Source organism: Chionomys nivalis, chromosome 16 (assembly GCF_950005125.1).
Source record: "Chionomys nivalis chromosome 16, mChiNiv1.1, whole genome shotgun sequence".
Lineage (NCBI taxonomy): Eukaryota > Metazoa > Chordata > Mammalia > Rodentia > Cricetidae > Chionomys > Chionomys nivalis.
In genome coordinates, this window is record NC_080101.1 from 27,028,778 (window position 1) to 27,090,520 (window position 61,743).

The 61,743-nt window shown below is 50.9% G+C and overlaps 5 protein-coding genes across 8 annotated transcripts; 3 read left to right on the top strand and 2 right to left on the bottom strand.

Moving 5' to 3' along the window:
- The first annotated feature begins 815 nt into the window (after positions 1–815).
- On the top strand, positions 816–2,004 carry Msmp (microseminoprotein, prostate associated). Its single transcript, XM_057791099.1, has 3 exons — positions 816–1,174; positions 1,426–1,534; positions 1,824–2,004. Exons 1-3 carry the CDS (start codon positions 1,045–1,047, stop codon positions 2,002–2,004), a joined length of 420 nt encoding a protein of 139 aa, XP_057647082.1. The 5' UTR covers positions 816–1,044.
- Positions 2,005–2,076: 72 nt separating this feature from the next.
- Rgp1 (RGP1 homolog, RAB6A GEF complex partner 1) lies at positions 2,077–6,596 on the bottom strand. 2 transcript variants are annotated; one of them, XM_057791095.1, is made up of 9 exons: positions 6,335–6,596; positions 5,820–5,954; positions 5,385–5,521; positions 5,043–5,126; positions 4,791–4,940; positions 4,432–4,578; positions 4,104–4,231; positions 3,741–3,930; positions 2,077–2,453 (listed from the first exon to the last, which is right to left on the bottom strand). In XM_057791095.1, exons 2-9 carry the CDS (start codon positions 5,933–5,935, stop codon positions 2,230–2,232), a joined length of 1,176 nt encoding a protein of 391 aa, XP_057647078.1. In that variant the 5' UTR covers positions 5,936–5,954; positions 6,335–6,596; the 3' UTR covers positions 2,077–2,229. The 2 variants fall into 2 exon arrangements, with proteins under 2 accessions (XP_057647078.1, XP_057647079.1); XM_057791096.1 differs by having other exon boundaries at positions 6,228–6,596.
- Positions 6,504–18,351, top strand: Gba2 (glucosylceramidase beta 2). 2 transcript variants are annotated; one of them, XM_057791093.1, is made up of 17 exons: positions 6,504–7,313; positions 11,317–11,408; positions 11,589–11,704; positions 14,094–14,312; positions 14,596–14,835; positions 15,049–15,151; positions 15,298–15,451; positions 15,526–15,651; positions 15,845–16,017; positions 16,220–16,324; positions 16,499–16,606; positions 16,708–16,859; positions 16,977–17,083; positions 17,201–17,343; positions 17,420–17,535; positions 17,627–17,818; positions 18,073–18,351. In XM_057791093.1, the coding sequence occupies exons 1-17, from the start codon at positions 6,979–6,981 to the stop codon at positions 18,349–18,351; spliced, it is 2,760 nt and encodes a 919-aa protein (XP_057647076.1). In that variant the 5' UTR covers positions 6,504–6,978. The 2 variants fall into 2 exon arrangements, with proteins under 2 accessions (XP_057647076.1, XP_057647077.1); XM_057791094.1 differs by having other exon boundaries at positions 7,269–7,313; positions 14,601–14,835.
- Positions 18,352–18,732: 381 nt separating this feature from the next.
- Creb3 (cAMP responsive element binding protein 3) lies at positions 18,733–23,871 on the bottom strand. The gene is made up of 10 exons (XM_057791097.1): positions 23,737–23,871; positions 23,498–23,653; positions 23,254–23,410; positions 23,109–23,179; positions 22,903–22,992; positions 20,755–20,861; positions 20,595–20,663; positions 19,331–19,415; positions 19,162–19,246; positions 18,733–19,074 (listed from the first exon to the last, which is right to left on the bottom strand). Exons 2-10 carry the CDS (start codon positions 23,648–23,650, stop codon positions 18,749–18,751), a joined length of 1,143 nt encoding a protein of 380 aa, XP_057647080.1. The 5' UTR covers positions 23,651–23,653; positions 23,737–23,871; the 3' UTR covers positions 18,733–18,748.
- A 159-nt stretch (positions 23,872–24,030) lies between these two features.
- On the top strand, positions 24,031–54,937 carry Tln1 (talin 1). 2 transcript variants are annotated; one of them, XM_057790233.1, is made up of 57 exons: positions 24,031–24,344; positions 29,768–29,930; positions 30,353–30,450; positions 30,744–30,873; positions 30,971–31,123; positions 31,309–31,451; positions 31,550–31,677; positions 32,365–32,425; positions 33,130–33,234; positions 33,587–33,742; positions 35,037–35,138; positions 35,286–35,362; positions 36,309–36,489; positions 36,607–36,720; positions 36,830–36,938; positions 37,132–37,340; positions 37,461–37,559; positions 38,454–38,621; positions 38,804–39,098; positions 39,649–39,815; positions 40,644–40,772; positions 41,197–41,313; positions 41,518–41,631; positions 41,811–41,945; positions 42,073–42,201; positions 42,352–42,454; positions 42,566–42,774; positions 43,120–43,239; positions 43,422–43,619; positions 43,785–43,924; positions 44,097–44,190; positions 44,271–44,360; positions 44,471–44,593; positions 46,258–46,401; positions 46,832–46,993; positions 47,214–47,354; positions 47,443–47,624; positions 47,796–47,928; positions 48,223–48,324; positions 48,403–48,573; positions 48,660–48,809; positions 48,919–49,020; positions 49,096–49,215; positions 50,113–50,259; positions 50,367–50,533; positions 50,637–50,820; positions 50,903–51,028; positions 51,123–51,239; positions 51,710–51,895; positions 51,983–52,090; positions 52,536–52,641; positions 52,838–52,962; positions 53,066–53,191; positions 53,308–53,370; positions 53,482–53,664; positions 54,138–54,266; positions 54,376–54,937. In XM_057790233.1, exons 2-57 carry the CDS (start codon positions 29,801–29,803, stop codon positions 54,499–54,501), a joined length of 7,626 nt encoding a protein of 2,541 aa, XP_057646216.1. In that variant the 5' UTR covers positions 24,031–24,344; positions 29,768–29,800; the 3' UTR covers positions 54,502–54,937. The 2 variants fall into 2 exon arrangements, with proteins under 2 accessions (XP_057646216.1, XP_057646217.1); XM_057790234.1 differs by lacking the exon at positions 24,031–24,344 and adding an exon at positions 28,424–28,439.
- Positions 54,938–61,743: the final 6,806 nt, after the last annotated feature.

Genomic DNA, 61,743 nt, shown 5'->3' on the forward strand with positions numbered 1-61,743 from the left:
ACTAGGAACATCCCATGTCCTATCTCACGATGAGCCCATGAGCTGGCGATGCACAGATGAAAAGAAAGGATGACAGAGGGGAAGTAACTTGTGAGAGGTCAGATGGCTAGTAAGAGTCACGACCTTAATCTCCAGAGCCTGCAAAACTCAAAGGATGCCAAAGACAAAAGCCCACGAGGCCTTGCTCCATCGTGAGGGAGGGAGCATCTCTGTAGAAGGGGGATGATCTGTTGGGGTACTTGGAAGAGATGCTTCTCTTTGAGGGAGGGCATTACTAGGGATGGGGCAATCTTGTAGCTGCTGCCCAATGGGTATAAAAAACAACGGAAAGTTTATCTTTGGGGTGCCCATGGGTGAACCCCTCTCCCCATAATGCTGAGGGCAGCCATTTCTCAGATGCACCAGGGAAACCCTGTCCCCCCTCCCCCGCCAAGGAACTGAAGGAAACATGCCCTCCACTCCAGATGCCTGCCTGCTCTCCTGGAGCCTCTGGCAGCTGCACCCTGCTGCAGCTCCTTGGTTTGGCTGGGGCACAGGATTAGCCATCCCCAGGAAATGCCTCCCTCCGGTCCAGGCAGGGATCCCAGCACACACACCCCTGGTGGTGGTGGAGGGAGGGTTGATGGAATGCTTCCTCTCTGCAGGTCAAGGAGATCTGGGGACCACCTGGGGCCTTCAACCCTCCCCCTCCCAGCTGGGGAAGTGCCCAGTCCAGTGCCCCTTCCATGGCCACCTCCCTCCTCCTAGCTGTGTGGGGGCATGAATCAGCTCTCACAGCTTGTTAAAAGCAGGACCTCTTGTTTTCATGCCCTCACCTCAGGAAACAGAGCGACAGCCTGTCCAGTTCTGCTCAGCAGGGGGCCAGGGTCCTCACTTTATAAACATCCCCAGCCTGTAAGAGCAGAGGGCACTGGCATGGTATGAGACAGAGCCCAAGGAGAGAGACACTCAGGAGTCAAGGAGCAAGGCAAGAAAAGCAAGGGGATAAGGCCAGAGGAATCTGAACAAAAGCCAGGCAGGGTCTGAGAGAGCTGAGCTACAGGAATGGCTCTAAGGATGCTCTGGGCTGGACAGGGCAAGGGGATCCTGGGAGGCTGGAGGATCGTCTGCTTGGTGGTGTCTCTGCTCCTGCAGCACCCAGGAGTTAACAGCAAGTGTTACTTCCAAGCTCAAGGTAAGGTGGACTGCTTGATGCTTAAGGGAAAGATGAGGGGGTGACGACAGCTCAGAGATGACCCTGTTAGAATATGAATATATATGTACACATATATACATATATATATATATCTCCAGTCCTCCAACCTGTGACACAGGAGGGACGAGACGGCAGGTATGCATGGCTTCTCTCCACCCTAGACCAGAGGAGACGGCTGCTGACACGCGCAGTTTTCACCTACCAACTGACCAGTTCTCATCCTTCCCTAGCTCCCTGCCACTACGACGGGAAATACTTCACTCTGGGTGAATCCTGGCTCCGCAAGGACTGCTTCCATTGCACCTGTCTGCACCCCGTGGGTGTGGGCTGCTGTGACACGTAAGTGACCCAGAGGGAGGATGGTCGGGGAGGAACTAAGTTCTGTGAGGCAAGAATAAACAGGAGAGCATCATGCGACCACAGAGGTGAAGGCACCAAGGAGGAAGGGGAGCTGAGGTAGATCTGGAGGGAAATACTCCTGCTTAGGAAACTAAAAACTCCTTATATAGAGAGCTGAGCTGGAGAGTCTGGGGGACACTACAAGATACCGGGGGACAGCTATGAGAGGGAAGGGCACACCATAAGGGTGGCTTTTCACTGTACCGACTCCCAATCTTTGGTTTTCTAGGTCTCAGCATCCCATTGACTTCCCCGCTGGGTGTGAAGTGCGCCAGGAAGCAGGAACCTGTCGGTTTTCTCTGGTGCAAAAATCTGACCCTCGGCTGCCCTGCAAAGGGGGAGGACCCGACCTAGAATGGGGCTCAGCTAACACCCCTGTTCCTAGAGCTCCTGCTCCCCACTCCAGCTAAAGGATCACCCATCTGCCGACTGCCCATTGCTGCTGCCACTCCCAGGGAAACCACTAGCAGCTGCCTGTTTACTCTGAATAAATAAATCAATGCCACAGCTGAAAGCCTGGTTCTCATCGCTGTGCGGCAGGGCCCCGGGTGGGAAAAGCGGGCCCCACCGGGTCCAGCTGTTGGGTTTTCAATGTCTTGAAGAAACTAGTGCCATGGTGGGTATGTGGGCCACCTTCAGATAGTTATACTGCTGGTGCTGGGGCCTGGGGCAGCATATGAGACCAGGGTGGGGCTCGTAGGAAGCACTTTGATGGGGAGGTCCCAGCTGAAGGTGTCTACAGGCACCTGCTCAGGCCCCGTCCAGGTCGCAGGTTCAGGCTGCTCCAATGGGGGCAGAAGAACCAATCCTGGTTCCCGGGATGTTACAAACTCAAAATGCAGTCGCCACTTCAAGGACACTGTAAAAGGAAAAGACAGAGAGAGCTACTTTAAAACAGTGGCTCTCAACCTGTGGGTCACAACCCCTATGGGCCACAGGACCCTTCACGGGGTTGCCTAAGACCACCAGAAAAGAGAGATATTTATTTACATTACCATTCATAACAGTAGCAAAGTTACAGTTATGAAGTAGTAATAAAGATAATTTTATGGTTGGGGGGTCAGCACAGCATGAGGAACTGTATTAATGGGGCGCAGCATTAAAAAGGTTGAGAACCACTGCTCTAAAGCAGGTGTGGTGGAACACGCCTGTAATTCCGGTATTTGGTGAAGGCAGGAGACCACAAGCTCAGGGTCAGTTTGATGCCAGCTGGGAGACTACATGAGACCCTAATATCAAAAAAGAGCAAGCAAGTGGTAGGTAGTAAAGTCAGTGACAGGATGTGCCAGTAAACTAAAAAACCCGAAACTAAGACCCATCATGATGGTTCAGCAGGTTAAGGGGACTTGCCACCAAGGCTGCCGACCTAAATCGGATCCCCAGGACCAACTCCAGAAAGTTGTCCTCTGACCTCCATACACGTGCTGTGGTGCATATGCCCAGACACACACACAAAAAAGAAAATGAATGAATTTAAAATTCTCCGACTGGGTGTGATGGTGCACGCCTTTCATCCCATTGCTCAGGAAGAGACTGAAGCAGGTGGATCTCTATGAATTGAGGCCAATGTGGTTTACATGATGAACTCCAGGCCAGCCAGAGGTACAATGAGTCCCTCTCTTAAAAGAAAAAACAAACAAACAAACAAACAAAAAAAACCGAAAAAACAGGCAGGCAATGCAGTCTGGTCTACAGAGTTAGTTCCAGGTGAAACAAAGAAACCCCGCTTCAGAAAACAATTTTTAAAAAAAAGAAAAGAAAGAAAAAACAGATTGTATCCATGCAGGAGCTTCGATCAAACACTTTGTTTCTAAGGAACCTGGTGTGCCCAGAGATGCCATTAAGGATAGCAGTATCAACTACCTAGCAACCCAAGGTCAGGATAGTCAAGACTAGGTAGCTTGAAATGTGCTAAGAAGCCAGAGATCAGTGCATCTCAGGCAGGAACAGTGCTTTATAAAGCTGTTAAGAGTTTAGGGGTCGGCACATCTAAGTAACAGAGGGTCCATGGAAAGATGTAAGAAAATGCGAAGGCTGGGCTGGATGTGGGCACGCATGTCACATGGGAGTTTTAGGACCATTACACTTCCCGAAGCCCAGCATTTACTTCCCCTACTCCTTTCTCCAGTAACGGTCGGGTTCTCACCGATGGCAGTGCAGAAGCCAGGGGTAGAGCAAAGAGGGATGGGGAGGGAGAAGCTGGTTCTAGTTGTATGGAGGCAGGACTCTTGGTGCCGGGCATGTGTCACGTGGGACACCGAAGGGGCAACTCCTGTCCCGCGGCGCCGCTGGTATTCAGGCTGTACACGCTCTTCAGTCTGCAAGCTTACTGAAAACTGGGAGCAAGAAGAGAGATGTATACCAGCAGGTATTTGGAAATCTGGACTGCAGGTGAGTGGCAGCCCTGAGGAACCCCAATTTCCACTTCTATAAACCACCCCTCTCCATGCAGGCCCCTCTTCCACCCTAGCCCTTCGGGCTGAGCACAACAAAGCTGTTCCTTTCTCACCTGCAAACAGGCTACAGTTCCTTCCCCTAAGTTTAAGGTCCCCACCACATCCTCGCCGAGTCTGTACACAGATTTGAAGATACCAAATGTCCCAACTTTCCCTCGGCCATCACTGATATTGTACAGATCTGGGAAGAACAGATACCAGAAGGTTACAGTTTACACTGGGGAATATCTAGGAATGAGTCTCAGAAGCCAGAACACGAGGCTTTTCTTTCCAATGGGGGCAAGATATTAGTGGACCATGAAGGGATGGTAGGCGGGAGACTTCAGACAGGGACACACTGAGGGAAAAGTTGGATCAGGGCAATTATGAAAGGATTCTCACGGAGGCTGCGGCAGGAGGTGGCAGCCATGAGGCGCTCCCCGGCCAGCTCGGCTAGCCATGAGCCCTTCTTGCCACTTTCGTCCTCCTCTAAGAACGGACTGGTTGGAGCCACCGCCTCATCCTGGGGAAAGTGGACATCCTGAAGACCTAGACAGAATTGAACAGAGGTAATGCCGGGAGGGATCAGAGATGTAAACAGACAATGGGTTTGAGAGTCTGACCTGCGGAGGCTGAAGGTCTCAGCTTACTCCCCAGCTCATCCCCAGCACTGTCCCTAACAGCAGGAGTCCCTGCAGGTCCCCATGGACTATGCTCAGTAAGCCTCCACCCCACCCCTTCCCTCTAGGAACCTGGCTCACCAGTCAGCACAAGAACTCTCAAAGGGACCCTGAGTAAAGTGATGGGCGAGTTGACACGCTGGCAGCCAATGGTCAATTTGTAGACGTACTTGACTGACTGACCCCGAAAGGAAGGTGGTCCCTCTGTGGGCAGCACTTCGCTGTAGGAGTCTGGGGGTGGGGGAAAACAGTAGTCAGGGCAGCTGGAGGCCGTCAGAGTCCCCCCTCCAGGGAACTGAGAAGACAGTTCTGGGCTGGGGGACCACCACTCACATGATTTGGACTCGCCAGGGTCTAGCCTCAAGTCACAAAACAGAATTTTTGGTGGAGTAGAAAGAATACACTGACCCCTCTCACCTATGGAAAGTAAGAAAGAGTGCAATGAAATGACTCTGTTGTCCATTGCTGACCAGGGTCACGCAGCAAGGGGAGGCAGGGAAGAACGGCCAACTCTTTCTGTTGTGGTATGGGGACAGTCTCATAGCCCCAAATCAGTAAATTACCTTCCCCTCCACTCCCGATGCATCGGTGACTGCATCATGCAAGAACAACTTAACCCTACCCCTGGGTGACAACGACTTCCCCTCCCTCCAAGGCAAATACTCTGTCTCTAACCTCGGTGTGGCAGAAAGACAGTCTGGCTGTCAGGCTGGACATCTGGCTGACTAGAGTCCGGGGGTGGCAGGGCTACTCGACTCTCACTGGCATGGAACTGGCAGTGGATCTGGGCACTGGCCCAGGCCAGAGCCTCACTGTGGAAAAGGAAAAAGAAGGGATGAGAAGACAGACTTCACAAATGCTTTCCCTCCGATACTGCCTGACAAGATCACCAATGTGAAACCATTACACAATGCAAAGCGCAACAAGTTCAAAGAGGGAGGAGGAGGAAAGATGGGTAGGGACCATGTGATCCACCCTTCAACGAGCAAGGAGGAAGTAGGTAGTGATGGTAGCGTAGTTACAGGATAACCAAAGCTCTGATTTAGAAGGAGTGAGCGATACCAGGCTTCCTCTCAGAGGGGCCGCCACCTTCAGTACCAGCATCCCCACCTGGATGCAGAAGTGGCGGTCGGGGGCAGGGGATTAGTGACAGTCACTAAACATTCCAGAGCCTCCCCCGCCAGAAATACAGGACCTCGACTCAGTTCAGCCACCACTTCAATCATGGCAGCTCCAGAAACAAATCTAGAAGGAAACACAGAGTGCCAGAAGTCAGTACAAGGGGAAAGGAGGAAGGAGTGTCTAGGACCTAGGGTTATGTCTAGATCTGGGTCCCAGGGGCAAGAAGTAGGGGTTTTCAAGTTTCGGTGCGGGTGGGAAGAGCTGGGATTTGGGGAGCTAGCGACGGATACTGACTCCGTACTGCCTGCGTCTGGGCGTCGCTCTAGTCCCAGACCTCTTCGCGTCTAGAGTCGAGCTAGGCCCCCTGCGCCGCCACCCACAGGCTCCCAGGCCTGCCTTTGCCTTTGTCTCTGCTCCCCTCGAGGCTCCACATCCTAGCTCAGGACACCGCTGCGCGCCACGTCTCTGGATACAAACGCGGACTCCTAGATGGAGGTCCTCACCTGCCCGCCCCTCCGAGACCGGCTCGGAAATCGGTGGCGTCCGCGGTGTCAGCGGAGCGGCAGAGGCGGGACTTCCTTTGTCACACTGCAGGGTTAAGGCGCCCCTTCCGGTCCGACCTGCGGGGTGCTTCCGACCGGAAGGGGTTCGGGTGGTCCCTGGGCTCCGGGTCACCCTCCCAGCTGCGGCACCTGAGCGCGGGCGCTGGGGATACCGGCCGGAGGGACCCGGTACCCAGCCCTGGAGACCCTGGAGCCTCGGACCGGGGCGGGGCCCAGGGTCGCCGCGAACTCCCGGGCGGGGCCCAGGGGCGGTGCTTTGCGGGCAGGTACCGCGGCTCCGCCCCCGTCCGCGGAGCCGGTCGGCCTTCGGCCGGGCGAGCTATTCGCCACGGCCCAATGACAACAAGGCCCAACCCTTCCCGCCTAGGATCTAGAGTCGCGACCCAAGGGAGCCCGTGGCGACTTTATTGCTGTGGCCACTGCTGCAGCAAGAGCTCTCTGGCACTTTACCCGGACACCAACTTCCTACCGCTTTCCTCAGCGTCGGGCCCTAACTGCAACTGGTGCCCGCGTTTCAAAACGTCAGAAAGGTGTCAGAGGGACCCGAGACCCCCGGGGTCGTGAGGACCCAGGAGCCAGTGAACATGGTAACCTGCGTACCGGCCTCAGAGCAAATCAGTTGTGCCGAAGGAGATCCTCAAGTTTATTGTCCTGAAAATACTGGGGACTCTAAGGCTGTGCGGGTTACTGACTGCGGGAGCCCTGAGGACAGTGGACGCCAGAATGAGCCAGGCTACTGCAATTCAGAGGACTCTGGGCAGCTGATGGCCTCCTACGAGGGTAATGCTAGGGGCTACCAGGTGCCTTCTTTTGGCTGGCGGATCTGCTTGGCTCATGAGTTTGCAGAGAAGAGGAAACCCTTTCAAGCTAACAACGTCTCTCTAAGCAACTTGGTAAAGCATTTCGGTATGGGCTTGAGGTGAGTAGATCCCGTCGCCTAGAATGCCTTGGTTCCTTTGTTCCCATTCAAGACTCCCTGCATAAGCGGAGAAGGGTAATCAAGTAGGTGGGCTCCTGGTTCCAGTCAAGTGTGCCATATCCCCTGCATTCTTTACCCCTGCAGCTTTTGAGGGGGAGATTGAAGAGCACCTTTTTGAAACCCCCTTTTCCTAGCATCTTCTCCGCAGCAAAGGGAAAGAGTGTTTTGTCCTGCCGTCAGTCTTTCCCCATTTAGGCTCCCTCCCAAGCACTTCCTCTTTCCCAGACTTCACTTTGAGATTAGTTATACTTTGTGGCAAAGTAGAAAGCCAGCCTCTGTTGTCCTGACAGTGTTTTATTTGTGAGTTCTCCAGCCGACATTCCCCTCAGCAGCTGAAGCGTTCTGTACCTTATTTAAGCATGCACTGCTTCATCTGTTTCTGTCCTCACGCCCTGACTCCTGGAATAGCTGTCTGGCTCTTGTCAACCCTAAAGAGAGGGGGACAAGTTCACTCTATTCTGTGACAGAGGGCTTCTGATACAAAAGAAGCAAAATTGGAATTGGGCAAAGTAGTGCACGCATATAGTGTCACCTGCTTGGGAGGCTGAGGCGGGTGATTAATTTGAACCTAAGAGTTCAGAGCAAACCTGACCTGAACACCACAGTGAAAGCATCCCCACGTAAAAAATGGGGAGATCTGGGGATAAAGCACAGTAGTAGGGAGCACACATTCCACCGGAATACCCCCCAGATCCTTAAAGATGACTTCCAGCCTGGGGTGCTCGGGCATCCCCAGCATTGTGTTGTATTGTATTGTAGGTAAGTCTTCCAGAGCCAGCCTTGGCTTGTCCTCCAATCCCAGAGGTCACAGACACTCCAGAGCAGCTACTATGGAACCCTTCTGGATTCCCACGGAGTTGGAAGGCTAGTGATGAGCAGCCATACCCATTAATAGGAACAGATGGCCATAAAGACAGAGCATCATTCTGAGGTCATTCTGAGTCAGTTCGCATATAAGCGCAGTGCTGGGGAGGGAGGCATAAAGGTTGGGAAACTCAACCCCAGCAACGTCTAAACCTTCCTGCCCCAGTCAGTGCTGTGGGACTGTGGTGGGAAAATCCACTTACCTAACTAGCCCTAGCCCTGGGCAATGAGAAGACCTGGTGCTCCTGTGGGTGGCCCATCTTGGAGAATCATTCCTCTAGGCCCTTTATGAAACTGCCTGGACTAGTTACTTTTCTTATTGCTATGATCAAAACCAGACAAAAGTAATGCAAGCGTTTGTTTGGCTTGTAGTTTGAGGGTACATTCTGTCATGGCAGAGAAGTAATGGTGGCAGGAATGAGAGGCAGCTGGTCATACCATCACAGCCAGCAGCAGAGAGCAATGAATGCTAGAGCCCCGCTTTCTTTTCTCCAGGACTCCAGCCCACGGGTGGTGTCAGCCACAGTTAAGGAGTATCTTCCCACCTCGGTTAACCTAATATGGACAACCGTTCCTCATAGGCAGGCCCACAGGCTTGTCTTCTGGGTGACTCCAGAGCTGAGCAAGTTATAAGAATTAACCATCATATTGTTCCAGTCCAGCTCTGATCCCAGAGCCTTTGTCAGAATGGGATCTAGGGTACTGAGACAAGCACGGTGGATTGCATGTGATCAGGATAAGGTAGCGAGCAGGTGTACATTCATCCTAGCCTCTTAGCCACTAAATATGAGCTGAGTCACAGAGGCCTCAAGCTCTTGCTCAGCCCCTTGGACCTTGGCTTCTCATACTAGGATAGGGTGGATATCATCAACACATGGCTTTTGGAATGGGATGAGGGCCTAGGTTGAGGTTAAAAGAGAGGTGAGAATTCAGAATGGTCATTTTTGAACTGGGATTGGTATTATAGAGAAGACTGGGTATGTCAGGAATGACCAGCTGCCGAAGGAGAACAGGGAGCCTCTTGGAGTGAGCTGAACTCAGGAGCACTCTCAGCAGTACTGGCAGAACAGTTATTGAAGGCGCAGCTTCAATTTTGATTGCTGTTCCTTTAGCCAGTCAGTTCAGTCAGTAATGTTTGCCACTAGACAGTCCTTTGTTCTGCCTATCTTAGTATCTACTAATTCTTCTCCAATCCTTTCTGGTTTCTCATTCTGTCCTAGCGCCTCTAAACTGGCAGAGGACCTTCAGACTTGCCACCACCTATCCCTTGTCTCCTACCTTGCCCCCACAATTTACCACATCCATTATTTTTCATCCATTTCTCCCCTCCCAACTCCCGCTCCAGTCTGTCTTCCATTGTTCTATGTCAACTGTTTGTACATCCATTCATTTATAAACTCAACAGATACTTACAGGCTGCAGGCCCTGCGCCTTGTCCTGTGCTTAGAGCTGTGGGTGACATTCATCTCGTCTTGGTCACTGTCCCCTACCCCAAATGTCATGCTCATGTTAGGAACACGCTGAAATAACAAGGCAGTGTCTAATTAGGAGCTGAGATCGTGTGTGGCAATAATCATATCTATCACCAATAGTCGACTTTATGACTTTCTTATCTGTTAGGGTATTTGATCTTTCAGTGATAACAGGAGGAGCGAGGGCAGAAACTGTTCCCATTTTGTAGATGAGGAAACAGAAGCTTGAGGGTTCACATAGCCAATCACTTGTTTAGATGTGACTGAATGTTAGGCCTAAAGCGATTGCTTAAGGAGGAGAGTGGAAGTGGGAAGGACATCAGGGCATGGCTTGCTTAGTAACCCATCCTGAATGAGAATGTATAAAGAAGACACTAAGGCAGGGGTGCTGGCGACTTGTATGTGACAGTACTGATTGTTTTCTCATTAGGTGCAAATCAAGGAGCAAGAACAGGGAAACACTGTGACTTTTTGGTTTTTGTTTTTCAAGACAGGGTTTCTCTGTGTAGCCCTACCTGTCCTGGAACTCGAACTGTAGACCAGGATGTTGTGAACTCACAGAGATCCACCCGCCTCCTGAGTGCTGGGATTAAATGTGTGGCCACACCACCTGGCTGACACTGTGGCATTTTTAGAAAGCTTTACTGTAGGGGGTATTTTGATTTTGTTTTATTTTGTTGAGACAGGTTCTCACTGATGCCTAGGTTGTCCTGGAAATCATTATGTAGCCCAGGCTAACCTCAACCCCAAGTGCTGGTTTTACAGGTGTGAGCCATTATGCCCAGTTAATTTACTGGGTATTTTTAAAGAGCACAATCTGAAAACTTACAGTTAAATTGAAGGGGGCATGGGCTTAAGGGGACGCGGTCCAGAATACATAATCACCAGCTATCTTCCGCTGAGGCCATTTGTCTCCCTAATTTGTCACCATTCATAATCATAAATAAAGTCATTTTTAAAAGAGGAAGTCCTTTTGGCAGCTTCTTCTTGTTTGGAAATTAGGGGGATGTGTGGAGGATGTAGTCAGGGAAGGGCAACCAGCCCTGTCAACACAGACAAAAGCTCCTGGGCTTGAGCTAACATAGTGGTGGTGGAGTTAGAACAATCAATTCTCTCCAGGATGGAGAAACAAGGGCGTCCTGCACCAGTACCTGGGCAACTGGGATAATCCAGAGGAAGACAGTTTGGAAGACACAGTGATGGGTCCTAGGTTATTGTTTGAAACAGAGTCTCATCATGTAGCCCATGCTGGCCTCAAACTTGTGATCCTTCTGCCTCAGCCTTCAGAATGCTATGATTACAGGACCGTTTGTGGAGCCTGACATTCTTGGGGCATTTAGTGGGAGATCACAGCGGAGTATCAAGAGAAAGGGAGATGACTGTAGCTTATAAGAAATAGCACACTTGGGCTGGAAAGATGGCTCAGAGGTTAAGGTCCTGAGTTCAACTCCCAGCAACCAGCTGTAGTGAGATTTGGTGCCCTCTCCTGGCTTGTAGGGACACATGCAGGCAGAACACTGTATACATAACAAATAAATTTTTAAAAATAAGCGAAGAAAGAAACAGCACACTCGCCCTCCCACTCACATTGACCCTTGGCTCCTCAGGTACTTGAAGTGGTGGTACCGGAAAACCCAGGTGGAAAAGAAGACCCCTTTCATCGACATGTTCAATTCTGTACCCCTGAGACAGATCTATGGTGAGTCTCAGCTCAGCTGCCCTTTTCAGAGCAGCTCTGGCTTCTATGCTTTGCAGAGGCAGGCAAAGAGGCTTCCAGTTCATGCATACCACATGGCTCCATTCCCTAGAGCCCAGACAGGAGCTAGAGGCCTGCCTTCCTCTTCTAATTCTCCATTAACCATCCTGATTTTCTTTCCAGGTTGTCCCTTGGGTGGCATTGGAGGAGGCACTATCACCCGGGGCTGGAGAGGCCAGTTTTGTCGTTGGCAACTTAATCCTGGAATGTACCAGCACCAGACAGTCATTGCGGACCAAGTAAGGGCCAGGAAATGGGGGCAGGCAAAGTTGTGGCTCTTGACTAGTCTGGGATGTACAGTTAGACATCCACATGGTTCAGTTCAATGAGCACTTTCAGGATGCTGTATACCCAGCCCAGTGCTAGGATGGATGGTACATTAAGAAGAACACAGAACCCATGTTCCTTGAAAGAGTAAACATGCCTGATAGTTCTCATGTCCATGTGTCCTGCCTAGCTCACAGTCTTCTAGCTCAGGCAGTACCCACCAAAGAGCAGAAAGTTCTGGAACATTTAAACTGGCTTAAAAGAACATTTGGAACTGCGTGGGGTGGCACATCCCTATCCCAGTACTTGGGAAGTGGATGCAAAAGGATCAGGAGTTCAAGACCAGCCTCAGTTACATAGTGAGACTGAGACTAGCCCAGGTTACCTAAAACCCTCTCTCTCAAAATAAAAGGGTGGGGGGTGCAGTGAGATGAGTCAAGCAGGGAAGCCACCCAAGTCTGACAACCTGCATTCCATGCCTGGGACCCACTTGGCAGAAGGAAGGAGAGAACCAGCCTTACAAATTCCCTTCCAGCCTCCGTACATAGTTATGTACACTTGGGCATCTGCACCTGGGGTGAAGGTCAGAGACAACTGATAGGAAGGGCGTGGGCTTGGGAGATCAAACTCCGGTTGTTGGGCTTGGTGACAAGTGCCTTCATTGTTTGAGCCATCTTGGCCAGCCCCCCCCCCCTTTTTTTTTCTTTTTACAAAAAGGACATTTAAAAATATTGGAAGGAGTAAAATAAAACCTAAAAAGTCATGCGGAAAACAGATGCACAGCGCTAACTCTCCTTACCTAGATAAACCTTTAGCCAAAGGTCAGCTCCCCTGCTGCAGATCTCTTGAGGTCTGCCCAGGACTCCCTAAATCCCCTCTCTCTAGCTGTCTTTACTTTTCTAAAGCTTCAGGTTTTTCATTTCTATTTCTATATCTTATCTGGGCCTTATCTTACAGTATATGACCTGCCTTTCATCATAGTTCTCGATGACCTCCCCTTCTGAGTTAGCAAGTTCTGATGCCTCCGCCTTCAGCTTATCTTCAAAGGGGAGATGACTGGCAGGTCTTAAACCTGTTGATGCCAGTATCCTTCTCAACTCAGGTTTAGTGACTGTGCTTAGTACCCATGCTCCACTCCCTGTGCATGCCTCATCTCTTCTGTATTCCCAGGGGAATGCCTTTGGAAGCATGACTCTGTGGTAATTATGGCCTGTATACTGTGTCAGTACTCTGTGGTAGGCTTTGGGGATGTTTATATTAACGAGCCCACAAAGTACCATTTAGTGATTATTTTACAGTTGAGGAAACAGGATCCAGAGGGCATTGGTAACATGTTCAAGATAGCATAGTAGGGAAAGGATGGGACTCCGAGCCAGTCACCTCTGTGACAAAGAGCTGGCGGTCTCAACCATTTGTACTTTACCAGCAAAATGAAAAAATTTATCTTATGGCTAGGCCCGTATCTGTAATCCCAGTACTGAGGCAGGAGGATCACCAGTTCAAAGCCAGCCTAGGTTATAGAGCAAAACCCTATCTCAAAAGCAATAAAAGAAAGGGAAGGAAAAACTTTACATACAATAAAAATACCAAGCATAGTTTGGACCAAGGAAAGAGATATTAAACCCCCAGCATTCCTCCCTTCTGGAGCCTAAAGTTTTACTGAAGAAAGGAGACTTGGAGAAAACGGAGACTGCACCATGAGGGGGACATGCAGTACCGAGAACACAGACAGTGCTGCAGACACCTGGCTTGTTCTTGGCACACACGCCAGCTCTCTGAGGACCACTTCAGTAAGCTAGAGATGGCTCCTGCCTTCAGAGTAAGCCATAGGGACAACTGGGGACACAGGATAGCAAATAAAAACATGGTGACATAATTCACTGAATACCAGAATGAAGAGGAATAGGACATAACAGGGTAGCCGGCTCCCTGCTAGAAGAAGGAAGACAATGAAGGATGACGAGATCTAACTAGATGGAGATGAATGTGGGCAGATGCATGAAGAGAAAGTAAAGGATGCTCAAAGACTGGGGAGTATTTGCATGACCAGGAAGTCGGCTTAGAGTTCAGAATTCAGCCTGAGTGCCATAGGAGTCACTGAAACATGCTAAGCAGGGATTGGCACATCTTGATTTTTGCTGCCATAAAAGGCAGAGATAGTATAGGCCTGATTAAGGTACTGAGATCAGGCATGAAGGGAGAGGAAGTCTAGGAGGTAGCTGGAGGGGGAGGCAGGAGGACATGGTGGTGGCTCACTGAGCTGGTGGTGAGTCTGAGAAGGGAGGAAATGCTTTGGGGGAGGGGACCAGGGTGTGTTGCTCGTGGGTTACTTGTTGCAGCCTGTCTGCTCTCTCCATCAAGTTTACAGTATGCTTGCGCCGAGATGGGCGGACTGTGTATCAGCAAGTTCTGTCCCTGGAGCGTCCAAGTGTCCTGCGCAGCTGGAACTGGGGCCTGTGTGGTCACTTTGCTTTCTACCATGCCCTTTACCCCCGAGCCTGGACAGTCTATCAGCTTCCTGGGCAGAAAGTCACTCTCACCTGCCGCCAGATCACACCTATCTTGCCCCATGACTACCAGGTGAGGCTTCCTCCTGTTTCCTTCTGACCTTCCTTCCCATAGGTCCACCTCCGCAGACAAAAGGAACAGATTGAAGCTGTGAGCATCACACTGGCTTCCCAGTCCAGTTAACGCTAGCCTTCTAAATCTTCTGGTAGGCTGTTCTCCTGGGAATATGGGAGATGCAAGAGAGACAGGAGTGTAGCAGGGAATAATTGAAAAGGTTCTCTATGCCCATGGCTGATCCTGAGGAGTGGAGCCAAGAATGGACACACCGAGCCTGAGTCTGGTCTTTTATCCCCAGGACAGCTGCCTCCCTGTAGGAGTCTTTGTGTGGGATGTAGAAAACCAAGGAGACGAGACTCTGGATGTGTCTATCATGTTCTCTATGCGGAACGGACTAGGGGGTGAAGATGATGCCGCAGGAGGGCTATGGAATGAGCCCTTCTGCCTGCAGCGGGATGGGAAGACCGTGCAGGGGCTACTCCTGCATCATCCAACCGCCCCGAATCCCTACACCATGGCTGTGGCTGCACGATGCACGGTAACGGAAGAGTCTGCCCTATACCTCTCCGCTGAGCCCCAGCCCTCACAGCCTGGTCCTGAGCCTACTCTCATAGTCTCTCATCAGCTCCCAAGTCCCATCCTCATCACAGCCTCTGGAACTCAGAGGTGACAATGTGTGAGAGGAGCAGAAGAGCCACTCAGAACCCAGGGTCCTTGTACGTCCTTCTCTGAGTCTTTGACTCCTTAACAGGCAGACGCCACTGTAACCCACATCACAGCCTTTGACCCTGACAGCACTGGGCAGCAGGTGTGGCAGGACCTACTTCAGGATGGACAGCTGGACTCCCCTGCTGGTGATGGGGGGGTTTGGCAGGGAGGTGTTGGGGGAAAGGCTGTGTCCTGTCTTAGGACCAGGGTGGGAGACCTGATAATGACTAGCCCTGTCCCTGAGTTGGGAGTCCCTAGGGAGGGCCTGTGTTGATTCCCCTGTGCTTCTTAGGCCAGAGCACCCCCTCGCAGAAAGGAGAGGGTGTTGCTGGGGCTGTATGTATCTCCAGCAAGCTGCCACCACGAGGCCGGTGCTGCCTGGAGTTTTCACTGGCTTGGGATATGCCTAGGATCATGTTTGGAGCTAAGGGCCAAGTCCACTACAGGTAAATGCAGAGGTCCAGAGGCACTGGGGCTCTAACCTAGAGCACCCCTTCTTACACCTTTCTTTCCATCTCAGGCGATATACACGGTTCTTTGGTTCAGACGGTGATGTGGCACCTGCCCTTAGCCACTACGCACTGTGCCAATATGTAGACTGGGAGAAGAGAATCTCAGCGTGGCAGAGCCCAGTATTGGATGACAGGTGCCAGTAGAGACCTCTTGTACTTTTCCCCAGGCACTTACTCCCAATAGGACTTGATCTAGTTCTACCCCCACCCCACCCCATCAGTAGGGCTGTGCTGGGATTCATTGAGTGCCTCTACTCCTCTGAACTCTAGAATCCTTTCTATCCTGGGAAGCTCATAAAGATCTGTTCTCTCTTCTTGGCTTCCCAGATCCTTGCCTGCCTGGTACAAATCTGCACTGTTCAATGAATTATACTTCCTGGCTGATGGAGGCACAGTATGGCTGGAAGTTCCTGAAGACTCTCTACCAGAGGAGCTGGGAGGGAGCATGTATCAGCTCCGCCCCATTCTGCAGGACTATGGGCGATTTGGCTATCTTGAGGGTATGGGCTGCTGGGTTGGAGTGTGTCAGGCTAGCTAGTGTCCTGCATAAAGCAAGATGATAGATTTTTGCCTGTCCCAAGATAATGATGGGCTAAGGGATAAATGGTGACTATGGGCGGAGGACGGTGCCCTGCTTCCAGCTCCTGAAGGGCTATCAAAGGGAGCTGGGGTGTTGCAGCAGTGTCTGTGTCGCCCCTCCAGGCCAGGAGTACCGCATGTACAACACGTACGACGTCCACTTTTACGCCTCTTTTGCCCTCGTCATGCTGTGGCCCAAACTCGAACTCAGTCTACAGTATGATATGGGTGAGGGCAACTCCTCTTAGCGCCTTTGTGGTCTCTCGAATGACGTCCTTCCCCTTACCCTGAGCATACTACATCCTGCTTATTGGTTTTCCTCTGGGTCACACACAGCTCTGACCCACTCCAACCACCCATTTCCTGCTTTCCCTCACCTACTTGTGTATCTGCTCCCCCCAGCTCTGGCAACTTTCAAGGAGGACCTGACACGGCGACGGTACCTGATGAGTGGAGTGGTGGCACCTGTGAAGAGGAGGAACGTTATCCCTCATGACATCGGGGACCCAGGTACAGTTCCGCTATCCCCAAGTCAACTTTCCTCTCTCAGTTTTTATTCCCTCATTCCTGTCCACCGACGCAGAAAAACCAGGTCCCCTCCCCTCCCACAGATGACGAGCCATGGCTCCGGGTCAATGCCTATTTGATTCATGACACTGCTGACTGGAAGGACTTGAACCTGAAGTTTGTGCTGCAAGTTTATCGGGACTATTACCTGACAGGTGACCAAGGCTTCCTGAAGGACATGTGGCCTGTGTGTCTGGTAAGGCATCTGTATATAGTGTCCAGTATACCAGGGACATAATAGTGTCTCGGGAGAGCCCAGATAGCCAGCATCTTTCCTAGAGCCTACATCTTCAGTGTCTTGATTCCCCTCTAGGCTGTGATGGAGTCTGAAATGAAGTTTGATAAGGACCAGGATGGACTCATTGAGAACGGAGGCTATGCAGACCAGACCTATGATGGATGGGTCGCCACAGGCCCCAGGTTGGGGGATAGGGATTCCCAGGTCTGAGGTGGGGGACTGATCGTGGAAGGATGGTGGCACTCATGCCTAGGAAGGGCTGGAGCTGCCAGTCTCACCCCAGCCCTGTCCCTGATCAGTGCTTACTGTGGAGGGCTGTGGCTGGCTGCTGTGGCTGTGATGGTTCAGATGGCTGTTCTGTGTGGGGCCCAGGATGTCCAGGATAAATTTTCTTCCATTCTCTGCCGAGGCCGAGAAGCTTATGAGAGACTGCTCTGGAACGGTGAGTGAGAGCAGCCTGGGGCATCTCAAAGCCATCTACACGCACACAGCAGCTTTACTTTGCCCTTCTACTCTAGGCCGCTATTACAACTACGACAGCAGCTCCCAGCCTCAGTCCCGTAGTGTCATGTCTGACCAGTGTGCTGGGCAGTGGTTTCTGAGGGCCTGTGGCCTGGGAGAAGGAGACACTGAGGTGAGAGACTAGAAAAGCCAGAAAGATGGGTTTCCCTGGAGGTGGGAAGCAAGTATAAGAGACTATCTCTCTGCCTTTTCTCTTCCCCTAGGTATTTCCTACCCTGCACGTGGTCCGTGCTCTCCAAACCATCTTCGAGCTCAATGTCCAGGCCTTTGCAGGAGGAGCTATGGGGGCTGTGAATGGGATGCAGCCTCATGGTGTTCCCGACAGATCCAGTGTGCAGTCTGATGAAGTCTGGGTGGGTGTGGTCTACGGGCTGGCAGCCACCATGATCCAAGAGGTAATGTATTCTCTTTCCCATCCCTTCACCACTTGTACTGTGGTCCAGAAAACTTCCTCAACTACTAAATTTATTCTTAGAACATCGTAAAGTCATCTTATCCGTCCACTGAGTCCCCTTTTCCCTGGTATGTGTTCCACCTCTTGCCTTTAGTTCTAACCTGGGGGCAAAAGGCATACTATCTTATCTGCTCACCAGAGGTAACTGTACCATGGGAGCCAGTTATTATGTGTGACTTCTACCTCTCCCCACAGGGTCTGACTTGGGAAGGTTTCCGGACAGCTGAAGGCTGTTACCGCACTGTATGGGAACGCCTGGGCCTGGCTTTCCAGACCCCAGAGGCATACTGCCAGCAGCGAGTGTTCCGCTCACTGGCCTACATGCGGCCACTGAGCATCTGGGCCATGCAGCTGGCCCTGCAACAGCAGCAGCATAAAAAGGGCAGCAGGCCAGTCGTCACACAGGGCGTAGGACTAAGCACAGAGCCTGAATATGGACCAAAGAAATCTTGGACAAACCTAAGTCCAGAGTGATCCCTCTGAACTGTGGAAGCCCAGCACCCACACTGGTCTTTCCTCCTTCCTCCCACAACTCCTGCAGCCCTGAGCCACTAGGACAATCATGCCCCTTCCCTTCTTCCTACCCAGCTGTGCCAGTAAGAAGGGGCTGAAGAACCACTTATTTATTTCTTACCCTACCCGTTCCTTCTGTGGATGAAATAGTCAAGGCCAGTAAATTTCTCCAAGTCTATTCATGGAACAACAGATACACATGGGTATAAATAAAAGACCCATAAATCTAGTAAGTGTGGTGTTTGAGTTCCCAGGCATCCTAACAGGGCACAGGAGCAAAGGCCAGCTCTTCCCCCATTCCGTCTTACTTGAAGACAGACAGGAACCCTCAGGCTGAGGATCCCCCATGCTATCACATCTAACCTGAAAACCTGCCCTGCAAGATGACAGAAGGGCTGTGGGTAGGCAGCCACCCCTCTTCCTTTGAAAGATTTGCCTGCAGGGGGTGGTCAGGGCCTGCAGAGGGGGTCTCTGAGGAAAGATCAAAGTGTGGCCAGCGCAGAGGTGGTTCTGCTTGAGGCGTGTCGTACAGCAGGCAGGTAAAGTTGCCAGAGGCCTGGAACGTATGTTCTGAGCTACCCAGTAGCTGGTTTGTGCTGTCCGTCAGTAACTTTGTCTGCTGGGCAGGCAGCTTCATCTGATCCTGGTCCTCACTGGGGAGGGCACGGAGCTGACGGTGCAACACTGAAGAGACAAAGGCTTGTCAAGAGACAACACAGAAGAAGCCCTTTACCACAGCCCATGCCTTAAAGGTGTCCTTAAGCCTCTTACCCACATACTCAGCTGGCACACTCCCCCTTGTGTCAGAGGAGTACATAGCGGGTACAAGAAGAAGGCAGAAAGAAAACAGCAGGACCTGCAACACAAGAAGAAGATGGTGAGGGTTGTGGGTCACCACCCTGTCTCTGCCAAGGACAGGATCTCCCGTCCTCCTCCTCACCAGAACACATGTGCTGCCGCTGCTGCTCCTGTTTGCTACCCCAATAACCATGGCCTGAAGTTTCTTCAGTTGGTCTAGAAGGGACCTAAGGGAGAGAGGACACAGCGGTGAGCATGCCCTGGCCGAGCACGCGAGTCACAGTGAAACCCTTCCACTTTAGCCACCCCCTCCACTAGCGCAGAAAATCCAGTCCCTCGACTTCCTTGCCTTTTGTTCCCAAATGACTTCTCCTTTGTGGACAACTGCCTGTAGTTCCTTATTAAAACAAAAAATCAAAACTTTGCTGCCTTGACTTAAACCCCTTTGCAAATGCCTTCCAGAATTCTCATAACACCTGGTCAACTATGCACACAATCCTCACCAGGTACTGTGTTCTCTACTTTCTGGGACAACACCACCATGCTAGAGAGTTCCAGCCAAACACAAACATTGTCTTCTCTCCACCTAGAATGTTTCCCTACCCAGTCCCATGCCCAAATCGCAGCTGCTCTGATGCCAACTACCTCCATTCGGTCTTTGCTTCCTTCCCTTTCTTTGTCTTGGTACTTAATTTCTCCTTAGCTACTTGTAAATTTATTTTCCATTGCTCTGAGCTTGAGACCTGGTAAGGCCAACCACCAGGTTTTTGTACTTAGGTTTTTGTACTTAGTTAGAAATCAAGTGTGGGCCGGGCGGTGGTGGCACACGCCTTTAATCCCAGCACTTGGGAGGCAGAGGCAGGTGGATCTCTGTGAGTTCGAGACCAGCCTGGTCTACAAGAGCTAGTTTCAGGACAGGCTCCAAAACCACAGAGAAACCCTGTCTCGAAAAACCAAAAAAAAAAAAAAAGAAGAAGTCAAGTGTGGAACAGTGGAAAGAGTGAGAAATTATTAAGAAATTAGTGTGGGGGCTGGAGAGTTCGCTCAGCAGTTAGTGCACTGACTGCTCTGCCAGAGGACCCAGGTTCAATTCCCAGCACCCACATGGCAGCTCACAGCTGTAACTCCAGTTCCAGAGGACCTGACACTCACACAGACATACGTGCAGGCAAAACAACAATGCATATAAAGTAAAAATCATTAAAAAAAATAAAAGATTAAGCTGGGCAGTGGTGGCACATGCCTTTAATCCCAGCACTCGGGAGGCAGAGGCAGGTGGATCTCTGTGAGTTCGAGGCCAGCCTGGACTACAAGAGCTAGTTCCAGGACAGGCTCCAAAGCACAGAGAAACCCTGTCTCGAAAAAACAAGATTTTTAAAAATTAATGACTATAAATGGTTGCTTACAGATTCTGTTCCTCTAGAAGTTGTACTTTGTTCTGCAGCTCCTGATTCTGGGCTGTGTATTTCAAGACCCTGGAGGATAACATGAATATCAAAATATTGCCTGTGTCTTCCGTTCAAAACCTTAAAGCCTCCAGTTTCCCCCGTATTCTTCCTTCCCTACCTGCTCTCCAGCCCTCCGACATACACCTTCTTCTTCTTGCGGCTTTCTTGAGCAGCTCTCTTGTTGCGAATCTTTCTCCGTACACGTTTTAGAACCTGTTCTTCCACCTAAGAGGGAAAAGGTCATCCGTGGTGTACTGTTATATACATATCGTATTATATAGGTGTGTTGGAAGGCAGCTAAGTCCAGCCTTCTTCCCAGTGAAAGACTGCAGCTTCTCTGACTAGTACACATCCACCTTCTCTGTGCAATGTCTCCAAGGACCAGGTGTTCAACACTCAAAAGCCAGACTACTTTTTGGTATTACTTTTATATGTATGGGTGTTTTGCCTATATGTATGTCTGTATATAATGTGTCTGCCTGCTGCCCACATAGGCCAGAAGAGGGTGTCAGATCCCCTGGGACTGGAGTTATAGGCAGTTGTGAGCTATCATGTGTGTGCTGGGGTTTGCACCTGAACCCCGTAGAAGAACAGAAAGTGCTCTAAACCACTTTCCAGTCTCTAATTAAATTTTTAAAAATTCCTCTTAAGCTAGGGGTTAGCACATGCCTGTAATCTCAGCACTTGGGAGGGAGAGGGAGGAGATCAGGACTTCAAGACCATCCTTGGCTAGAGTAGTTTGAGGCCAGACTGAGCTACATAAAACCGGTTTCAAAACTAAAAACAACAACAAAAATCCATTCTTATCCTAAGCCAACATCAATCTTCTCATAATTTTTCTCCATTGGATTTACCTACAATCTCTGGGGTTATATAGAATAAATCCTTATTTTAAGCCACTTAAGCTTTTTTTTCCAGAAATTAAAATTGAGTGAAGTTGTTAACTCTATTCTCCGATGCAGCCTGTCAAATCTGGACACTAGCCAAGAGTGATATCATTCACCTGTAATCTAGTCCTAGGGAGGTAGGAGGAGGATCAGGAGTTCAAAGTCTGAGGCCAGTACACAGTCTAAGGCCAGCCCAGCCTGGGCTTACAAGCCCCTCTCTCAAAAAGCAGGACTGAGGATGTAGCATGAGGTGTTATATTCAACTCCCAATGGGTGGGGGATTAAGGTGTGGTCTGACCAGTAGCAAGGAGAACAAGACAGTCGCCGTCCTAAGGACAGCACCACTACTGATCATTTCCAAATTCTATTTTCTTTCTTACTAATATTTTACTCACTCATCTTGTAATGGTGGTGGAGGGACAGGAGACAGTGTCTCACGTAGCCCAGGCTTGCCTGTACTCATCCTGAAGCTAAGTCTGGCCTTTAACTCCTGATTTTCCAGCCATAAATAAACATCTACATTAACCAAAGATACCATGAGGCCGGGTGGTAGTGGCAATGCACACCTCTAAACCCAGCACTTGGGAGGCAGAGGCCGGCGGATCTCAGTGAGGCCAGCCTGGTCTACAAAGTGAGTTCCAGGACAGCCAGAGCTGCTACACAGAACCCTGTCTTGAAAAAAACAAAAGACAAACAATAGATACCACGAAAACATTAAAAAGGCAAATGACATAAAAATACTTGCCACAAAAGCTAGATATAGTGTCTGCCTGTAATCCCAGCACTTAGGGAATGGCTTACGAGGACCTTCTTGTCTCTGCCTCTGAGTGCTGGGGCAAGAGAGGTGCGAGCCATCATGGCCGGCTTTGACAACTGTTTTGTTAGGCTGGTTCAGACTCTCAGACATTTCTACCACTGAGCAAGAGGTGGTGTGGTCTTGATGACATATGTAAAGGCCCTTCATTTGCTGGTCTTTTCAAGGCCCTATAATAATGTTAGTTGACATTCAAAAATTATTTTTGTATGTGGGTGTGGGCTTGTTTGAAGATCAGAAAACTAGTAGGAAGTCAGTTCTCTCCTCCCATTGTGTGGGTCCTGGGGACAGATACCAGGTCCGGCAGGGCAGCAAGGGTCTTTTCCAACCAAGCCACACACTGGTAATTTTGAAAGGAACACCAAAACTTATATAAGCCCTACAAGATCAGGAACTGCTCTTGCTTCTTGCCTATTATCTACCCAACCCAGCTTCCCGCTAGCAACAAGTTTGCTTAGGTTCTGACCTCAGTCCTTTTTCAAGTAACTGATATGAAATAAACTGAATTTGCCTAGTTGGGCCATAAATCCCCCTCCAGCTTTTGCTCCAGCAACAGGAACCTTACCTTAGTGAGAGGAAGTGTTGAGGGCAGAGAAACCCCCTCCTTCTCCAAGAGCCTCTTCTCTTCCTCACTCAGTATCAGCCTAGAAATCCCCTAAGGTTGGAGGACACAGAGGAGAGCAGGGTTGCCTGGGGATGTCAGAGAAGAATGGGGGGAATCTGACCCCAGTCCTGCAAGGTGAGACGATCCTGAAAACACAAGCCCAGTACCTGTTCTGCGGCTGTTTCCTCCGCACACAGTGGACTCACGCAGAACCCCTCCTTTTCGAAGTTCTCAGGACCTGCAAAAGCAAAAGTTGGGTTGGCTAGGCCTGTGAGCTCTTTCCTCCCCCATAACTTAACATTTCACACCCACCTAGATCTATGGAGACATGGTCCTGTGAGAGGGAGTAGTTGTGGTCGTGGCGAATAGAAGAGATGGCGGAACTGAGACCATCCAGAGATGCCGAGGGACTGAGCAGAGAGCTCAGTAAATCCTCTATCTCCCAGTCGCTCAGGGCTTGCCCGGAGTTCTAACAAATTCACAGGCCTTGGTTTATCTCTGTACCTTTGGGTCTCATGGACGTCGCTTAGCTTTCCCACTCAGAACGCCCACCCACCTCGGAAGGTGACAGCTCCAGGTCCAGCGGAGCCTCCACGTCCTGCTCGATCGCAGTCCACAAATCTCCGCTTTCCTCTAGCAGGAAGTCCTGCGCGTCCTGATCATCAGGATCCAAAGCCAGCAGGTCCTGACCACCAGGATCCATTTCCATTATCTACGGACAGAAATCCCTGAGGGCAGATACAATCTCGGAACCTTAGGCTCGACCCCTCAGTCTGTCAAATCGGCTCGACTTACCTTAGTCACCCTTCTCCGGAGGGCAGGGCCGAGGGCCTAGTGGTCACAGTAAACCACAGCCGCCTCCCAGCTTCTAGCCTCCTCAGCTTCCAACACAACGGAAAAGATGCAATAGCCCAGCCCAATGGCATCTTGGAACTTGGAGTTCCCTCCTACTCGGAAGTGGCTCGGGTGCTGCGCCACGTCCCGGGAGCTATGCAAATTATAGGGACGTCCCTACAGTTTCCCACACCCCAGGGCGGGGATTCTGGGGATCCGGCTCCGCCTTCGCCTCCAGCTAGAAAAAAAAGAAGACTAAGAGTCTAAAAGGGAACTCTAGCTTAGTTCTGGCGTTCTCTCCAGCGCGCCGCACCCTCGCTTCCTGCCGGGGAGGGGCGGCCAGGCTTCGGCGAGCGCCCGCCCGAGCATTGAGAGCTGCGGCTAGAGTAGCTTCCTGAAGTCTCCGCGACCATAGAGCGCGGGCCCAGGGCGCCGCTGGCGGGTTGGGGACGTTTCCAGGACGGAAGTGGACCAGAGTGTCGAAGGGAGGGCGAGGCCGGAGCCCCAGAGCGACCCGGAGAACGAGCGGGTAGCGGGCCGGCGGGCGGGGCGCAGAGCCGGCAGCGCAGGTAGGCCAGGCGGGCCGGGCCGGAGCTTCTAGGTGGGGCTGCGGGGACAGGCCAGCCCGAGAAGCGGCGGGCGGGGCCCCCCATCCTCCTGCATATCCTGTGTCCGGTCCTGTTGGGGAGGTCAGCGTCCAGTGCGTTTCGTTTGGGGTTTGGAATTAAGCTAGCCGTGTGGCGAGAAGCAGGCCCCTTTCGTGGGAGCAGACGGTTCTCTGTCTCGGCTAGGTTTGGGGGAGGGTTAGGAATGGGGTGGCAGTGAGGCGCTGGGCGGGGATGTCCTTTGGTGTTAGCAGATAGTGAGTATATGGTTAGGAAAGCTTTGGGTGAGTTTGGGATTAGGTGCGGTCGACTTTAGGAAGCGGGGATCCCTTTAGAAGTTATGAAGCTGGACTAAATTTGAAACATTAGCTGCACTAGTCAAGTCTGTTTCGTTTAGGTGACATTTAGATTGAGGTCATTATTTTGTTTTATGGTATGACCAGCATATATCAGAGTACAGGATCAGGTTAAGGATCAACAACAGGAATTGACATAGCCCGTTTTAGGGATTAAAGGCCATTGTCATGGTTAGAATTAAGAATAAACAGTGGAAAGGTGAATTAGGAAGCAAGTTAAAAAATAAGCTTTAGGACTAAGGGTCAGTATTTAGGGTTAAAGTCGAGGGATTTAGGCCTAAAAATAAAAGCTAGATTAGTTTGGGTGTCTACTGTGAAAGGGATGAATGGCAAAGTCTGGGGAATTCGGAAACAAAGTCAGGGTTAATGTTAGGAACGGGTGGCAGCGTTAGGGGTTGAGCTTTGCAGCCGCAGTTGAGCAGGTAAAAACGTGAGAGGTTGGCAGCCTTTGTTTCGTGGTGAGGTCCCTTATTCCGGTGTAGTCACAGAGGCTTCTTTTACCCAGAGGCGACGGTCTGGGCTCCAGCTAGAACTGCTGACACCTGCCTAAGCCCGGACTTCCTGGGGCTGCCGTCACTGGGAGGCAGGAGTTTCTAGATTTACGCCTTTTACTAGGTGGAAGGTGGGAACTGGAAAGCGACCCAGGAGTCAGACCAGGGCTAGTCCCAAGTGGGGAAGACTGGGAGAGAGGAGGCCATGACTGAGGGGGAAGCTGGCCAGGCAAACACTGTTTCACCTGAGCTCCCACAGTTTAACCATTCCCTCCCTGCCCTGCCGGCCTCTTGCCCCTGGCCCTACAATGTACACACTGTACACTTCCTTATAGAGTCTTTCCTGGCCTTTAGCTCTTTCCTGGTTGTCCATCTTAACTCTTCATTCCCATCCTCTTTCCCCATCTGTTCATCCACACACCCTACTTTAGTTTCTGTCGCTCAAATCTGAGCTTTCCCATCATCATAAAGCACTTTCTCAGGCGCGCCACCTGGCCAGCTGCTGGACCCCCCCCCCCCCCCCGCCTCCCAGCTCTTGCTGTGTGTTCCCCCCGTTTCTGAGCCTCCTTTAACGTCTAGGTCCAGTTGTAGATCCCCTTCCCCCATCCCCAGCGGAAAAGAGGAAATGATACCCAAAGAGGAAACTGGGTCTTACTGATCCCACGCCCAGCCAGGCCACTGACCACACCCCCGTGTCACTACCAGCTTGACCCTGCCACTGACCACAACGCTATCCCCTATCCAGACTGATTCAGCCTTTGGCTCTACCCCACACTGCCCCTCCTCCCAACTCCAGCATCACTTAGCCACTGCTAGTGACCCTCCACTACCCCATCAGCAGCCTAATTTAGCCACTTACCACATCCCTCGCTCTTCTGAAGCTTCTGACCTGGCCTCTGACCTCCTGCTGTCATTCCCCAGTTAGTCACCATCCATGGAGTCACTCTTGCTCTTCCCCATCTGGTCCGGTCACCATCACACGTGTCTGTTTCTTATCATCACCTCCCCTCTGTCCTCCCCAGTCCTCCCCAGTCGCAGCCTGATGCGGTCAGTAGCTCCACCCATCTGCCTCTACCTTCACATACTGTCCCATCACATCCCTTTCCCCCACAGCTTCGTCCCGCATCCCCAGCCCAATCTAGCTCCATCCCTTTCTCTCATTGTGTTACTTAACTGAGCTGTCTCGTTAATAAAGGCCTGCTGCACATAGGAGACTGCCCCTGGGCTGAGGCTTCTCTGGGAGCAGAGGAGGCCCATCAGTTCCTTCCTCAGGTTTTTCTTATGAATGACAGCCTCCTCTCCACACAGCTTTAACTCTGGCTTCATTATCCCTTGTACTAATACAGGGTCCTCCTAACCTGACCCCAAAGTTGCCCTAAAGTCCAGTTCTGGGGGTGTCCCTACGCAAAGTTCCTTGACCTCCTGTTCCCCTCCCGTCAGTTAAGTTCCTCATACTCTTCTCTCAGCCTTTGCCTCTCCATCTTAACTCTGCCTTCCCCACCGCTGCTCCTTGCAGATCGCTGTGCTTCGGCCAGTTTGCCTGCTCACCCTCCCGAACGTTCCTCCACGATTTCCTGCTTCTCCACCTTTGCTCATGCCATTCTTTCTGCCTGGGATGCTGCCTCTGACGTGTCTTCCACTGACCTAAAGGAGAGAGCTTGCTTGGGCTTTGGAGTCAAAGAGACCTGGGTTCGGATCTTGGCTTCACAACTTATTATTTGAACAAGTACTTTGGAAAAGTATTTAACATTCTTGAGCCTTGGTGCCTAATCTGTAAAAATGGAAGCAGTGGCACCTACCTTGCAGGGTTGTTGAAGGATTAACTGATATTATGTATACAGTGCAATTAACATAATCAATAAATGACACATCACTATTACTTTTCATTATCTCTATGTTTTTAAAGTCCTAACTTCAGATAACCCCTCTCATGGGTACCTGGTCCCTGTGCCCTAACCCAAAGGGATCCATCCCTTTTCTGAGCATACACGTTTTGGCTCTTTTCACATCCTGCCCTCTGTTGTAACTCTGTGTTTAGCTTATCCACCCACCTGGAAGGCTGGCAACCTGCAGAAAGCAAAGTCTAGGTCTTACTCACCTTGGTTCCCAGCCACTGAAAGTTTGGCCCGGGGCCTTCCCACAATGGGCCCTCAAAAATGCACGGAGGGAAAATGTGTGCATAATGGAAGGGGAGGGGTTGGGAACCTGGCATCGGGGCCTGGTGCACTGGTGAGGAAGCCGTGTGTGCATGTGATGCCTTCAAGAGATACATCTTGTGTAGAGGCTGTGAGACCGCGATAAGGTCTATGTAGGGACAGCATAAGTAGTTCTGTGGGAAGGAGTTGTGTGCAGGCTGAGGGGACTTGGGGAAGAGTGAGTTTGCTTGTATGGATATGCAGACCCTATGCTGGAGGAAGTCAGGCCCAACCCTTCAGCTGCCCAGTCCAGCCTTAAATGAGCCTCCAGCAGCCCGAGGCCGGATATGTCAGTCTCACCCACAAACCCCTCCCCCTCCCAGCAGTTGAGGACTCAGAGGCCAAATTTGGTAACAGACTGAGTGTTATTCCCCCAACCCTCTTACATTTTGACTCGTGTGTTCGGCTTTCTCTCTCCCTTTGTGCCCGTTCGTAGCTCCCTATCTTTCTGTGGTTCCCTCTTGTGGGTACCTGCACTGGTGATAGTTTCCCTGTACCCCAAAATTCCTTAGCTCTAGTATACTTGCATTCCATTCCTTGCTGGGTTTTGACCTCCTGTCCTCCACTCCCCCCCTCCAATTGCCCAACGCCTCTGGAATGCATCTCAGGAATGTATTGAGGGAGGAGGAGTTCTCTGGGAGGGGGACATGGAGGGGGTGTTGTTGTTGTTCATAAAACATGATAGAAAGTGGGCCAGGGTTCTCAGTTCGGGACAGAAAGCAGACAGCTTCTACTAATAGTTCCAGGGGTCTTGTTTGCCACTAGTCCCAATTGAGTGTCCAATTCCTTGACTTCCCTTCACTCTCAATGAATTGTGTGGATAGCTACCTACAACCAGTCTGGAAGTTAGGGCAGGCATGACTCGGCTCTGTTATCGGGGTCTCACAGAGGAAGAAGTGGGTATCCATATGTCCGGAGGAAACGGGGAGGAGGGGCGTTCATGCAGCTTCAGCTTGGGCTGTGTTGGCCTCTCACTCCTGCTCTGGTTCCTCACGCTGCTGTGTCGCTGATTACCAGGTCTGTCCACTACTGAAAAAGGTCCTCTATGAATGGGGGGGTTGGGGGGGGTTGGGAGGATCTCTCATTTGGGGTAAAGATGGAGAACAAGCTCTGCCTCTTCTCCTGCAGTCCTGGACTGTATGTATGATCAGAAACCTTCTCCTGGTCACCGGTCCTGGTATTTCCTACATCTGTGTCTGGTTTCTGTCAAGACTTTCTGCTCTCCTGCCCCATCTTTCCCAACTTCTTTATCCTCTACCCTTTCCTAGCTTACCTGGTTCTCAGGTGCCTTCTGTATCATGCATGATACCCACCTGTTTCCCAGTCCAGCTTACACCCTTGGGCTAGCAGTTTGCTAGGTGGAGGATGGGAGGCTGCCTTCCCTCCCTTCCCTCTTCATTAAGAGGCACTCAGCCCCATACCACATCGGGTCACATCATCAGCTGCTAGGCAGGCCTGTATGTAGCCTGCTGCTCTCTGTGGCTTCTTTAGCCCACCAAGAAGTGGTGGCTGAAAGGTAGAGGAATGGAGTTGGCTTTGCAATGCTGAGTTGCACTGAAAGCATTATCTGGGTACCTGGTTAAGGTGGAGGATAGTCTGAGAAGGACTTGAACAAGCGAGAGTGAGTGCAAGAGAGCCGTGGTAAAGATCAATGGCTGGGTGTAAAGGTCTGGACGCTGTCTTGCTTGCCTCAAACTTTCTCCTCTCCAAGAAGTGTTGGCGAGGTCATTTCTGAAGTCTGCAGACAGAGGATCATAATTCCACCTTGACTGCACAACTCACTGGGAGAGCCTATACCATTCGGGTTGGGAGAGAGCAGGCACAGAAGTAGGTTTCTCCCTGACAATGCTGGCCACAGACTGCAGGATTCGGGAGCCCCTGGGATTCTGCATTTTGCCAAGAAGAAGGCGAAAGCTATGAGAGGGAAGGCCACAAATGGGCCAGGGCAGCGCTCTGAAAATCCCAGGATAGAATGGGAGACGAAGACAAGGAAAAAAATAAGGCAGAGGAAGGGTTGGAAAAAGAGGAGAGCAGGAACAAGAGGCCCGAGGCACTTGGAACCAGAGAGGTACGAATTCCAGTGGTGCAGGCAGGACAGTGTCCTCAGGTGACACTGCATTTCAGGCCTGCTCTTGTTCTCCAGAGACCAGCCTCTCTCTGGGACGTCTTCAGTGATCAAGACAGATCACTTGATAGAAGTAACCTTTCCCTTTTGAAATTATTAAATAGGGCAAAACAACTTATTATAATTCTTGGTTGCGGTGAGGCCCTTAAGAGTCCTCTGCCTGGGACCGTCTGGGAACTCCAGTGAGAGTATGTTCTAATGCTCTGATGTCACGGGCCAGGTATAGCCAGGCTGAAGAGTAGAAGCCGCCACCATGGTTGCACTTTCGCTGAAGATCAGCATTGGGAATGTGGTGAAGACAATGCAGTTTGAGCCATCTACCATGGTGTATGATGCCTGCCGCATGATTCGTGAGCGGATCCCAGAGGCCCTGGCTGGCCCTCGTGAGTGTGACTACCCTGGTGGTGGGGGGCAGGAATCTTCCATCCCTTATTCAGTGTCTGCATTGTGTTCTGAGACTCTCCATCTCTTAAGCCTATGCTCCAATTGTTCCATTGTTTCTTTTCCTCTTTCTTTTTTTTGGTTGTTTGTCTTTTTGTTGTTGTTGTTTTAAGGTAGGGTTTCTCTGTGCTTTGGAGCCTGTCCTGGAACTAGCTCTTGTAGACCAGGCTGGCCTTGAACTCACAGAGATCCACTAGTCTCTGCCTCCCGAGTGCTGGGATTAAAAGTGTGCGCCACCGCCTGGTGTTTCTTTTCCTCTCTAAGTCCAAGGTCCTAGGAGAAAATTATACATAAAGGCAATGGTGTAGCTATTTGACCACAGTGGAGGTTTTATAAGTCTAAGGTGATCTACGATCTCTTTTAGCCAGCGACTTTGGGCTATTTCTGTCAGATGATGACCCCAAAAAAGGTATATGGCTAGAGGCTGGGAAAGCTTTGGACTACTACATGCTCCGAAATGGGGTGAGTATCTTCCTCAGTGACCACTTGCTTCCTCTAACCAATGTCTCACTTGTTTCCACCACTGTATCTGCTACTCCTCCCTCACACCAGTTCCTTTCCCCAACCCTGGGCTTTGCATGTACCAGGCCCACTACCCCTAGCATGCCCATGTGGCTTTCTATGACAGGCAGTCAAAGCACCCTCTTTTTGGCTGAGCCATCATAGTCTTCCTTTCAGTATTCTACTTTCCTTCTCCTTGGCTATAAAGAGAACTAGTTTAAGTAGGCCCTGACTGCATTTCCCCGCTCCAACAGGACACCATGGAGTACAGGAAGAAACAGAGACCCCTGAAGATCCGGATGTTGGATGGAACCGTGAAGACTATCATGGTGGATGACTCCAAGACAGTCACTGACATGCTCATGACTATCTGTGCCCGAATTGGTAAGGGGTCTTGGAAGGGCAAAGGTCTGGGCGGGGAGGTTCCAACTCTGTCAAAAGACTTTTGTGCTTGGAGTTACCAAACCATCCATTTCCCTAGGCATCACCAACCATGATGAATATTCACTGGTTCGAGAGCTGATGGAAGAGAAAAAGGATGAGGGGACAGGGACCCTAAGAAAAGACAAGACCCTCTTGCGAGATGAAAAAAAGATGGAGAAACTAAAGCAGAAATTGCACACAGATGATGAGTGTGAGCAGAACCAAAGGGGCCTTGGAAAAGGGAGGGGGTAGGGCGGCCACTTATTCTGTATTTGCCCTGAGTCATGGAATTTACATTTTGATGAGGAAAGGCTGGTATGAAGAAGTGAAAGCCCAGACACGAGGCAGCACAAGGGCCATGTGGGGTTGGTGCTAAGGGTACTGTCTGTGCTCCAGTGAACTGGCTGGACCACGGGCGGACACTGAGGGAACAGGGGGTAGAAGAGCATGAGACACTGCTGCTGCGGAGAAAGTTCTTCTACTCAGACCAGAATGTGGATTCCCGGGACCCTGTACAGCTGAACCTTCTCTATGTGCAGGTATGGAGTAGACCTGGATGGGGTGAGATGGGGCAGGGCAGGCATCAACAGGACTGTCCCTGCACCCATGCAATGTTCGTTCCTTCTGTGGTCTCCAGGCGCGAGATGACATCCTGAACGGCTCCCACCCTGTCTCCTTTGACAAGGCCTGTGAGTTTGCAGGCTTCCAATGCCAGATCCAGTTTGGACCTCACAATGAGCAGAAGCACAAGGCTGGCTTCCTTGAGTAAGTGACCCACATCCCATACCCTGTCATGCCTTGGAACCCCCTACCATTGTGATCCAGTGGACCTGTCTGCACCCCACCTTCCCTCCCCATTTCCTCTTCCAAGGTGTGAGGATTTGACACCCACAGGTCTTTCATGCTTCCAGCCACCATCGTCCTTTGTCTCCTCACTGGCCCCATCAGAGTGGCAATGTTTATTCAGTATCTCCTCCATGTCCCCTGTAACTTGTTTTTGTTTGTTTTAGAGTCTCTGAAGAATTTGTTATATTAGCCAAAGTAAAATAATAGGACATTTTCCTTTTGGGGAGCATTACATTAAAAGGTTCCCCAAATCTCATTCACTGTTATTTCTCAAGATCCAAAGACCTTAGTGAGGCTTTGTTAGTGTCCAAAGTACATGACCATCCTTCTAGGGAGCTTCCTCTCTTCTTGGCTCCCTCTTTTTCTCAGAAAACTGGGCCCCCAGTTGTAGTTTCCTCAACACCCCATCCCCCAAGAAAGCACAGGTCACGCAGGAGCTCATGCTGAGTTCCGACTAGTTCAGAAACCAGTGCAAACCAGTTTCCTCAGTCTCTCTTAGAGATGATACTGTCCTAGACGTTTCCTCAAACCTCTAGGCCCACAGTCCATGGCCCACATGCCCCTGATGCTATCCACTCCATGCTGACCCTCCCTTTTCTGGTGTAGCCTGAAGGACTTCCTGCCCAAGGAGTATGTGAAGCAGAAGGGCGAGCGTAAGATCTTTCAGGTGAATGGGGTAGGGGAAAGTGTCTGGGCTGACCTGGGAGCTTGGCTGCTTGATTCTCCTGGCTAAGTGGCCCCCACCTTCTCTCCATCTCTGCTCACCTTGCTTCTGCCCTCCGAGCTGCTCTCCACCTGCCTTATGCCAAGAAAGCAGAAGATTTGGGTTTTAGTCTCAGCTCGTCACCAGTTTTGCTGTGGAATTTCCATTTTGGGTTTTGCTTTTTGTTTGAGACAGGATGGCCTCAAACACACAGCAATCCTCTTACCTCAGCCTCCTGAGTATTGGGATTCTGGGTGTGAGTTACCATGCCTGGCTCAATTCAGTATTTTCCTTGTCCTCTCCCCGGGGTTAATGGTGCCTACACTGTGGGCACCAGATAGGAGCATCACTGGGCTTTTGGCCTGAAGTGACTGAAACGTAGTCTTTGTCCCTGTTCTGAATGCTCAGCCCCAAAGACCTCTTTGTGAACTGATGGTCCTGGATCCTCCTGCTTCTTAACTCCCCAGACCCATGTTTAGACTGTCTGCAAGTTCCTTAACCTTGTTCCTTACGTTGCTTCTGCTCCTTAGCCAGCCTATACTGCATTTCCTCATCTCTTGCCTTCCGAAACCTTTCTGTGTGCTAATAATACTCTGTCATTACAGTTAACGTCCTCCATTGTAATACTGTCCCCAGATTGCTAACTTTTCCCCATTTCCCACTTGAAGGCACACAAGAATTGTGGGCAGATGAGTGAAATTGAGGCCAAGGTACGCTATGTGAAGCTGGCCCGTTCCCTCAAGACTTACGGTGTCTCCTTCTTCCTAGTCAAGGTGGGTCCTGGCCCCTTCTTATTGCCTTCCTTATGCCTAACTCTTGTCCTTCCCTGTCTCTCCAGACTCCTCTGACTCTGTCCTCTGTCTTCCCCTCCAGTTCCCAGGAATCTGATTCTCAGTGTTGCTTTGACTGTGAAAACCTGTCTTGTCAGTCCCCATCACCACCTCCTCCTTCCTTCCCCAGCATACTCCTTTGTCTGTAGTAGAGCTTTGTCCTGGGCCTGCTCGTGAGCACAATAGTCTAGCCCTCCTGGCTACCTCAGCATCCCTTGTGGTCTGGAGCTGATCTGAGCATTTGCCCCACATTTGACCTCTAACCTTAACACCAACTGCAACCTCTGTCTCACAGGAAAAGATGAAGGGGAAGAATAAACTAGTGCCCAGGCTGTTGGGCATCACTAAGGAGTGTGTGATGCGTGTGGATGAGAAGACCAAGGAGGTGATCCAGGAATGGAGCCTCACCAACATCAAACGCTGGGCTGCCTCTCCCAAGAGCTTTACCCTGGTGTGTGTTGGGATTCCAATGGAAAGGGCTTGGGGTTACATACAAAGGTCTTTCCCTCCTTCCTTAGGGTGGGGTGAATTGAACAGGGCTGCAGAAAAGGTATTTCTGTCTTGGGAAGTGGAGGTTAGACTGGATAGAGAAACTCAGTGAAGGATGCTTAAATGGACCAGGAAATGGATGGATACACTCCTTATATTCAACGGAGGCTTAGGGAGTATTCGTTACCATCCTATTGCTCTGCCAAAAGCAACATGACCAAGGCATCTTGTAGAAGGAAGGGTTTGTTTGGGCTTATGGTTATGTGGTTTATATGGGCAATGGGATAAGAGCTCTTTGCCATCACTGGGAAATGCATTGGGCAGACAGTCATGGCGGCTGGAGCAGTGAACTGAGAAATCATATATTAAACCACAGGCAGAAGCAGAGAGAAAACTGGCGATGGTTGAAGTCTTGAATTCTCAAAGCCCAGTGACATACTTTCTCCAGCAAGCCACACCTCCTAAGCCTCCCTAAACAGTGCAGCCAAGTGTTTAAATGCCTGAGACTGTGGGAAGGGGCATCTCGTTCAAACTACCACAGGGGGCTGTCACCTCAGTGGTAAACTGCTTGCCTATCATTTGTAAAGACAGGCGTTCATGCCGCAGTTCCACACACACAAACAAGTTGGGCATGTACTTAGCACTCTGAGGCAAGGGGATGGCAGTGAGTTTGAGGCTAGCCTGGACTAGTGAGTGAATAACAAACCATCCAAGGCTATATAGTATCAAAAAGAGAAAAGTAAAGTCGACAGAGCATGCTGTAGCCAGCTGCTGAGGTTAACTGTCAGGAAATGCTAATAGAAAGACAAGCAAGCCTCCCTTCTTTGACCTCCAGCTATTTACAGTAATTCTTCCCCTCTGGCTTTGTAATTTTGAGGTTATGCATTGAATGCTGATACCAGCTTGATAGAATGCCAGATGATGGAAATGAAAATGATAGATGCTATTTTTCCACTTTGGATGGTCATTTAATAAACATACTGATGCCTTCCCAATCGTATCCTCTGGGGAAGGGTAGAAGAGATCTTTTAAATGACATGTATTGGAAACTGTAGCATAAAGGCCACTTCTCAGAAGCAAAGTCCCCTCTAGGAAGGGAGGTAAAGAAATCAGTGATTGAAGAAAGGTGGGCCAGCTTCCTGGAGGGCTGTTGGCATGGACAGCACCTTCATCAGGTGGACTTTGAGCCTTCCCTCCTACATTTCCCCCCTGGGGAGATTCATGTCTCCTGCTCAGTCCCTACCTTGTCTCTTTAGGACTTTGGAGACTACCAGGATGGGTACTACTCAGTACAGACGACTGAAGGTGAGCAGATTGCACAACTCATTGCCGGCTACATCGATATCATCCTTAAGAAGGTGAGTGCTGCCACCCAGCCTGCGCACTCCTTGGCTCTGCTCCCGAGCCCCTCCCCACGCCAGCCCTCTAGAAACAGGCCCAAGTTCTAGAAATGGCTGACTGCCTCTGCTTAACTACCTCACTCTTTTTCCCTTTTCTTTTTACAGAAAAAAAGCAAGGACCATTTTGGGCTGGAGGGGGATGAAGAGTCTACTATGTTGGAGGACTCGGTGTCTCCCAAAAAGTAGGAAGGGAGTGGGCTGATAACCATTCCATGAATAGGGAAAGTAAAGCTTGACTGCAAGGAGTCACTGGGTGTTGGGCATCTTTAGCATAGTTCTTTGTTTTGGTTTGGTTTTTTGGTTTTTCAAGACAGGATTACTCTGTAGCTTTGGAGCCTGTCCTGGAACTAGCTCTTGTAGACCAGGCTGGCCTCAAACTCACAGAGATCCTCCTGTCTCTGCCTCCCAAGTGCTGGGATTAAAGGTGTGTGCCACCACCACACAGCTTGTTCTTTCTTCTTTTTAAAAAAGTTGTTTTATTTTTATTTGTGTGAGTGAGTTCAGGTGCTCTCAGACCAGAACAGGGTGTTTGGTCCCTGGAACAGTAATTGTGAGCTGTCTGACTTGGGTTCTGGGAACTGAACTTTGCTCCTTGCAAGAGCGACAGGCACTCTTCACTGCTGAGCCTGTTGTCCATCCCATGGTTCTTTCACTAGGCTCAGGCTATGAGACCTTATGAAACCCTACATCAGTGGTTCTCAACCTGTGGGTCACGACCCCTTTAGGGCTCTCATATTTGGATATCCTACATGTCAGATACTTACATTACTATTCATAACAGTAGCAAAGTTAGGGTTATGGTCAGGTAATAGTGGTGCACGCCTTTAATCCCAGCACTTGGGAGGTGGAGGCAGGTAGATCTCTCTGAGGTTAAAGCCAGTCTGATGTACAGATCAAGTTCCAGGACAGTTAGGGTGGTTACACAGAAAAATTTGTCTCAAAAAACAAAACAAAACCCAAACAAACAAAAAATTATAGTTTTGAATTAGCAATGAAATAATTTTATGGTTGAGGGGTCACCACATTGTGAGGAACTGTATTAAAGGGTCGCAGGGTTAGGAAGGTTGAGAACCACTGCCTGGGATCCCAGGACTGCTGAAGGACCGCAGCTGTTCATCCTGTCTCCAGGTCAACCGTCCTTCAGCAGCAGTATAACCGAGTGGGGAAAGTGGAGCATGGCTCTGTGGCTCTACCAGCCATCATGCGCTCTGGAGCCTCTGGTCCCGAGAATTTCCAAGTGGGTAGCATGCCACCTGCCCAGCAGCAGATTACCAGTGGCCAGATGCACCGAGGCCACATGCCGCCTTTGGTAAGAATACATCTACCTCTGCATGGTCCGTGGGTCCCTCTCCCAAGTGTCCTGAGTAAGCAGTGTTTTATAGTCCTCCCTGCCCTCTGACTTCATCTTTTCTTTCTTGTCTTTTAGACTTCAGCCCAGCAGGCGCTCACTGGAACCATTAACTCCAGCATGCAGGCTGTGCAGGCTGCCCAGGCTACTCTGGATGACTTTGACACACTGCCCCCTCTTGGCCAGGATGCTGTGAGTGTGGGGTAGAGAAGGAGCTGAGTGATTTAATTTAAAGCTGAGCTCTAAGGGATAGAGGGGATAGTTAAACTAGAGTAGACTCTAAGGCTTTTCCTTCTCTCAGGCCTCCAAAGCTTGGCGTAAGAACAAGATGGATGAGTCAAAGCATGAGATCCACTCCCAGGTAGATGCCATCACAGCTGGCACTGCCTCCGTGGTAAACCTGACAGCAGGTAGGCTGGATGTCAGCCTGTGTGTGTGTGAAGGGGAAGCACATGTGCACCAGCATAGTATGTGATCTGCTCTATGTGTGACTGTGCCTTGACTCACAGTGGAAGGTTGTGTGTGTCCATCTCCCTCATGACACGTGTGACTAACGGGCGATGCTCCTTCCCCCTGACGTCTGTTCCTCCCCTCTGTTTTCAGGAGACCCTGCAGAGACAGACTATACCGCGGTGGGCTGTGCAGTCACCACCATCTCCTCCAACCTGACGGAGATGTCCCGTGGGGTGAAGTTGTTGGCTGCCCTCCTGGAGGACGAAGGCGGCAATGGCCGGCCCCTCCTGCAGGCAGCAAAGGGCCTTGCAGGGGCAGTGTCAGAGCTGCTTCGCAGTGCTCAGCCAGCTAGCGCCGAGGTTAGGGGCCACCCCAAGGAGGAAGGGCAGTCCAGATTGTAGGTTGGAAATGTAACCCAGGAGCCTGTGAGCCCCGTGGCCAGGGTTCAAGCGGCTTCTGACGGTGTTCCTTCTCCACAGCCCCGTCAGAACCTGCTGCAAGCAGCTGGGAACGTGGGCCAGGCCAGTGGGGAGCTGTTGCAGCAAATTGGGGAAAGTGACACCGACCCCCACTTCCAGGTTGGTGATGTACCCAGTTCCTAGAACCCCCACTACTAGGAGGAAATCTCTGATCCTAAATCCAGATCTTAGTCCCTATTTCTGTGAATTGGCCCATCTAAACCAGCCTGGTCATCTGTTTCCAGGAATGAGACTGAGAACTTCTAGTCTCTTGGGGTGAGACTTCAGACCCCTAAATAAAAATATAACCTACCTCGCTTTGCCCTTATTGATGGTGTCCCTGTGCATAGCCATGGCCCCAGCTCTAAGCTATCTCAGATACCCTGTCTCACTGAGGAGGAAGCTGTCCCCTTCCCCCACCCTAGGCAAGTTGCCTCAGCTGACTTTTCATCCTGGATTTCCCATGCAGATGTGTGTACCCAGAGGGGCTGGGGCTCGATCTCCCCCCGATTCCCCTACGGTAACGGCCTCTGGCCTGGGCCTTCCCAGCTTGGTCCTCTCTGAGCCGCATACACTCGCTTCTACACCTCTTCCTCAGCCTCCTAGGGGAACAGACATGATGGGAGATGGGGAGACCTAAACTGGCATGGTTGGAGTAAAGAGATCAGACAGGGTAGGACAGGGTCTTGCTCCTTGCACACTGAGATTGAGAGGCATGGAGATGAAGTGCCCATCCCATTTTACCACACCCCCATCACTGTCCGAGTGTATCCGCCTCAAGCATCTCTCCCTTTGGTGTAGACTCTATTTCTGTCGGTGAGGGTTTGTTTCCGGTGAGGGTCTGTCCTTCTGGGTGCTCAAGGTAGAGGGGCTTGGGATAGGTTCTGGATGCTTCTGCGTATACTGTCCTCTGATTGGAGTCAGTGGGAATAATGAAGCAGCTTAAGCCTGGGAGAAGTGTCTGTGGAGCCTAAGCTCAGAATCAGATCTTGCTGGCTCCTTTTTTCCGCACAGGACGTTCTAATGCAACTAGCAAAGGCAGTGGCGAGCGCTGCCGCTGCCCTGGTCCTCAAGGCCAAGAGCGTGGCCCAGCGCACAGAGGATTCGGGGCTTCAGACCCAAGTTATTGCTGCAGCTACACAGTGTGCCCTGTCTACCTCCCAACTGGTGGCCTGTACGAAGGTGAGCCCAGGTTTGCTGTATCTTCTGCCCTTGGCTAGTACAACCACACACTCACACAAACGTCTTTGTCTCTGGCTCTTGAGGCCACAGCAGTCATCCCAGTGATGACTATGAACACCACCAACACCTCATCTCATAGCCTCTGTCCCTTGCCTCATGTCTGAAACTCAGTTTTCCCATAGGTGGTAGCACCTACAATCAGCTCACCTGTCTGCCAGGAGCAGCTGGTAGAGGCTGGACGACTGGTAGCCAAGGCTGTGGAGGGCTGTGTGTCTGCCTCCCAGGCAGCTACAGAAGATGGACAGCTGTTGCGAGGGGTAGGAGCTGCAGCCACAGCTGTCACCCAGGCCCTCAATGAGCTGCTGCAGCATGTGAAAGCCCATGCCACAGGGGCTGGGCCTGCTGGCCGGTATGACCAGGCCACTGACACCATCCTCACTGTCACTGAGAATATCTTCAGCTCCATGGGTGATGCTGGTAAGAATACTCACCCCCAGGAAGCCAGGAGCCCCAGTGTCCCCTACAGACCCAGCCATGATACCTGTGAGGATCAGCACAGTGGCCTTCTAGCTGTGTGACTATTGAGTCACTCATTAATGAGTCTAGAACCTTCACTTCCCCATCGGGAAAGCAGTACAAGACTTGTTCTGTCTTCCTTGGAACATTTAAAGGAGACAACAATAGGCGGCAAATTGCATGGTTAAAAGCTAGCCTCGAAAACAAGAAGAGGGGAAATGTGGCTTCCTCCACTTCACCTTCTTACCCCCACATCGTTCAGCGAGACTGACTTTCTTCTCAAAAGACATTTACTAGAATACTAGCTAGAAACTGTCGTTCCTCTCATGGGGACTCCCTAGATCTGTTCTCCAAGATCTTAACCCAGGAAACTGGCATGCCGAGGAAGTCACTTGAGAACTTCCCGGTCTCTTCTGTCCCTGAAAGCCCTGTCTACCTTGTCTGTCCCGCTCCTCCCTTGCCCGCTTTCAGTGTCTCTGGCTTTCTTACTCGATGATACCCTATGTTCTAGGGGAGATGGTACGACAGGCCCGCATCCTGGCCCAGGCCACCTCAGACCTGGTCAATGCCATCAAGGCCGATGCTGAGGGGGAGAGTGATCTGGAGAACTCTCGAAAGCTCCTGAGTGCTGCCAAGATCCTTGCTGATGCCACTGCCAAGATGGTGGAGGCTGCCAAGGTACAGAATAGTTTTCTGTGCAGACCCTGAACTGGGCCCTGAGGGGAAGTAGAGAAGTCCACATGGGGACCTTGTCTGATGGGAAAAGCAGAAAATAGCCCAGATGAGGAAACCCCAGGAAGCTCCCAGCCCCCAGCCTGTAGCAGGGGGCACCAGGCAGACCTTCAGTGACTGAGACTCCCAGTGTTCTCTGACTGTGAGCTTCCACATTCTTTTCTTACTTTGTGTTGAAGGCTGCTGTTCCAATCTTCCTTCTACTGCCACCACATCTGCTTGGCATCTTTCTTGGTCCCCTGTGAAGGCAGGGGTCTCTGCTGGTCATACAGAATAAGATAGTATTAGATGCTGACACTCAGGGTGTGACAACTCTCAGGAAGCATCAAAGTTACAACTGCTGCAGATTCCTGCTGCCACTTCTCCAAAGAAAGCCTCCCTCTCCCGGGCCACCCTGAGTTAATGGAGAACTCTGAGTAGTCTGTGGGGAACAGCTAGGAAAAGAGTAACCTGGGGCACCCCCACCCCCCAGCTCGCCCATTTAGAAATGGTTCTCAGTTCTCAACAGTCACCGCCTAAGTGCAGGTAGTTAGTTAGAATTAGGAAAACAAGTGAGTTGGTTTTTTTTGGGAGGCAGAGGCAGGCGGATCTCTGTGAGTTCGAGGCCAGCCTGGTCTACAAGAGCTAGTTCCAGGACAGGCTCCAAAACCACAGAGAAACCCTGTCTTGCAAAAAAAAACCAAACAAGTGAGTTTTAAACTGGGTTTAGAGGGGTCAGAAAAGAGTGTGCTTCTGGTCAAAGTGATGATGGATGATGACTGTCTCTCCTCTCAGGGAGCAGCCGCGCACCCTGACAGTGAGGAACAGCAGCAGCGCCTGCGTGAAGCGGCTGAGGGGCTTCGCATGGCTACCAATGCAGCTGCACAGAATGCCATCAAGAAAAAATTGGTGCAACGCTTAGAGGTAAAGCTGGGCAGTCTGTGCAGAGGGTGGGGGGTAAAGCTGGGCAGTCTGTGCAGAGGGAAGTAAAGCTGGGCAGTGTGTGCAGAGGGTGGGGGTAAAGCTGGGCAGTGTGTGCAGAGGGTGGGGGTAAAGCTGGACAGTCTGTGCAGAGGGTAGGGGGTAAAGCTGGGCAGTGTGTGCAGAGGGAGGTAAAGCTGGGCAGTCTGTGCAGAGGGTGGGGGTAAAGCTGGACAGTCTGTGCAGAGGGTGGGGGGTAAAGCTGGACAGTCTGTGCAGAGGGTGGGGGGGTGAACGCATGGATGCAGCAAAAGGAATGACCGGGGACAGATGAGTAGAGTCAGTATTTCCTTAAGGAATATATAACATGGGCCTGGTAAGCCAAAGCCTGGGAATTCCTGGTCTTCTGATCACTCTGTCCTCTCAGCATGCAGCCAAGCAAGCCGCAGCCTCTGCTACACAGACCATCGCTGCAGCCCAACATGCAGCGTCTGCCTCCAAGGCCTCTGCAGGCCCCCAGCCCCTGCTGGTACAGAGCTGTAAGGTAAGTCTCCAGGAGACATGTGGGAGTGAGGAGGGGTGAGAAGAAAGGTCGTTCTTTCCCTAAGTTCAAGAACATGGTACTGGGGGAGGGGGCAATATGTGGGAGGAGGGGGAGGGAAATGGGAAACGGGGAGCAGTTGGAAATTTTAAGTAAAAAAGAATAAAAAAAAAAAGAACATGGTACTCACAGCACTTTGACCTACAGGCTGTGGCAGAGCAGATTCCACTGCTGGTACAGGGCGTCCGAGGAAGCCAAGCTCAACCTGACAGCCCCAGTGCTCAGCTTGCCCTCATTGCTGCCAGCCAGAGCTTCCTGCAGGCAAGACACTCCCCACTTCTAAGACCCAGACCTCCTCACCTTTCCAAGACCTTAGGTCTCGCACAGTCTGAATATCTGCTCGTAGCTAAGACCGAGCCTGAGTGCTTAGTCCATCCTGCTGGTGTCCATTGAAGGCAGAGCCAGGATGTTGCACCTCATTTGCATAATTTCTCCAACAGCCAGGTGGGAAGATGGTGGCAGCTGCAAAAGCCTCAGTGCCAACCATTCAGGACCAGGCTTCAGCAATGCAGCTGAGTCAGTGTGCAAAGAACCTGGGCACTGCCCTGGCAGAACTCCGTACTGCTGCCCAGAAGGTATGGGTGCTGGTTCTAGCTGTGGAGGATGAGGCTCTGCGTGTGGACTCCTGGTATGGGGGAGAATTTGTACGGTAGAACCTCTAAGGAATGACTCTAGCCATACCCTTGCGGCTCACTGTCACAGGCTCAGGAGGCATGTGGACCTTTGGAGATGGATTCCGCACTGAGTGTCGTACAGAATCTAGAGAAAGACCTGCAGGAAGTAAAGGCAGCAGCTCGAGATGGCAAGCTTAAACCCTTACCCGGGGAAACAGTGAGTATTCTTAATAACAGGCCTTCACTCAAACCCTGAAAGTCTGCTCAGCTGCGCTCTAGAACCTTCCTTTAGTCTGCCAGCTGTCCCCAGAATCTTCTCAGATGCCTTCTCAGTTCCTCCTCCTAAGCCTTCACCCCTTATCTGCAGATGGAGAAGTGTGCCCAAGATCTTGGCAACAGCACCAAAGCAGTGAGCTCCGCCATCGCTAAGCTGCTGGGGGAGGTTGCCCAGGGCAATGAGAACTATGCAGGTATGTGGGCACAAGGCTAGAAATGGGACACATGATAGGGAAGTGGAGAAGGGGGAGCTTGTTGAAGAAAGAAGCTAATGGAGCAAACCCCTCTGCTCTATATATTCCCAGGTATTGCAGCTCGGGATGTGGCAGGTGGACTACGGTCACTTGCCCAGGCTGCTCGGGGTGTCGCTGCCCTGACGTCAGATCCTGCAGTGCAGGCCATTGTGCTTGACACAGCCAGTGACGTTCTGGACAAGGCCAGCAGCCTCATTGAGGAGGCAAAAAAAGCAGCTGGCCATCCAGGGGACCCAGAGAGCCAACAAAGGCTTGCTCAGGTCAGGTATTAGGGAGGGGCTTCTCCCCACCCGTCCTTTAATCTCTTCATAAGGCCCGCCCTAACAGGACACCTTCTTCAGCTTCATGTGTTCTCAGGTCTGCTCATAGAGCACCTGTCTGAATTCCACCTTCTCTCTTGTCTTAGAAGTATCTGTTAACAGGCACAAAGCTTGCAGAGCAGCCGGTTTGGGGATGTTTGGTGATCATTGTTTCTGACCCTGACCTCGGCTTCTTCCAGTTTTCGTGGCAGGACAGCTGGTTATCTCCTACGTCCGTCCCAGTGTGGAAGGAGGGCTCTCCCAGATTATCCTCTCTTTGGCAACCCTGTTTCTTTTGTACTCCAGGTGGCGAAAGCTGTGACCCAGGCCCTGAACCGCTGTGTCAGCTGCCTGCCTGGCCAGAGAGATGTGGATAATGCCCTAAGAACAGTTGGAGATGCCAGCAAGCGACTCCTCAGTGACTCGGTAGGAACAGGCATGGATAGCAGAGGAGAGCTTTCTCCCTCTGGGCTTCTCCTCTGACCCTGCCCTTCCAGAGCTGTCCCTTTCCACTAGTCCTAGGTCCCGTGCCCTTCTTACTGCCTTCCTTTCCCAAACTCTGTCTCAGCTCCCATCCATTTTACTGACTTTCCCCTCTGACCCCTCAGCTTCCTCCCAGCACGGGGACATTTCAAGAAGCTCAGAGCCGACTGAATGAAGCTGCTGCTGGGTTAAATCAGGCAGCCACAGAGCTGGTGCAGGCCTCCCGAGGAACCCCTCAGGACCTGGCTCGGGCCTCGGGTCGATTTGGACAGGACTTTAGCACCTTCCTGGAAGCTGGAGTGGAGATGGCAGGACAGGCTCCGGTACGAAGGGGCAGCGGGTGCGATCAGGGCACTATAGGGAGCACCGAGTATTTGGGGCCTGGGTCTGCTCCTGGTTCCCTTCACCCAGTGTCTAACAGAATGTAAACATTTGGGAAAGAAGATACTTTTAGAAACAGATATGACAGGGTAACGTAACTTTAACAGAGTCAAGAGGACCGAGCCCAGGTGGTGTCCAATTTGAAGGGCATATCCATGTCTTCAAGCAAACTTCTTCTGGCTGCTAAGGCCCTATCCACAGATCCTGCTGCTCCCAACCTCAAGAGTCAACTGGCTGCAGCTGCTAGGTAAGCAGGAACTGAAAAGCCCAGCTCTGAGGACCTGTGAAGAGGCCAGAGAGGGCACATTTCATGAGACATCCCCAGGTTTGGCAATAGTTAAGCAAAAGAAAGTCCCATGCACACAGGACTCAGGGAAGATCACCCAGTCACTTAGTTGCACACTTCTCCCCCAAATCAGGGCAGTGACAGACAGCATCAACCAGCTCATCACCATGTGCACCCAGCAAGCACCTGGACAGAAGGAGTGTGACAACGCCCTTCGGGAACTAGAGGTGAGCCTTTAGCATGGAAGCCGAAACACGGAGCTAGGGTTGAGGGAACGTCTCAAATTTCATGTCACTCCCCTACACAGACAGTCCGAGAACTCCTGGAGAATCCAGTCCAGCCCATCAACGACATGTCTTACTTTGGATGCTTGGACAGTGTCATGGAGAACTCCAAGGTTAGTGGAATGGGGAGCTCCAGAGAGGCAGGGACAGGAAAGTGAACTTAACACTGATACCTTGGTGCCCAGGACGTGATCCAACCCTCCTGATACCCTCTCTTCCTTAGGTCCTAGGTGAAGCCATGACTGGCATCTCCCAAAATGCGAAGAACGGAAATCTGCCGGAGTTTGGAGATGCCATTGCCACGGCCTCCAAGGCTCTCTGTGGCTTCACCGAGGCAGCTGCGCAGGTTATTTCCCTCAGATGAACCCCTAGAGCAGCTCCTGCTTTCCATGCCCTTTCTCCCTTTGCAAGGCTATAACTCAAGAGGCTAGCGCAAAATCTGGGCTCCTCCACTAGGGGAGGGAGACAGTCATCAGAAGTGTTGAACACCAACAGTTCAGGTCGCTGTGACCCTTAGTTTTGATTATATTGACCAGCTGTGAGGCTTTTTTTTTTATGCTGCTGTGGCTTGAACTAAAGCCTCGTAGCCCATTAAGCAAGCACTGTACTACTGAGCTACACTCCCACCTAGGTGAAGCACTTTTGTTAAAGTAATTGCAGGGAAGGGAAGGGAAGATCAGCTGTTGCCGTGCTTGCCTCTAATCTTAACACTAGGTGGAAGCAGGCGGATTGCTGAGTTTGAGGCCAGCCTGGTCTACAGAGTTCCAGGTGACCCTCAAAAAAATAAATACTGCCCGGAAATTTCTTTCCAGCTATTGTTTTTTCTGACAGCCTACCGTTCTCTTCCCTCTCCCTTATTTCCCTTTGCCCTAGGTACCCTGTTGTAAGTAGCTTGACTTTTTAAATTTTTTTTTATACGTATGAGTGTTTTTCTTGAATGTATGTCTGTGTACCATGTGAGAGCCTGGTGCCTTCAGAGATGAGAAGAGGGTGTCAGATACCCCAGAGCAAACTTTGGTTGTGAGCCACCATGGGTGTGCTGGGAATTGAACCCAGGTATTTTGCAAGAAATTAATTGCTGAGCTGTCTCTTCAGCCCCAGGCTTGACTTTTAAAAATCTTCCTGGTTTTGTTTCTCCTTTTATTTTTGGGGAAACATGCAGAAGAAAAAGCAAAGCTATCCTGTGTTGACTGAAGTATGAGTTAAACATTCTGATGCTCTTCCCATTATAAAAATGGTAAATGTTGCTGGGCGTGGTGGGCACGCCTTTAATCCCAGCACTTGGGAGGCAAAGGGAGGCGGATCTCTGTGAGTTTGGGGCCAGCCTGGTCTACAGAGCGATGTCCAGGACAGCCAGGGCTGTTACACAGAGAAACCCTGTCTTCAAAAAATAAAACAAAAAACAAAGCAAAATAATAAGAAAACAATGTACACATCTGTTGCCACTTCCCAGACTCCAAAGCCTTGTGGGTACTACTGGTTTAAGAGCCTTATAGTTCTAGAATTTTATCATTTTTGTCTTTTTCTTTTTGAGCAGGATAGTCCTTGACTGGCCTCAAATTCACTATGTAAACTAGGCTAGGCCTCAAACATTCATACACTCTTGCCTCTTTGTATGCACATGCAATTCAAATAGTCATACTGCTCTTAAGTGTGTTGTGCTTGGTACTTTTCAGTCTATGATCTAGCACAAACACATGTACTTCTAAACTGAAATGAAGTTCAATAAAATCCTCTTTGTTTGTTTTTTTGAGATGGTATCTCACTACTCCAGGCTGTCTTCAAACTCAGCATCTTTGTCTCCTGGGATTGGGATTACAGGCAGACACTACCTCCAGCCTGTTTACTTCTCTGATCTTCTGAAATGTTGGATCAGTTTAGCTGAATGAACCTTTGTTTTAATCCGGTAGCTATGGTTTGTTAGCACTGCTTGTATGCACATAGAACTCAAAAGGATAAGGTCTGTTCTCTAAACCATCTTTCCCTCCACCACTGTTCATTTCTCCTCAGGCAGCATATCTGGTTGGTGTCTCTGACCCCAATAGCCAAGCTGGACAGCAAGGACTGGTGGAACCCACACAATTTGCCCGTGCAAACCAGGCAATTCAGATGGCCTGTCAGAGTTTGGGGGAGCCTGGCTGTACCCAGGCCCAGGTAATGCAAGAGTACAGGTACCCTGCGCAAGGCTGAGAAAGAATGGCCAGGCCCCAGGAGGAAAGGGGAGGAGAGGGCGGGGATCTACCCCCACCGTCCATAGAACACTTCACTTTGACTGACTTGTGCCTTGTCTTTCCTTGTTCTTCCACTTAGCACTGAGGTCACCACCTCTCTAGAGACCTCTGAGCTCATTCTTCCACTTGTCCCATTTTGATTTTCTCCATGAATGTATCTGTTGTGCATTTCTCCGGCCTCCACGTCCAGTCTGTCTTTAAATGCCTTTTTATCCCAAGTATCCACTTTTTCTGTACTCTTTCCTCTCAGACTTTCAGGGTATCCTCCTTCGTCCTCCAGCTCTAAAGTGGCTCCCTGAGGTTGGCATCCTTCCGTCCTGCTCCTATCACAGCTGCTTCGTCTCTCCCCTCAGGTGTTGTCTGCAGCCACTATTGTGGCCAAACACACGTCTGCACTGTGTAACAGCTGTCGCCTGGCTTCTGCTCGGACCGCCAATCCCACTGCCAAGCGCCAGTTTGTACAATCAGCCAAGGAGGTGGCCAACAGTACAGCCAATCTTGTCAAGACCATCAAGGTTTCCAGTGTTTCAATTTTCAAGTCCCCTGACCCATCTCATCTTCTCTTCTGAGTCTGGGAATGACTAGGAAGTCATGAAGTCTTTTGCTAGATCACCCTACCCTTGCCTCTCTAGACTTACCAACTTCAGCTCTTCAGTCCTCTGAGCCCTTGCGGGTGGCCTGGGTTTCACTTGTGTGCTTGCTTACTGAGTCCTGGGGCTCCCCGTTCACTTCCAGGCACTAGATGGGGCCTTCACAGAAGAGAACCGTGCCCAGTGCCGAGCAGCTACAGCCCCTCTACTGGAAGCTGTGGATAATTTGAGTGCCTTTGCATCCAACCCCGAATTCTCCAGCGTCCCTGCCCAGATCAGCCCTGAGGTGAGTGACTGTCACAGAGAACTGATGAGCCACTTCGTCTTCATGGACACAAGTCTGAGACTTGCCTCTGTGCCTCCTCTCTCCTCAGGGCCGAGCTGCCATGGAGCCTATTGTAATCTCTGCCAAAACAATGCTAGAGAGTGCTGGAGGGCTCATCCAGACAGCTCGGGCACTAGCCGTCAATCCCCGGGACCCCCCACGCTGGTCGGTGTTGGCTGGCCACTCTCGGACTGTCTCAGATTCCATCAAGAAACTCATCACAAGCATGAGGTACCGAGGGTTAGGAAGCATGTGTGGCTGGAGGACAGACATGGCAGATGACGGAGTAGGGATGAGATGGCACCCTGCTGGTGGACATTTATTCCAGATTTGGGGGTGGGTAGGCTGAGGTAAATGCCTTTAAAGAGATGGTCTTACGTGGAAGCTGTGCTGTATCTGCAGAGACAAAGCCCCAGGGCAGCTGGAGTGCGAGACAGCCATTGCAGCTCTGAACAGCTGCTTGCGGGACCTAGACCAGGCTTCTCTCGCTGCTGTCAGCCAACAGCTTGCTCCCCGTGAAGGAATCTCTCAGGAGGTGAGGAGAAATGTACTCAAGAATGGGGGTGTCAGGCTCAGGGAAGGGGATGTAGGGGTAGAAGGATTTCAGGGAGACATCCTTCACGGAGACATCCAAGGGCTGGACATGCTGGGTCTGGTAAGGCGTTAGATACAGAAGGAAGTCTGGGGACTGGGTGTAGCTCAGTGAAGAGTGTATGTTAAGCACACAGAGCCCTGGTTTGCATCCCTGTGCAGACAGCTGGACGGAAGACTGTGCAGCAGCGGGCCCTATTACAGTTAGACTCAGGACTGCTGTCTGCTTTCTCCACAGGCTCTGCACACTCAGATGCTCACTGCAGTGCAGGAAATTTCCCATCTCATTGAGCCACTGGCCACTGCTGCCCGGGCCGAAGCCTCACAGCTGGGACACAAGGTACCTAGGGAATCATGTGAGGAGTCCCAGGGGACAAGTTAAGAGAGTACCTGACCCTAACCCCAACTTTTGCTTCAGGTGTCCCAGATGGCTCAGTACTTTGAACCACTCACCCTGGCCGCAGTGGGTGCTGCTTCTAAGACACTGAGCCACCCGCAGCAGATGGCACTTCTGGACCAGACTAAAACGTTGGCAGAGTCTGCCTTGCAGTTGCTGTACACTGCCAAGGAGGCTGGTGGTAACCCCAAGGTAGTGAGAGAGCCCAGGAGGGGTAATTGCTAGGAAGAGCCAGAAAAGCAGGAGCTACAGGCTGTCTTTGCTCTGTGTCCCCACAGCAAGCGGCACACACCCAGGAAGCCCTGGAGGAAGCTGTCCAGATGATGACAGAGGCTGTGGAGGACCTAACAACCACCCTCAATGAAGCAGCCAGTGCTGCCGGAGTTGTCGGTGGCATGGTGGACTCTATCACCCAGGCCATCAACCAGGTTAGAGCCTTGGGTACTGTGGGCACAGAGGCAGCTTTGGTCTAGGGACTTTGGGCACAGCAGCCGTGATCCTGATGGTCTTTCTCTTTGCCTCGTCCTCCTCCCTCAGCTAGATGAAGGACCTATGGGTGAACCAGAAGGTTCGTTCGTAGATTACCAAACAACCATGGTGAGGACAGCCAAGGCCATTGCTGTCACTGTTCAGGAGATGGTAAGTTTGGGACAAAAGAGGGTTGCCCTAGAGAGCTGAGCTTGGTCAGAATTTTACTTCTTCCCTTATCGCTAGGTAACCAAGTCCAACACCAGCCCCGAAGAGCTGGGGCCTCTTGCCAACCAGCTGACCAGTGACTATGGCCGACTGGCCTCACAAGCCAAGCCTGCAGCTGTGGCTGCTGAAAATGAAGAGGTAAATATGGATGCAGTTCTGCCTTCTCTTAGGAGAGTCCGGGTTATGCCCCTTGTTCCTGTGGCAGCTTCCAGGGCTGCCCCACACTCCCTCTCTCTAGATGAAGGGCAGCACACAGTGACCTTCAGGGTCACTCCATAAAGAGTAAGCAGGGTAGATATTAAGGATTAAAGCCCTCAACACAGGGACAAAGGGCAGCTCAGGATCCTTTGGCTTCTTGTTTCTCTTGCCTCTGCCCAACCTCTGTGAGGTCTCTGGCATCTTCTCTGCTGGGCCATGAGTCTCTTCCCTCCTCAGTACTTCCTTGTTGCACACTCATGAGGCTCACCCTGGCCTAAGCTCTTTCCAAGAAAGTGAGTAACTGGACCTTAGTAGGACACACCTAATCCGCAAACCCTCCATAAACCCAGACAGGCTGGCTCATAATCCACTGCTCTGATTCAGATAACCGGGCATGAAGTGATTCCCTCTCCCGTGGTGCTGAACACAGCCCTCACGCAGTGGCGCCTTCTCACTGCTGATCACTGTTTTCTGTAGAGAAGACCATTCATGCTTGAGTCTGAAACCTAAAAGGCCTGTGCTGGGAGCTGTTCCTTACAACTCCATGAGCCGGTGGTCCGTGTTTCCTTACTTATTTATGTATGTGTATATATTCGACGTGTGTGAGTGCAGGCATGCACATGTCACAGTGTGCATGTGGAGGTCAGGTGACAGCCGTGAAGAACCAGTCCTCCGTCCACCTCCACCTCCACTCTGGAGGCTGCCATAGCAGGTGTTCTTACCTCCGCGTCATCGCTGTGTTCCCATTTTCATGCATCTTCAGTGATTCCTCTAGGTGCAGCGGAGGGCCCCTGAGCGCCCTCATAAAATAACAGGCGTCCTCTCTGTTATTCACAGATAGGTGCCCATATCAAGCACCGAGTGCAGGAGCTGGGCCATGGCTGTTCCGCCCTGGTCACGAAGGCAGGCGCCCTGCAGTGTAGCCCCAGTGATGTCTACACCAAGAAGGAGCTCATAGAGTGTGCCCGGAGAGTATCAGAGAAGGTGACTAGTGACCTCCTGGGACTGTATGTCTCTCCCCCTCCGTGGGTCTCCCCAGACTAGCATGGGTGACCTTCCCTTCACTGTGTGCTGCATAACTTCGCCTGCAGGTCTCCCATGTGCTGGCTGCGCTCCAGGCTGGGAATCGTGGAACCCAGGCCTGCATTACAGCAGCCAGTGCCGTGTCGGGTATTATTGCAGACCTCGACACCACCATCATGTTTGCCACTGCTGGCACGCTCAACCGTGAGGGTGCTGAAACTTTCGCTGACCACCGGTGAGTGGGGAACTGTCCAGAGGGAGCAGGTTGGGGGATGAGCCAGAGGGACCCTGGGGGCTGGGGACTCTGAGGGAAGCTGACCAGGCTGGGACCTCCCCAGGGAGGGTATCTTAAAGACAGCAAAGGTTCTTGTGGAGGACACCAAAGTCCTAGTGCAGAATGCAGCTGGGAGCCAGGAGAAGTTGGCACAAGCTGCCCAGTCCTCAGTGGCCACCATTACCCGTCTCGCTGATGTCGTCAAGCTTGGTGCAGCCAGCCTGGGAGCGGAAGACCCAGAAACTCAGGTATCTGCCTAACATGCCTGACTGTCCAGAATCTCCCTCCTTTGCCCTGCTCCCTCTCACACCAGAGCCGCCCCTCCCACAGGTGGTGCTGATCAATGCCGTAAAGGATGTAGCCAAGGCCCTGGGAGACCTCATCAGTGCAACAAAGGCTGCAGCGGGCAAAGCTGGGGACGACCCTGCAGTGTGGCAGCTCAAGAACTCTGCCAAGGTTGGAGGCAGTGAGGAGCAGCAGGAGGGGTGGTGGATGGTCTCTCTCCTGCGTCTTAAAGTGATCTCCACCCCCATTCCACTGTCGCCCTCAGGTGATGGTGACCAATGTGACATCATTGCTCAAGACAGTGAAGGCTGTGGAAGATGAGGCCACCAAAGGCACACGGGCCCTCGAGGCAACCACAGAACACATACGTCAGGAACTGGCGGTAAGCACCCGAGGCATTGGGTGATAAGCTGAGTGTGGACCTCGCCTGCATTCCTCAACACTCTGCTTGCTTATTACCAAACTTCCCACATGACCTCTGTGTCTCTGCTGAGCTGCATCCTAGCCAAAAGGCACAGCTGAAACTCCAGATAGTCTCCCAGCCTCTCTTCAGTCAGAGCATGGCCAACCGCGGCTCTATTAGCTGTGCTGTCGGAATATCTGCAGGGACCTGACCTGCAGTAGCTAATCAAGGAAAGCTTCCTGAGCCAGATGGTGGTGCCACACCACCCAGCACTTGGGAGGCAGAGCAGGTGGATCTCTTTAAGTTCAAGGGTAGCCAGGGCTACAACAGAAGCCATGTCTCCAAAAACAAAAAAGAAAGAAAAGCTTTTGAATGTGTGAACAATATCATGTGATTGTTTGTCTTCCAGTCTTAGACACCATAAAATCTTCCATCCTTTTTCTCAACAGGTCTTCTGTTCCCCAGAACCACCTGCCAAGACCTCTACCCCGGAAGATTTCATCCGAATGACCAAGGGTATTACTATGGCAACAGCCAAAGCTGTTGCTGCTGGCAATTCCTGTCGACAGGAAGACGTCATTGCCACAGCCAATCTGAGCCGGCGTGCTATTGCAGATATGCTTCGGGCTTGCAAGGTAGAAATGCTGGTAGTGCAGTGGTAACACTGCGGGGAGGGGTTGGGAGGCCTGAAGCTCTAAAGCTAACCCGCTGCTCTGGGACAGGAAGCAGCTTTCCACCCAGAAGTGGCGCCCGATGTGCGGCTTCGAGCCCTGCACTATGGCCGGGAATGTGCCAACGGCTACCTAGAGCTGCTGGACCACGTACTGCTGGTAAGAAGGCGTTCATTGCTCCCTGTCCCGGCCTCTGTCCCAGCCTTTTGCAAACAGTTTCCTGAGCACCTCAGACCCAGGCCCACTCTACCACCTGTCCCCAAATCCTCTCATTTTCAAGTCTCCTTTCTCTGGGCCCCATTGTTCTTCCTTTCACCTCTTCTTCCTCTTCTCTTGTCTCCTCCCACCTGACCTGCTTCTCTACCTTTACCATCTCTTCTCGCTTCACCATTCTCCGTGCTTGTCAGCCGGTGAGTGACAGCCACCTTTCACTGTGCGTGGAGCATGATGCGGCACCGTGTGCGCTTGAGCAGGACCGAGTCTTCAAGGGCTGTGCTGTGGAGTGCTCTAGGGGGTGGGGCGGGAGCGTGGTCTGCCTTGCCTCACAGGTCAAGGTGAAACCCAGGATCCCATGCTCTTTGTTGTGCACTCTCCCTCCCGCCAGACCCTTCAAAAGCCAAACCCAGAACTGAAGCAGCAATTGACGGGACACTCAAAACGGGTGGCTGGCTCCGTGACTGAGCTCATCCAGGCTGCCGAGGCCATGAAAGGTAAGGGGGAATGAGAGACAGAAGGGAGGGCAAGAGAAACTCTTGTCGTGGTCTCTATCTCCTGGTTGGATGGTCCTGAGCTAGCCTCTGCTTCCAGTCATAGGTGCCAGGGCCTGGTGATGCTGAACAAACAGCCCAGTACTTCTGTCCCCACCCTGCCCTGCCTCAGTCTCCTCCTTCCATCTTCATCCCACAGGGACAGAATGGGTGGACCCGGAGGACCCCACTGTTATTGCTGAGAATGAGCTCCTGGGAGCTGCAGCTGCCATTGAGGCTGCAGCCAAAAAGCTAGAGCAGCTGAAGCCCCGGGCCAAACCCAAGGTCAGGGTTGTTCCTCCCTTTCCACCCTCACAGGGGCAGGAGGTCTCCACCTTCATCCCCTTTCTTACAGCCTCCCCGCCCCTCTGCAACCTTCTCTTTATAGGAAGCAGATGAGTCCTTGAACTTTGAGGAGCAAATCCTAGAAGCTGCCAAGTCCATCGCAGCAGCCACCAGTGCACTGGTAAAGGCTGCATCAGCTGCCCAGAGGGAACTGGTGGCTCAAGGAAAGGTCAGTACTTCACCACCAGAAGAATGAGGACAAGGTGGCCAATCCCACTCTCAACTAGGAGTGGCTTTGAAGTAGGACAGCACAGGTCTAAGTGGGCTCGCTCCTTTCTTCTGCAGGTGGGCGCCATTCCAGCCAATGCACTGGATGATGGGCAGTGGTCCCAGGGCCTCATTTCTGCTGTGAGTGTTTAACACCCTCTGTGCCTTTTTGTTGGGTAGACTTGAGGGTGGAGTGGAATGGAATGGGCCAGAACAAGAGGCATACTTTAATCTCAGCTCTCTCTCCGTTAGGCCCGTATGGTGGCTGCAGCCACCAACAATCTGTGTGAGGCAGCCAATGCAGCCGTCCAGGGCCATGCTAGCCAAGAGAAACTCATTTCCTCAGCCAAGCAGGTAGCTGCCTCCACAGCCCAGCTCCTGGTAGCTTGCAAAGTCAAAGCCGATCAAGATTCTGAGGCAATGAAACGGCTTCAGGTAAGAAATCCTGACCCATCCCCCTATCCCCTCTGCAGCGCTGCTTTAACTGTCATGCTGATGATAACATTCCCTAACAAAAGCAGTTTAAGGGAGACAGTTCATCATTGCTGACTACTCAATGTAGCAGGAACTTAAAGCAGCTAGGTACGTTATACCCACAGTCAAGAGCAGAGAGCAGTGGATTACTAGGTGCATGCTAGCCGGCAGCTTTCTCACTCACACAATCCAGAGTGCCCAAGGCTGATGGGATGTGCCGCCCACAGTGGTCAGTTCTTCCCACCCTGATCAATGTAGTAAGACAGTTCCCCACAGACACACCCACAGGCCTACCCAATCCAGACAGTCCTTCATTTATCCTCCCTGCTCAGCTGATCCCAGGTTATGTAAAATTGACAACACTACCACACCTGGGATAACTGTCTTTGTGGGAGTCGAGGAACTCTGAACTAAAACCCTGAATTCTCATGCAGGCTGCGGGCAATGCAGTGAAGAGGGCTTCAGATAACTTGGTGAAGGCGGCCCAGAAGGCTGCAGCCTTTGAAGACCAGGAGAATGAGACAGTGGTGGTGAAGGAGAAAATGGTTGGGGGCATTGCCCAGGTGAGCCACTCAGGGACACTGTTGGGAACATGGTCTTGTTGCCCATGCTATCCCACCAGCCTCTGCCCTAATGCGCATTTGTTGAGCTTCCTTGGCCTTCATCCCTCAGATTATCGCAGCACAGGAAGAGATGCTTCGGAAGGAACGAGAGCTGGAAGAGGCGCGGAAAAAGCTTGCCCAGATCCGGCAGCAGCAGTACAAGTTTCTGCCTTCAGAGCTTCGAGATGAGCACTAGGGAAGTCGCTTCTATTTAATGCAGACCCAGCCCAGAGACTGTGCCTGCCACTACCAAAGCCTTCTGGGCTATCCGGGCCCAACCTGCCCAACCCCAGCACTCCCCAAAAGTGCCTGCCAAACCCCGGGCCTGGCCCTGCCCAGTCCCACTGCAAGCCCTGTCCTCTTCCTGACTCCAAGTGCCTTCGTACCTAGGGCCCCTAAGTGCCTGCTCCTTCCCAGAGTATTAACGCTCAAGAGTATTATTAACGCTGCTGTACCTCAGTTTGAACCTGCCAGGGCCTCAGCTGCTCCACCCTGCCAGCAGCTTCCAGCCAGTCCCCACAACCGCATCAGCTCAACTCATCCCTTTTTGATACTATATCCCCTACCCCAGCTACCTATGGAGCTTGGGGGTTGTAAACCCCAAAAAGGTCATGCTCCAATAAAAGTGATTCTACCTACAGCTGCAGCCTGGCTTTGTGAGGAGATGGAAGATCTTCCCCAGGGGCTCTGTGGGAGAGTAGGAGTGAGCTGTCACCTGACTTGATTGGTCCAAATGGGAGCAGAGAAGATTGGAGCCATCTGCCCATCAGACCCCTTTCTCCTGCCTGCACCCATCAGTCACCCTACGTGGGAAACTGTGCCTCCAAAACCATTCTCTCTCCCCATCTCACTGGCCAAGATCTCAGCTTCTAGTGCATCTATCTCTCTGCTCTCTAACTAAAAAATAAGAGTAAGGGACTGGAGAAATAGTGGTCAAGGAACACTTGCTGCCCTTGCAGAAGATATGGGTTCTGTTTCCAGCACCTGCATGGCAGCTCACAACTGCCTGGAACTCCAATCCCGGAGGGTGTAGTGCCAGCTTCTGACCTTGGGCTCCTTCCGGTAAGCTCAGGGAGGCACAAGGACAACAAGTAAATAAAGACTAAACTATAAATGCCCTCTCCTGGCCTCTAGGGGACACACACACACAAATCCTTTTCTAAAAACGTGTGTGTGGTTCTCCGGTTATAGTTGATTGGTTTGGGGGATTCCTGTCAAAAACAAGGGAACTTGATCCATATAGATGGGTAGAGCGACCCCTAGTGGCCAGGCAAAAGTTGGTTACTGATTATAGCCTGGCCTGTCCAGGTTCCCTGAAAGGAGTCAGTCAAGGAGGTTACACATACTGTCTTCTGCTTCCCTCATCATCCACCCCCTCTGCTCACAGCCTGACCGTGTTGTTATGTGTGATTTTTTTTTTGCCAATCCTGCTGTCCAGTGTATTATTTCAGTACTTAACATAGAAAACAAACAGCACTCATTTGCTGCTACTCTGGGTACCCAGCATCACCAGCTTTCTCCCCATTACAGCAAGTTTAAAGCAGATGGGAATACTTTGTCCTCTCCAGGGCCACCCATCTGGGCCAGTGCCCACTTCCTACCATCACTCGGTCACCTGTGATTCATTCATTCAATATTTACTAAGCCATGCCTGTGCTAAGCGCTGGAAAATCAAAGTGATTATCGCTTCTCTGACGCACAGACTGCAATGGGCCCTGCACCCCAGATTCAATGTCATAGCGCTGTGACTTGAGGGCCTTGGAGATCAAGTCTCTTCACAGCCTCCCATGCGAATAGTAATCTAGACTGAGCTCCAGCTCTGAGCCCAGCACAGCTGCCTACTTCTGCTGCCACTTCCTTAGGAAGTGCAGCCAGTCACGTACATCTCCATGGTGATAGCTTCCCAAGCTGCTCCAGCCGCCTCTGGCTGTTCTTCAGATGGGGTCTCCCCCTCTGGAGATTCTCCAAGACCCTTTCAGCTATCCAGAAGTCAAAATTAGTTTCACAATGAGGCATTGGAAAAAAAAAACTTTTTACAGCATCAACGTTACCCAGATAATTCTGTTGAGTGAAACTGGCCCCAAATTACACCGACTGTCTCATACTCACTGTGAATTTGCATAGAAGACACAAATGCAACTTTATAAGATTTTTTTGGGGGGGAGGGTCAGGTTTTTACTATGTAGCTTGTAGCTTTCACTGGCCTAGAACTCAAGAGCTCCACCTGCCTCTGCCTCCTGAGTGCTGGGATTACAGGTGTGCGCTCCTATATCCTCCTTATTTAAGAAAGTTCTTAAACCGGGCAGTGGTGGCGCACTCTTTTATCCCCAGCACTCAGGAGGCAGAGGCAGGCAGGTCTCTGAGTTCGAGGCAGCCTGGTCTACAGAGCGAGTTCCAGGACAGGCTCCAAAGCTACAGAGCTTTCAAGCTTTCATTCCTTGCTTGAAAAAAGGAATGTTCTTGAGTATCCTAATCTTAGACATGTTGACATTTCCCTATAATTCCAATATGAAGGAGGTAGAAGCAGAAGAATCAAGAGTTCAAATAAATTGTACAAAATGGTTAATTTTATTGTCTTTCAGATTTTTGGTATGTGTGCTTTTGGCTCACACACTCACACACGTGTACATGACTACGTACTTGTGAGGAGGCCAGGGAAAGACATTGGTGTCCACTGTCACTTTCCATCCCGTCCTCCAGAGACTGCTCTGTCACTGAGCCCGGACTAGGCTGGTGGCTAGCAATCCCCAGCAACCCTGCCCCCACCACCCACAATGCTGGGGTTAAAGGTACATTAAAGGCCACACCCAGATCTTTATGTGGGTGCTGGAATATAAACATGCTGACTCAGTAAGTTCTTCCACCTAGCCATCACTCCGTTCCCCTCTTTAAAAAAATTCTCAGGGCTGGGGAGATATCTCAAGCATGAAGACCTGAATTTGGGATCCCAGCACCCACATAAAAGCTAGGTGTGCCCAAGCACATATAACCAAGTACTGGGCATCAGAGATAGGTGGGTACCAGGGCCTTAGTGGCCAACCAGCCTAGCCTAAATGGCAAGCCCCATGTTCATTAAGTGATCCTGTCTCTAAAATAAATAACAAAAATAAGGTAGAGAACAATAGGAGAAAAATGCCTGACATCAGCCTCTGGCCTCCACACCTGCATGCACAGACAAGCACGCGCGCGCGCAGACACACACACATCCAAATAAACAGGATCAGGACGTTGTGTAACCCAGACTGGCTTGAATTTACCAAGGGTGACCTTGAACTCCTGATCCTCCCGCCTCCACTCTCAAGTGCTGGGATTACAAATGTGTAGCACCAAGTCCAGTTTATTTGGTTCTGGAGATTGAACTCAAGGCCTCGTGCACGCTAGAGAAGCACTCTAAGAGCAATATCGTCATCCCTGAGCTGTGTGGGGTTTTTTTGTTTTTTTTTTTTCAATGAGACAGGGTTTCTCTGTGTAGCTATAGAGTCTGTCCTGGAACTTGCTCTGTAGACCAGGCTGGCCTCAAACCCACAGAAATCCACCTGCCTCTGCCTCCCAAATGTGGGATTAAAGACTTGAGCTGCCACCACCTGGCATTTTGTTTTGTTTTTAAAGAAGGGTCTCGCTATGTAGCTCTGGCTGACCTGCAACTTGCCATGTAGACCAGGCTGGCGTTGAACTCACAGTTGCTGAAGATTTATTTTTTATTTTATGTGTGTGTGTGTTCACCCGAGCATGGTGCACCTGAATGTATGTATATGTACTACATGTGTGAAGTACCTGCATAAGCTTGAAGAGGGCACTATATCCTTCGGAACTGAATAGTTACAGGCTATTGTGAGCTGCCATGGAAACCAACCCTGGGTCCTTTGCAAGAGCAGCAAGTGCTCTTAACTGTTGAGCCATCTGGAAGCCCCTGAATCTTAATTCTTAAGCAAAAACTTTTCTCTCTTCTCTTCTCTGTTTGTGTTATTGTTGTTTATCATTGTTTGACACGGGGTCTCATGTGTAGACCAGGCTGACCCCAAATTCACTGTGTCCAAAACTGGCCTTGAATGCTCATCTTTCTGTCTGTACTTCCCAAGAGCTAGTTTTATGATCCTGCTGGCTGTGCCTTTCAGGAATCCTTCTCATGAATGTGAAGCACACACAAAACTCTTCTGCATACAGCAGTGTGACGGCTCCCTTGAGGAAAGCAGACCGCTGTTAAGTGTGAATCATTTGGCATGATCACGTGTGAGTGTGTGTGCAATACCATTTTACTTGAAAAGTGCCAGATAAACTCTCGTTCTTAAACTTGGATATATGGCAGATCTGTTCTCAAAAAGGAACGATGGCTGTCACTTCAGAGAAAAATCTGACAGTATTTGTATAATTTGTTACCAATTATACAGTTAAAATTTTAGTGAAAATTCTAATTTTGAATAACTTTTTTTTGACACTGTGACCTCACATCTTCTCCAAATTTAGAACATAGTTGTAGGCTCTCTGATGAAATAAATCAAGATATTAAAGAATGTAATATTTTGATATAGTGCATTTATTGAAATGTGTCAACATTTGGGACATCTGTGTGGCTCAGTGAATCAATATTTTCTAAATGACAATGAATGACATAACAAAATTATGTGTGAGTAAACAATTACCCAAAAGAAAGATAAGAAATTCAAGGTGGACATGGTGGCACACAGCTTTGATCCCAGGCAGAGGAAGGGTGAGAGTTGCAGACCGGCCCAGTTTGCACAGCAAGTCAAGATTAGTCAGGCTGCATTGAGAGACTCGTTCTCAAAAAAAAAAAAAAAGTTCAAGGTCATCCTCAGCAATTCAAGACCAGCCAGCCCTGGACTACATGAGACCCTGTCAACCCCTTCCAGAAAAAAATTAACAAGTATAATAATTGCCTTGTTTCATGTTTCACTAGTCTGAGGGAGGGGATATACTTTTTTATTCTAAATATTGTTTATATTAACATGATGGTATATGACGGGGTGTGTGTTCGTGTGTCCATGCGTGTGTGTTTTGTTTGAGACAAGGTCTAACTGTAGTCCAGGTTGGCCTCGAACTGGATATGTAGCAGATGATGACCTCCTGAGAGCTGGGTTAGTGGTGTAAGCCATCCTGATTGGCTCATGCTGCGTCAGGGATTGAATCTAGGCTTGGTGCATGCCAGGCGAACACTACCAGCTAAGCTACGCCTCCAGCCTTAACTTTCGTGATTTTTAATGAATTCATAATTTTTAATTTTTTTATGTTTTCTGGGCTTGCATCCTTATACAGCAAGTGTTGAGTCTGAGAATACCTTCAACAAAAACCATTGGGCGATCTTCCATAATTTTTAAGTGCATAAGGGGTTCTAACGGAAAAACCGTTTGAGGAGTTCTGCACCAAGACCATTCGTTTCTCTAAATTCACACCATATTAGCCGGTGTATTTGAGTGCCTGGAAGCTTCTACGCAAAAACCACACTGTCGAATGTTTATAAAGTACTGCTTAGTCTAAACCTGGTACTGTTCAAGGCGCTGCGGGACTTAGAACTGAGAACAATAGTCCTTGCTCTGGAGGACTCACAAGAGTTCAAACAGGTACAAGATTTGTAGCGTGGAGACCAGGCTGAGAATCAAGCTTACACTGGAAAACAAACACCTAATAGAAGAAAGGGGCCAGAAGGGGAGGTGGCCAGGGAAGGATTTCCCAGAAGAGCTGATACTTGATCTGAGCCTTAAAGGCCACTAGCAATCAATTTAGGGAAGGGTGTTTTAGGGAGAGGGAACAGAATGCATAAAATGTGGACGCTGTTAAGAAGGTATGGCTATTTCCAGCCCGGTCCATAGCTCGATATGAATGTAAGATGAAGCACCAGTCCGAGTACTGGGGTGGGGCTGGAAACTGAAGATGAGGTTAGCGAAGTAGGCAGGTGTGAGGGCCAGCCATGAAAATCTAAGTCTGGGCAGAAAGGGAGTTCTTCCTCCAACCATTATCACCTGGGACTCTGGCCATCGATGAATTTCAGAGACTGGAGCCTCAGTTGTTTACCCTGAGATGACGCTGGGCTGCAGGAGAAACTACAAGCTGAGGTCACCAGACTCTCCCCCCCACCCCAAGAACAGACCATTCGAAGGAAATTCCTGGCATTCCAAGCACTGTAGATAGAAACACCTGCCAGCGCACAGTCACCAGGAAACCCCACCTTTACTACTATAAAAACCTATTCTAATTGAGCTCAGGGCTCTCTGGTTATTCCAATACATTGGACATGTGGTGAGACCAAGTTTGCAAACTTGATTAAAATAAAGGCTCTTTGCTTTTACATATGGAATTCGGTCTCCGTCTCCTTTGTTGGCTTTTGTAGGGATCCACGGACTTGGGCATAACACAGGGACCCAAACAAAGGGTAGTTAGACCATATTAAGAAATGTGAGGCAGAGGCAGGCGGATCCCTGTGAGTTCAAGGCCAGCTTGGTCTACAAGAGCTAGTTCCAGGACAGGAACCAAAAACTATGGAGAAACCCTGTCTCGAAAAATCCAAAAAAAAAAAAAAAGAAAGAAAAAGAAATGTGAGGGAGGGACACTGGAGTTTTCTGTTCCACTAACTTAAAAAAAAAAAAAAAGGCAGCAATAGCCAGTGGGAGTTAAAGGAAGAAACTAGAGAACCAGGAACAAGAAAGGCCACAACCGACCCAATAAATCACCAGGAACTGGTCAAGAAAGCAAGCTCAGAGTCCATTTGGACTTCAAGGAGCATCGACTTCGTATCAAGAAGACTCTCCAGGGTTCTGTGCATATGAAAAGTGAAAGACAAGGAGAGGGAGAAAGCAAAGCCCTAGGGGTCTACTATAGGATTATTGGATGGATGAGGTATCTTTGTCCTTCATAAAATTTAGGGAACACACATCATGGGCTGGAGTCGACGCCAAAGTCAGACCTGTGTGCACTAGTTAAGAGTCTGGTTAGCAGACGGCGAAGCAGAGGAGGATCCACCCGTGCCCCTTTCACACCCGCCAGCCCTCTCTGTCCAAGATTCCCACGGTTGTCATGTCGCCAGCAAATCCCTCTGACCCCTCTGCACCGCTGGTCCAGGCGAGGCGCTGTCCACTCCCTCCCTGGGCGCCCTCCTCCCGGGCGCCGCTACGCTCGCCCACTCCAGAGGGGAATGAGATCCCCGCCACGGTCGCCCAGCTCCGCCGAGGTTTGTAGAAGCCTCGGAGGAGGGGGACGTCTCACCGCCCTCTCCCAACGCCTGGCGTTTCCCCTCGGCTCTCGGTGGCCCGGCCCCGCCCCTCTACAGGGAAACATCCCAAAAAAGGGCAGAAAAGAAAATTCGGAGTCAAGTTGGCCCATTGGGGAAGACCGCGGAGTCCGCTGGGAGAAGTGGGGAGGAGGGCGGGCGCCTGGGAAAAAGAGAGAGGCGAAAGGGGGGTGCAGACAGAACCCGAGGGGGCGGGAG

Bases quoted from the DNA above. Each gene is read 5' to 3' on its own strand.
- Gba2 (XM_057791093.1), top strand. From the start codon at position 6,979: ATGGTAACCTGCGTACCGGCCTCAGAGCAAATCAGTTGTGCCGAAGGA. The intron at 11,705-14,093 runs GTAAGGGCCAGG...CTCTCCATCAAG, and splicing joins AGACAGTCATTGCGGACCAA to TTTACAGTATGCTTGCGCCG. The intron at 15,152-15,297 runs GTGATGGGGGGG...TGTGCTTCTTAG, and splicing joins ACAGCTGGACTCCCCTGCTG to GCCAGAGCACCCCCTCGCAG.
- Tln1 (XM_057790233.1), top strand. From the start codon at position 29,801: ATGGTTGCACTTTCGCTGAAGATCAGCATTGGGAATGTGGTGAAGACA. The intron at 37,560-38,453 runs GTTGGTGATGTA...TTTTCCGCACAG, and splicing joins ACACCGACCCCCACTTCCAG to GACGTTCTAATGCAACTAGC. The intron at 51,029-51,122 runs GTTGGAGGCAGT...TGTCGCCCTCAG, and splicing joins AGCTCAAGAACTCTGCCAAG to GTGATGGTGACCAATGTGAC.
- Msmp (XM_057791099.1), top strand. From the start codon at position 1,045: ATGGCTCTAAGGATGCTCTGGGCTGGACAGGGCAAGGGGATCCTGGGA. The intron at 1,175-1,425 runs GTAAGGTGGACT...ATCCTTCCCTAG, and splicing joins GTGTTACTTCCAAGCTCAAG to CTCCCTGCCACTACGACGGG. The intron at 1,535-1,823 runs GTAAGTGACCCA...TTGGTTTTCTAG, and splicing joins GGTGTGGGCTGCTGTGACAC to GTCTCAGCATCCCATTGACT.
- Creb3 (XM_057791097.1), bottom strand. From the start codon at position 23,650: ATGGAAATGGATCCTGGTGGTCAGGACCTGCTGGCTTTGGATCCTGAT. The intron at 19,416-20,594 runs GTAAGCAACCAT...TCTCTCCCTTAG, and splicing joins CTTCTAGAGGAACAGAATCT to GTCCCTTCTAGACCAACTGA. The intron at 19,075-19,161 runs GTAAGAGGCTTA...TTGTCTCTTCAG, and splicing joins TGTGCCAGCTGAGTATGTGG to TGTTGCACCGTCAGCTCCGT.
- Rgp1 (XM_057791095.1), bottom strand. From the start codon at position 5,935: ATGATTGAAGTGGTGGCTGAACTGAGTCGAGGTCCTGTATTTCTGGCG. The intron at 3,931-4,103 runs GTGAGAAAGGAA...TCTTGCTCCCAG, and splicing joins GAACTGTAGCCTGTTTGCAG to TTTTCAGTAAGCTTGCAGAC. The intron at 2,454-3,740 runs GTGAGAACCCGA...TTCCTTTTACAG, and splicing joins TGGCTTCTGCACTGCCATCG to TGTCCTTGAAGTGGCGACTG.